The 72089-nt window shown below is 37.4% G+C and overlaps 1 long non-coding RNA gene across 1 annotated transcript; it reads left to right on the top strand.

Annotated features, from left to right (window-relative positions):
• The first annotated feature begins 25137 nt into the window (after positions 1-25137).
• Positions 25138-53053, top strand: LOC129656179 (uncharacterized). The gene is made up of 3 exons (XR_008716250.1): positions 25138-25584; positions 50557-50790; positions 52996-53053. It is a non-coding gene; the product is annotated as an uncharacterized LOC129656179 (long non-coding RNA).
• The last annotated feature ends 19036 nt before the right edge of the window (positions 53054-72089 follow it).

The raw sequence follows: 72089 nt of genomic DNA, 5'->3' as shown, positions 1-72089 counted from the left end.
AACACTTTGATTTATTTTGTTGTTTTGCTGTTGATTTGAATTTTATTTCATTCCTGTGTAATTCTTTATTAAAGAACCCTCTGCATTCCCCAAATTTCTGGATACTGGAATGTCAGAATGCAAGAAAGATTTTGAAAACCACTGCTCTAAACTTGCTTCCTTTTTCTTTTTACTGTTATAGGAAAGAAAGGTTTTGCAGTATTGACTGAAACAAATCATTGCTAAATTACCAGGTGCTCTAGAGAGCTAATCACTAACCGAATCTCCTTAGACTAGATCACCTTTCTCTGAAGAAGGAGGGATTCTGGCCTTGCCTTACTGGCCTTACCTTAGTGAGCTGGTTAGAAATCTGCCCAGAAATGACAAATTAAATTTGATTGGGAAGACATTTAGAGCTGATATTCAGTGACATTAGTTAGGCTCTGGTAGTACTTGCTTGAAAACATGGTCTTCATAATTCCAGAATGCTGAAAAAAGCTGAAGACTGCTATTCATTATCTTAGGTAGTTAGGATAGGAAAAAGGAGTCCAGAATGATGGTGGCTAAAAGATAAAGAAGGGAAAAGCCCATGAAAATAGAACAAAGGAAGGTCTGAGGACCGGAGTGAGAACCCCCGGTGAAACAAACAGCTCTCCTGGCTAGCCCAATTTACACAGGGCAGGCTCAGGGGCAGGAGAAATAAAATATAAAAAGAGGAGCTGTGGGCCTCTCTTCTCTTCCTGTCTTTTGGGTCTCCCCACCCTCACTCCTTGAGGATGTATTTTTCCTTTGTTTGCCAAATAAAACTGAGCTGTAACACTGGTCCATCTGTCGCTTTAAATTTTTTCTGTGGTGAGACAGAACTGAGGAAATTACAAAGTCCCCTAACATATATGGTGCCATTTCTCAGATTGAACCTGGCTGAAACAACCTTGGTTTGGCCCCCACAAGGCGAAGGCCAAGCACAGCAGAACCCCAACTCAGGAAAGCTCATGCGATGGAAACAGAAATGAAGAAAATGCTGCACAGGGAAAGTGATAAGAAGTCCAGTGTGCTGGAAACTGGGACAGCAAAAACAAACTTGGCAGAAAGCTCATGCGGCTCAGTCTCAGATTCCAGAAGACCTTCAGTTAAGGTAGGAGGTTCTTGCTCCTATGGCTGGAAGGACATATGGCTAACAAAATTTTAATTCCTTTGTGATCTCTCGTTTCTTGTTTCCTTGAACTCCACCCCTGTGAACAGGTGAGCAGCAGTGGGTGCAGCTGAGGGACTCTGGCAGGTGCTGCTTAGTAGCTGTTGTCCAAGCCGGTGGGAGTTCTTCTGTCTTTAATCTTGTTTGTGCCAAGGATCAGGCCAATGAAAACTGAGCACAGGTTAGGTATTTAGCAGATTTTCTGGCAGGTTATGAAGGGGATTCCTTGGCACGTTTTTCACACTGCTTTTTTCTTCTGTCCTTCAGCTCCTCTCTCCATCTATGCCACTGCTGAAAAAGTATTGGGCAGGTCATCATCTTTCCATTTCTAAAAGTTGTGTTTAAAACTGCTCAAACCCACATGGCAGGGACTCTGTGCTATGCTTAGTCACCCAGTTGCATCCGACTGGGACTTGAGCTTGGCCAAAACACGTGGTGCTGGTTTCTGGTCCTAATGAAGCTCAGGCTCTTGATGTCTCATTGCAAAAAATTCAATGAGAGACACAGTGATAGGTAAGAGGTGGATTTGTTCAGATTTAGAGAGAAGCACACTCCACAGGGTGTGGGTCATCTTAGAGGGCATGTAAGTGTGTGTGGCGGCCTTGGAATATGGTGTGGTTAGTTTTTGCAAGTTGGGTGATTTCATAGGCTAATGAGTAGGAGGATCATTTCAACAATTGGGGAAGAACCCACTCCTTGGTTTTTGACAGGGACTTGGAACTGTCTTGGCACCTCTGGGTGTGTCATTTAGCTTTCAGATGGAGGATCAAGGTTTAGTTGAATTTGACTTGCCATCTTGGACCCATTTGATTTTAATCAGTTCATGTTATGTGCTTGGGCTATGTCATTCTTTCAAGTTGTGCCCTGCCTCCTTCCTTCCTGTTTCATGCTCTTTTCCTGAGCCCCTTCCAGGCCCACAATGTTGCCTCTACAATCTTCTGGAGGGACAACCAGACAATAGCTGGCCCTTGGAGAGAAATATTGTGTAATATGCAATCTCTCTAGATATTCAGGCCTTCGTCTTCCATGTTTCCTACAACATGTGCAACAGCAGCATTTCTCAGTGAACTCGTTAGGGCAGGTAACAGGCATCCATCTGTTGGTGGCATCCCTTCAAGGGAAACTGGGCTTCCAGGGGCAGTGTTTGCCACCTTGGGAGTTAGCCCTGCAGGCTGTTTGGGTTCAAACCCTTACCACCCTTCTCCTAAAGTTACAAACATACCCCTGCATCAAACCTCCACTCCACTTTATGGAACATCTGGTTTGTTGTCTTATCAATTTTTCTTAAGCCACTTACTAACTCCTGCAACCAGGACCCTGCCCCCTTGTAGGCAACATTGCCCTACCCAGCTTATTATTAAAATACTCTTAATGCCCCTAACAGGACCAGATAACCCACTCCTGTGTCATTACTTCTGTTATTATCTAAAGTGGGTTTATGACAATGAAATGTTTATCATTGGAAGCACCTAAAATGCTCTTATGGAGGACTAGGGGAAGAAATCTGTGACTTACATTCCCTCAGATCAATAAGAGGATAAGTCTTATGACTGTTTCACCAGGTTCTCAGTCTCACACAGGATTGGATTGCTTTACTTCATGATATCTATTCCCATCTGTGGTGGACAAACCAGCAATAAGTTAAAATTAAAACCCCTGAATCCTACCCAGCACTGGTCATGCTAGAGATATTGGGGACACCCAACTCCAGTTGGGAGTCACAGGAGGTTGACCTGCCTTAGCCTGCCTAGGGATCTGGTCCTCAAAAGGTTGTCATGCCTTGACCTGCTTGGGGATCCTCCAGTCCAGGGGTCCCAGGAGATTGACATGCCTCGACCTGCCCAGGGACCCAATTCTCAGAAAGCCAAGATGCCTCAACCTGCACAGGGATTTGATCTCCATGCAGTTGTCATGCATCAACCTGCCTGGGGATCTGCACCCTGACCCAGGGATGCCTGCCTCTCAGGTTGCAACAGTACTGGGTAGGATAAGCTTCAAAAAGACTCAATGCTAAGGAAATCCCCCCGTGGAAATAGAAGGAAGCCTATTACTTGAGGGACTGTGCCTGGTCTCAATAATAACTCAGGAGTTCATCGAGAACACCATTGCCTTTCTGGAAAAGCTAAAAGAGGCCCTCCACAAGTTTACCAATCTGGAGTTAGACTCTTATGAGGGACAGGTTATTTTAAAGGACAAAGTCTTGTCCCAATGTGCATCAGACATCAGGATAAAGTTACAACAGCTACAGCAGCAGGACCCTGCTGCCTCTTTAGATGAGATGGTCCAGACAGCCACCAATATCTTTTATAACAGAGAACAGGAGAGGGAAGCAAAAGCCCAGGAAAGGGAGAAAAGAAGAGAGACAAGGCATGCCCAAATGCTGGCCTCCCTCCAGGGAAGCCCTATTTCAAACCCTGAGTCTTTGAAGGCAAGGAATGAGGCAAATGCCTAATCTGTAGACAAGTGGGACATTAGGCCAAAGAGTGTCCAAACTATGGCAAGTCTCCTAAAAAGACCTGTTTCAAAAGCCATCAATTGGGCAGCACTCTGCTCTTGGAACCCAAGAGCCCTCAAGGTTAAGCACCAAGCCTTCCCTCACGATGGTTCAAGAGCACTAAAGTGGCCTACTCCAGCCAACTCACCTGTCATAGATAACCATCATGGGACTGGAGCCAAGGGTGCAACTGGGTATTGAAGGTCCGAGAATTTCTTGGTTGGTACAGGGGCTAACTACTCTGTCCTGACCCCTACTCCGGAGCCTTCTCTTCTCACACCTGTACCATTTTGGTTGCTACAGGAAAAATAATTACAAAAAGATTCACCTGAACACTTCTTTGTTGCTGAGATGGACAAATATTTTCCCACAAGTTTCTGGTGGCCCCTGAGTGTCCTATTCCCTTATTGGTAAGAGATATTTCCCTGCCTTCAAAATCTTGCAGCTATTGCAGTCCTGATAGACGATTCTTTAAAACTCTCTCTTGGGGGCAAACTATTTTGACTGGCCACCAAGTGAAGCAATTCCTGAATGGGAGAGGCCATTTATGGATGTCTGATTAGAGGATCCTCAGATATCAAGTAGTGCTGATGCAAAATCTAGGCCTGACTATATCCCCTTGTGATTTTCTTACCCCATCTACCCTCCTGCCTACCCCTAAGGGCTCTCTCCCCTTTCGCTCTTACCTAGAAACTTTGGACCACTGGACTAAACCCTGAGAGGGATTGTCAGAAGATCCTCTGACCATTCCTGAGGAAATCTGGTATACTGATGGAAGCAGCTTTATCTTGGATGGAAAAAGAAGAGGCAGATATGCAGTAGTCTCCAATTTTGAGACCATAGAGGCTAGATATTTGCCACCAGGTACTTCAGCACAATTAGCTGAGCTCATAGCCCTGACTTGAGATTTAGGAAAAAGCGTGACCATTTACACTGACTCCAAGTATGACTTTCTGGTGCTACATGTACATGCTGCTATTTGGAAAGAAAGAGGCCACTTGACTACCCGAGGGTCCCCAATCAAGTATGGTGATCAAATCCTTAGGGTCTTGGAGACAGTCCATCTGCCTACTGAGGTTTCAGTCTCCCATTGTAAAGGACACCATAAAGGTAGCACAGAAGTGGCACAAGGTAACCAAGCAGCCAATCAGGCAGCTAAGAGAGCAGCATTATAGAACAATGACCTTATAGGGGTTGCCACCTTAGTCCCACAGACTTATTTGCCAGAAACTCCTTTATACACTGAAGGTGAGACTCTTAAAGGTAAAAGTGAGGGCTTTTAAAAAGATCATATGGAGCAGTTCCAAAAGGAAGGATTGCTTTTTCTGCCTGGGAACCTCCAGTGGAAGTTTATCAACTCCTTACATGCCACCATTCATTTAGGGGAGAAGGCCCTCCAAAGATTACTAGAAAGGTCCTTCAGAGGAACAGGCCTCCAAACGACAGTAAGGCAAGTGGTCTCCTCTCCTCCCACTTGCCAGTTAAGCAACCCCCAAGGAGCTCGAAGACCCCAGCTGGTCCAGTCCATCCAACAACGTGAGATCTACCCAGGAGAGGACTGGCAGATGGACTTCACTCAGATGCCAGTTTCTCAAGGATATAAATATCTATTATTCATGATAGATACATTCACAGGATGGATTGAAGACGTTCCTACTTGGACTGAGAAGTCTGTGAAAGTGACAGTTAGTCATGTCTGAATCTTTGTGACCCCATGGACTGTCTATGGAATTATCCAGGCCAGAATGCTGGAGTGGGTAGCCTTTTCCTTCTCCAGGGGATCTTCCAAACTCAGGGATCGAACCCAGGACTCCCACATTGCAGGCAGATTCTTTACCAGCTGAGCCACAAAGGAAGTCCTTGAAAAGGCTCAGGAGGTGGTAAAAAAAAAAACAAACAAACAAAAAAAAAAAACTGCTCCATTGAATCATTCCGAGATTTGGTCTGCCAAGGTCATTACAAAGTGACAATAGGACATCATTTACTTCTAAGGTCACCCAAGGGGTCTCTAAAACATTGAAAAACAGAAAGAAAGATAGCACTAATTTGTGTCCAACTCTTGCGACCTATGGACTCTAGTCTGCCAGGCTCCTCTGCCCATGGGATTTTCCAAGCAAGAATACTGGGGTGGGTTGCCATTTCCTTCTCCAGGGGATCTTCCCGACCCAAGAATCGAACCCAGGTCTCCAGAATCGCAGGCAGTTTCTTTACTAACTGAGCTACCCAAGAAGCATTGGGCATTGCTTATTATCTCCATTGTGCCTGGAGGCCTCAGTCTTCATGAAAAGTAGAAAAAGCCAACCAGTTCTTAAAATCAGAGATAAGAAAGATAATCCAGGAGACTTCCCTTGGATGGAAGGAGGCTTTACCAGTATCTCTTCTCCATACCTGTATTGCCCCTAAGGAACAGGTTGGTCTTACTCCTTATGAGATTCTCTATGAGAGACCTTTTGTTTATGTCAACGACCTCTTCCTAGATCCAGAGGCTCAGCCCCTCCAGTCTTATACCATGGCCATTGGGCAATTCCAACAGGATATACACTTGTGGGATGTCAACCAGGACCCAAAAGATTCTAAAGAGGCACCACTATATAGTCCAGAGACTTAAGTCCTAATTAAAGTCTGGAAAGATGGGTCCCCAAAGTCTCAGCTCTAGCCCACATGGAAGGGCTCCTACCCTGTAATACTTTCTACCCCCACAGTGGTCAAGGTACCAGGACATGACTCCTGGATTCACTACTCACAAGTCAAGCCATGGAAGAAAACAGATGAGCACACTCAATACACCCGAGAGCCCCTGGGAAATCTCAGATACCTATTCAGGACTACAAATGAGTGCCATTCTAATCAACACCCTCAAAATCAAGTTTCTGGGGATAGGATTTCTCAGGATAGCTCTAAAGAGTCAACACAGCTTGGGAGGTATTGTACTCCAAAATAGATAGGAGATAGATCTCCTGATGCCTGAACAAGGAGGGACTTGAGCCATCTTGAATGAGACGTGTTGTTTCTGGGTAAATACCTCCAGCTAAGAAAGTTTCAGTCCTCAAGAAGTGTTCAGATCCTAGAAGATCTCAAAGAATGAACTGAAGTATTCTTAGGGTGACTACAATCTCTCTTTGGGGGATCCTTCTCCTAGAGATGGGGAATTTGGAGTTGGCTAATGCCCCTACTAATCCTTGTTATCATATTGGTGCTGCTTATGATTGCTTCATGTATTATCAATTGTCTAACCTGTTTTGTCTCTGCCCAGGTCAACAAGCTACAACATACAGTGCCAGTTCAACAAGGATATATAAAACTAGAGCCGACCATCATTCACCCTTAGATGGACACCACTATAAGGACTCTGAGTCTTGAGACTAGCAAGAGGGGGAGGTCCAATGCCCCTTGGCATCTCAGTTCAGCAGAAAGTAGCCAGAGAGTACTTGACATCCCTATTCCTAAAGAATTGGGTCTCCCATCTCTTGAGGGGGGAATTTTAAGTAGTTAGCATAGGAAAAAAGAGTCCAGAATGACCGTGGCTAAAAGACAAAGAAGGTAAAAGCCCGTGAAAATAGAACCAAGGAAGGTCTGAGGACCAGAGTGAGAACCTCAGGTAAAACAAACAGCTCTTGGCTAGCCCAATTTACATAGGTCAGGCTCAGGGGGAGGAGAAATAGAATATAAAAAGAGGCACCAAAATTAAGCTGTGGGCCTCTCTTTTTGGTCCACGCTCATGCCTTGAGGATGTATTTTCCTTTGCTTGCCAAATAAAACTGAGCTGTAACACTGGTCCATCCATCACTTCAAATTTTTGCTGTGGTGAGACAGAACCAGGGAAATTACACACTCCCCATACATAAACAGTTCTAACACTGGTCCATCCATCGCTTCAAATTTTTGCTGTGGTGAGACAGAACAGAAGATATTACAGAGTCCCCTGACAATTTGAACATGGGTTCCTGGCCCTGCTTAACTAATGTTTAAGAAACTGATCCTAAGAGTTTTAGAAGAATCCACATTTTGGTAAGCATTTCCAAGTTATTTCACTGATAAAATGTGCTAATTAACAAGTGGGTTCATTTATACATAAGAGCCCTGACATGTGAAGAGTAAAAATGGTTAATGTCTATCATGGGAGGGAGATACTATCACTAAAGTGACAAACCAGAGTTATACTTTTACTTGCGTTTCTAAAGGTAATGTATTTAAGGAGGATCTTCACTTTTTTCAAAAGTGCCTTTCACAAGTGAAAGTACCCATTTACAAAGAAAACAATGTTTACTTATTGACTGCTTAATAACGATATGCAAAAAACGATATAAAAAAGGCAGGCAAAGCCTTTATAAGTTAAGAAGCCCTCAGAAGTTTACGTGACTGACTTTGCCTTGAATATGCTTAGTATATACATGGATATGAAAGTTAAATTAGCTATTGTCCATGAATTTAATAATTATTCAAATAGTTTGACTTCATCTCTGATATAGCATAAATTTATATTATGTCTGATATAGCACAGATATAGTAGTAGACAGCATATATTATATTTGATATGTAGGGAACAGAATTTGCCATGCTAAAATATATCTCTTTGGTATGTTAATTATTCTTAACTTTTTAAAGAAAATTTCCCTGAGAAACAGAGGGAGGAGCTCCAGAAACCAAGTAGGAGTTGCACTTTTTTAAGAGACATTTACATTTGTGAGAGGAATCTCCCTTTGTAAGAATGTCTGTAGCTGAAAAGGAATGACCAAATTTCTAGAAACTCTTCACAATGGAGAAGGCTTTGATTTAGATTTGTAGTCACTCTTCTTTACTGTGCTTTTCCTGGTAAAATTGTATAAGGGACTCTGCCCACTCTCATCATTCTCTTTTGTCTTTAGCTAAAGAAGGTATTTAAGATAAGGGCTTCTTCTCTTTGGCAAAGTTAATCAGTTTTTCTGGGTCTCTTCCCTGTGTATATGCTATTCAACTTTTATTTGATTTTCTACCATTAATCTGTCTCATATCAATTTAGTACTTGGACCAGCCAAGAGAGTCTATAGAAGGGTAAAGGAAATTTCTTCCTCTCTAACAGATATATTTGCATATGAATATAGATTATACTAAAGATGTGTTTCTAAATCTTTCCCAATTGAAGATAGAATTCAAGATTTTATGTTCTCTTTATTTATAAAATAATATTTGAGAAGTCTCTAGGGTAAAGCAACAGAATGGAAACATGATATCCTCCTATTTTAAGGAATATCAAATTAAATTGTCCTAGGAAAAGCTCTCTGGCACAGCCTGATTCAAACTGATTTAGGCAGATTGACTCAGACAATTCAAGATGTGTAATGATTAAAAAAAGGTGCCCTGACATTTTGTTTTCTTAAGAAGTAATAATGACTGGTACCATTTTCCCCATCTCAAAAACTTTTGAAAAATGATACTTGAAGACTCATAGCCTGGTGGCAGATATATAAAACTCACCAGTGACATTCAAGGAAGTGAATAAAAAAAAAAAATTAAAGAAGAAATAGGGGCAGCAAAAGGAATTATACTGGGAAAACTGCCTTGTTGAGAATCCTGACAGAGAATCTGAAGGTTCTCCTCCAAGTGTGGGGCAGATGATTACCAATCCATTCAATCACACCTTAATCCATCACTGCTGGGTTGGACCTATAGCAGGATAGATTTTTCTGTATCCCCTGCCAAGAGTCTAATAATCCACAACCTTTCTTTTGAAGGGTAGAAATCTCAATAGGATTGGAAACAAGTCACGGAAAAGGTGCCAGCGGGGGGCTTGTTTCATTATAATAACAAACCAGCTCTTGTTCAAAGAGAAATCACACTGAATTCCTTGTTGTCTTGTCCTAGTTGATTCTTTTTTTATCCTAAATATTTACCTTAATCCCTTTAAACCAAGGTCCTCTCAAAGGAATAGCTGTACTTCTTTCTGTATCTGGAGATTACTTTCTTAAGTGGGATTCCTTTAATTGTTGCTATGGGTTTACTCTACTCTCTAGAGATGGTTTGGTTGCTTACTTACTTCCTGGCTCTATCTTTTATTTTCATTCTAAACTGTTGGCTTGAATTTGATTTTCTTTTTTATGTGGGCTTTTTTAAGACCCAAATATGGACTCTTTCAGATGTGGACAACATGAGAGAGCTAAGTAGGATAAATATCTATATTATCTATGTAGATTGTGGTCAGACCCAGAGAGATTAATAACACCTACTGGTGTTATTTGTTTTATCTATAGAATTGTTGTCATCTAAGTGTTTATAAAGTAGCAAATGATTCAAGGAGCTCTGAATATTCCTTTGGAAATAGCATTCCTTTGGAAACTGTGCCTAGACCAAATGGCCCCACTCTGAAATGAGGTGGATTCTGGCCTTGCCATCCTGGCCTCCACTTATTGAGCTTGTTATTCATCTGACCCAGGCTGACCAATCAATCGCATTTGATTGCAAAGACACTTGGAATTGGGACTGAGGGGTACTAGTCAGGCTCTAGTATTAATTGAACTGAGTGTGAAGGCTGCTCTGGACAGCCATGTTCTGAGTGTAGCACAACAGAGAATTGATCTGAAGGGAAAGAAAAATAAGGCTAATATTCAGAGACTAGTAGGCATAAAAGTCGAGTGGCTCCTGAGATACACAGAAGAAATAATTATAACTTTGTTATAGTTCCAGTTTATCATCTTAGTTCCTGGTGAAGCCCCTTTGCTTCTTTATCTTGGGATATGTGTGAAAGCCCTGTGTCCCTACAATAAATCTACCTTTTTGATTATACTTGCTTGATTGGGTTTCTGTTTTGTGAAATGGAAGACCTATGAATGAGACAGCTGGTTTCATGGTGGCCATGGAATCATGCTATGTCTTAGCTAGACTGAACTACAGATATCTAATTCAACTAATTCATTTTACACATGAGAGAACTGGGGCCAATGAGTAGAGTAATATACCAATGGTTGGAAAAAATAATTAATGGCAAAACTAAGACTAAAAGTACAGATGAGTGGTAAGAAATACTGGCAATCTGCAGCATACACTGAAAAGCATGGTTGGGGCAGAGGCCTGCAACTGGTTGGAAGAGGGAAACACTATCCCTTTCTTAGAGCCTTACTAGGTGTGCAACCTGGAGTATGCTTCTGTAGACTTTTGTTTTTATTTGTTAATGAGGAGTTGTCAGGAGAATGTGTAATTTCCTCAGTTCAGTCTTGCTGCAACAAAGATTTGAAACAGAGGATCAGGGCTACAGCTTGGCTACAGCTCAGAGTTTTATTTGGTACACAAAGAATATTAAGGTGTGAGGACGGGCCAACCCCAAAGGAGAAGACTCAATCCATGTTGTCTCCCTCTTCTTATACTTCTTGTCCCCCCTGATCTCCAGGCTGCACTATGCAAATTAGGGCTAACATCAGGAAGTGGGAGTATTTTTTTCGCCTGAGGTTCCTACTCCAGTCTACAGATTTTTCATTTGTTCCCTTTTTGAGGGCTCTTTTCCCTTTGTCTATCTTTTAGCTGGTACCATTTTGGACTCTCTGATGCTGGGAATGATTGAAGGCAGGAGGAGAAGGGGATGACAGAGGATGAGATGGTTTGATGGCATCACCGACTCAATGGACATAAGTTTGAGTAAGCTCCAGGAATTGGTGATGGACAGGGAAGGCTGGCATGCTCCAGTCCATGGAGTCACAAAGAGTCAGACATGACTGAGTGACTGAACTGAACTGAACTGAACTGATTTTGGACTCCATTTTCTATTCTATCTAACAGAGGGATATATGTTCTATCTGGTTTGTTCTAACTCTAAAAATATTATGATTCTAAACTATGTCTCCAAACACAAAGTAAACTGAGTATAAGAAATAATATTCTAGAAAATGTAAATATGAATATAATTGCTTGAGGAGAGAATAAACCAGTTTACAGAGGGTGAATGTCCAAGTCTTAAAGTGGAAGCACTATTTTACAGTCCAAAACTACCTATTGAAGTCAATCAGTAGGTCCCCAAAGTGATAGTTTTACTTTGTGGGTTTCTCATTATCAAATCAAGTAGTAAACTGATTATGTAAGCAGACAGTGGGTTTGTATTGAGAATCTGCCTGGAGAGCTTCCAGAATCAGAATTGTGCCAAAACAACATTTCTTCTTCCAGATAGCAGGAAAATTGAAAGGTTAACTGTAAATTGATTTGGGCTTTTTGCTCCTTGAAGAAATAAAGTGAACTGAAATAAACCAGTCTCTCTGGCTCCATCTCTCCTTGCTTTCTTTTCTTCTTTAATTCTTTTTCCACCCTGGTTCATGATATGCTGGTAGAATGAAGGAATGTGAATATGGGAGCTTTTCTCATTTTTACTTATAAAAGGTAGAGAACAAAGAGATTGTCAATGGAGTGAAAAGTTCCCATCTCCAAAACTAGGCTCCTGAGAACACATAAGATACACGCTCATCATCATATACATGGGGACTGTAACAGCATAAAATTCCTTACCTAATACATACCACATACCATAAAATTCCCTCTGCTTGCGTACAGAGATAATTTCCCAGTGGGGTACATCTCTGTCTTGTTTTCTTTCCCTTCCTCTGCCCCAGGCCCTTCCTATCTGACTTTTGCTTTGACTATTCTACTAAATTATCTTGTTTTTTCAATCAGTGATAAATATGTGAATTACCATATTTAGTAACATTTCTGAAGATCACATTCTACCTGCCACTTTTGCTGTTTGGGTAGATTTGCAAATTTTCCTTGTTAGAACTCTTTTGTCCCAGTTTATACCTCATTGCAATTTCATAATCCAATTAATCCTGACTACTAATCTTTTCTGTTTTTATTGATTCTTCTTCTTCTTATCTCCTCTTAAATATGTCTATTCTTAAAAGTTTTCCCTTGTTCTTTCCCCCTCTCTATTAAAGTCTTTCATTGTTTCATCAACTTCTGTGATTTATCTTAAATTATAATTCAGTGAGACGTGGAGGAGACTGGGGGTGCAAGGGAAAAGTGAAAGAGATTTTAGAGGCAGAATGTTTAACCTGTTTGTTAGTTGTTTGATATGGGATCAGTTCAGTTCAGTTCAGTTGCTCAGTCGTGTCTGACTCTTTGCGGATAACTGAGGTAAATTAATAAAACTAAATATTGTTCAATAGTCCATATTATATGAATCTTTTTTGTGTGTATGTTGGTTTAATTTATTTTGCTTTTTAATAAAATTGAACAAAATTTACCTTTCAACATCTAGATAAATACTGTATAGTTCTAATAGTAAATATGGAAGCCAATGACCACAGAAAGAGTGCCTATTAATATATTAAGTCTCCAGAGAATTTTCACACATATTTTTAGAGGCTTTTGACTTCCCCAGGAAGTACAAAGATATTAGTTGCTTGAGTAAAACCTATCCAGGTATAAATGGCCAAAGAGGCTTAACTGACATCTAAGTTACATGTATAAATCTAAAGTTATTATTTTCTGCTCACCTCTCAAATGTTTCTCCTCTAGGATTATAAATTTCTCTCAGTAGTTTCTTTCATATCCTAGTCCTCTAATTGTGATCCACAGACTAAGTAAAGTTTGTAGGCCTGAAGAAGTTCAAAATCAATAGCAAGTGAAGGTTGGAGCTCATCAAATTTGTGTTATATGGTTTCTTTAAAGAAGTAAAACTAGAAGTAGACATAAGAAAGTCAAAGACGAATAACCAAAGAATGGAATACAAAATAAGTAAATAAAGCAGAATAAAACTAGGAGAGTCAGGAAGTCAAGAAGTGTAGATAAAGCCTAGAATAAAACAAACAAACAAACAAAAAAGCTGTACCCACAAATCCAAAGTTCTGCCAACTTATGTACTGTTCCAGTTGGCTTTAATTTCTGTTTATTCTATATGTTTTCTCTCAGTGGAGTTCCCTATAAATATTGATAGTGGAATTGATCACTGTAAAACTTATATTTCATTTTTTCTTCTCTTTTTATGTTTATATCCAGATGAGTCTTCACCAGTTTTCCCAATTCATGTTTTTCTGCCATGTTCCTTGTTTAGGTACTGACCACCTTATTTTTAAAATCTTGAATACCTCTTCAGTGGATAAATCATCTAAATCATCTGTGTCCTGTATATTGGGTCCCCCACTCCAGATAGTCCATCAAGCATACCTCACAACTCACATTGCCATTTTATAACAGCTTGGTCATGGTGCTCATCCACTTAGAAATATTTGGAAGTCTCTCATTGACTATGGCCAAAAATATCCAGTATCTCACTTTTGAATTTAAAGTCTTTCAAAATCTTCCTTTACCTACCTTTAAATTTTATCTCCTATTGTCTTTCCCTATCTCCTGTTTTATAAATGTTATCTCCTTTATTCATTCCTCTAATATGTCTTATATTTTAATACACATTCTCTTTCCTTGGAGTCCTCTGTCTATCATCTCTGGTTGTAGAAGTCCTACTCTTTCTGAAGATCCAGTTAAAACAGATTTCACATTCATTCCACAAACTTTTTATGTGAAACATGTTTCCAACTTTGTGCAACAATCTCAGAAAACAAAAAATGTCATCTCTCTTACTAAAATAGAAGTATACTGTATATTGTGTAGTATATATAATTATACACTACAATATGTTTTATATTTTGATTAGGAGCTCTTGTAACACACATCTTAATCCAGCCTGGGGCAGGCACTCTGCAAGGGTTAATCGTAAACTGTGTACTAAAGGAGAAGGAAAAGTCTACCAGATTAAAAAAGAAAAATACTAACTGGTAATTGGAGACTTTTCCAATCAAAGAGAGAGCAAGTCTATCAGAACACATGAGTTGTGTAAAGAAGACCAGAATTCTGAGAGTATATTAAGAAGTTTGCTCTAGGTAGAAATAATCTTTTCTCTCTCCAAAGTATTATTCATACTACACATAAAACAGTTTTAATGTGCTCCTTGCATTTTGGTTTTGTCTGTTTCTAACTCTCATAAAATCCAGCGATTATGTCATTATACATGTTTTTCTTCCCAGCACAGTAGAGTACACTTAGTAGATGTTCTATATGTGATAAAGATTAATTGAATGGATAAAAGGACCCTAGACTGAGTGTGTTAGTTCTTATTCACAGGTTTGGTTTTTCCCACTAGTCCCCTAAACTGAGGAAACCTTGAAAAAAACTGACCTTTCCAGAGACACTGTGTCACTCAAACAAAATTGTGAAATTATAAACAAACTTCATACAAAGAAAGGTAGAAGTTTTTGATGGATTTTTTTTTTCCCCTTAAAAGGGCAGATCAGAATCCTGTTCTGGGCATTTTTACATACAGCTTTTGATTTTTCAGTACAGGAAATTTAAAAGTTATGCAGAAATTTAAAAGTTACTGGGACTGGTGTATTGAAAGAGCATGACACATTCAGGATTTTCTTAAATGTGGGAATGTTATATTAATATTTCTATTACTGGAATCCTGTAATTTTAAACGTCTGAAATTCTAAAGGTTAGGAAACTCATAGAGAAGGCTAGCCAAGTACCTTAATTCTGCCCACGTGGTAAATAGACTTGTGGATTACCTATAAACCACAAATGCCTATAAAGCTTGTTTTTGTGTTTTACAAATGTAAACTGAGGTCCATCTGATATATTGTTTGGTTAGGTGTCTGACATGTTCTTTTCAGAGCAGACGAATACAATACGGTGAAGGCAGAACAAAACATGGACATTTTATTGTGTTCATGTTTTCCTCAATTCTGCCACCAACCATCCTATTGAAGCTGTGAAACTGTGATTAACCCAGGCCAGCTACATGAGGTCACAGCCTCTTGGAAGCAGGACAATGTCACTTCACCACCATCATTCCTACTCACTCCTGTATTGCTACATTCTGACCCCTCAGTTCCTTCCATCATCTTTGCTAATATGTTTCACTCAACTAACTCCCAACTTCTTACTAAAGCTGCCTCGACACCTTCTTCTCCAATCTTATTTCTCTTTAAAATATCTTTATATCTGTTAACAATACTGCTGTTTTCCCACTACCTAGGCTAGAAAACATGGACTATGATTTAGATTACTACTATGATTTAGATGAACATGCTACATCTTCAATGCCTGCGAAGTTTAACTCCTTGTTTTCATCTCTATGTTCTTTATTTTGGTTGGATTACAATTTTTACTCATCTGGGTCCTAACTGTTTTTTCTGCCCTTGGTTTTCTACATTTTTCCATTTGGCATATTCTTTGCAGACTATTCCCTGAGATGCAGATTGGATAAAAACATATTCTGCTATTTAACATCTTTCAATAGCTTCTTATTTCTTCACAAGTTCATGTAAGTTCTTTTCTTTGGCATTCAAGGGCATCTATTCTGTGACTTCTGTCCTGCTCCTTGGGTGGTGTAATTATATTTAGAAATGGCCTTTGTAGAGAGAGATATAGATTCAAATTCTAACTGTATGTCTTATTAGTTGAGTGACTTGAACAGGTTACTGAACCTACAAGTGCTTCAATTTCCATACCAATAAAACAGAGCTAATGGTACATACCACAGAGACTTGTGAAGAGTCAATGACTTAGTAAGGTGAAGTGAATTGAACAAGGCTTTGAATGTGATAAACAATGATTGTATGTGAGACATCATTATTAATACCTTTTGTTATTACCTCTCATAATACTTGTTATTAAATAAAAATCTTTGAACTGTATGAAAAGTCTTAACATTTTCATTTCAGTAATGATAAAAGTGAAGTCCAAAGAGGGTATGTTGAGGCAGGATGAGGATCATACCTTGTCTTCTGACCAACGTGTTTAACTTTGGGGGGCACAAGGAGCCTCAGTTATTGGTAACTGGAGACAACTAAACTTGAAATCAGTAATTAATTTCACAGAGGAAACATGAATTGAACATTGATGAAGCCATGAATTGATAGGTTGAAAACCAAAGAGAGAAGAATGATACAAATGGAAATCATATTCTGTGGATGATAATTTTAGGCTATTTTTCTCATATGTACATACAATCTGAACAACTAGTAACATGATTGCCTCAGGTTTCAAATCCAAGAGCTGTGTGTTTAAGAATTTGAGGATGTAAAATGCTTATTTAACTTATATGCAGAGTACATCATGAGAAACGCTGGGCTAGAAGAAGCGCAAGCTAGAATCAAGATTGCCGGGAGGAATATCATTAACCTCAGATATGCAGATGACACCACCCTTATGGCAGAAAGTGAAGACCTAAAAAGCCTTAAGCCTAAAAAGCCTCTTGATGAAAGTGAAAGGGGAGAGTGAAAAAGTTGGCTTAAAGCTCAACATTCAGAAAAGATCATGGCATCTGGCCCCATCACTTCATGGGAAATAGATGGGGAAACAGTGTCAGACTTTATTTTGGGGGGCTTCAAAATCACTGTAGATGGTGACTGCAGCCATGAAATTAAAAGATGCTTACTCCTTGGAAGGGAAGTTATGACTAACCTAGATGGAATATTAAAAAGCAGAGACATTACTTTGCCAACAAAGGTCCATCTAGTCAAGACTATGGTTTTTCCTGTGGTCATGTATGGATGTGAGAGTTGGACTCTGAAGAAAGCTGAGCGCCGAAGAATTGATGCTTTTAAACTGTGGTATCGGAGAAGACTCTTGAGAGTCCCTTGGACTGCAAGGAGATCCAACCAGTCCATTCTAAAGGAGATCAGCCCTGGGTGTTCTTTGGAAGGAATGATGCTAAAGCTGAAACTCCAGTACTTTGGCCACCTGATGAGAAGAGCTGACTCATTGGAAAAGACTCTAATGTTGGGAGGGATTGGAGGCAGGAGGAGAAGGGGACGACAGAGGATGAGATGGCTGGATGGCATCACTGACTCGATGAACGTGAGTTTGAGTGAGCTCTGGGAGTTTGTGATGGACAGGGAGGCCTGGTGTGCTGCAATTCATGGGGTCACAGAGAGTTGGACACGACTGAGCGACTGAACTGAACTGAACTGAACTGAATGCTATTACAGAGGTCTGGTTTTCAAAGGCATATGGTACATTTTAATGTTGTTTATTTTATTTAAAATATCCACATATTACTTGCTCTGCATTTGCAGTTAATCAAGAATTCACTCTATTGGATTTTTGATTGTTCATTAAAAATCTCTCTCCTGTGACAGAGGTTAAGCACAGTGTGTACAAGTATGTCAGTTTTATTGTGTCTTATTTGTATGCCAAGTCTCAGTATTCACTGATCAACTGCCATCACTGTTACCTTCTCTGCTAGGCTAAATTGTCAGGTTACTACCATGTGTTATTCCATGATTCATATTCTCCAAAATGCTCTGATTACCTGAGACTTATGTTTAAGGTACAGTGTATAGCGGGAGGGCCCTATCCTTTCCATTCCATGTTGCTAGATCATACAAGCACTCTAACTGTTCAGCTTATGTTCCCTAAATATTTGGCATACTATATTTCCCTTTATTTGTTATTTAAAATTTAATCCTCAATATTCCCATTGGAATTATTTTTATAGTAATATTATCCATAAATATGGCTGGTTGCAAAATAATATAATTATAACTTCTCTTCTTTCCATTTACAAAGAAATAATAATCCATGAAAGAAAAATAGGAGAAAGTGCCCAAGTAGAAAATAAGAATATGGGGAGAATAATTTCTTTGTTTCTCAAAAGACAATAAAAAAATAATAATACCTGTCAGTGTCTACCATTTGTCACCTAATCCTTGCGACAAGGAGACAAGGAACTCAGAATGAGAGGTTAGTGGTTTGCAAGGGGTTAAGGAATAGAGCTGTCATCTGCCAGAATCTCAATTTATTCTCAGGTATGCCCAACTCCAAATTTTGTTTTCTCTTCATTATGGCATACAGCCTCCACATATCTCATGCTGTAGAAAAGACTTCAGAAGTTAAGACTGACCCCAATAATTTGGGCTCGGGGTTAGGGACATGTTGACTATGCATGAGTCTTCCTACTATTTGTACCATTACCATTAACAAACACAAAAAGTGAAAACTTCTTTCTCATTTATTTGAACTTTCCCTTCTTTCTTTTTAAAGTATTTAACAGTTCCAAATTAACAAATTTTGTAGACAGGGAACTTGGAATTTGAACTGATTTGGTGAACATACGGCAAGGGAAACCTTCCCCAGGCTATGAGAAGTTATTAAAAAAAATAAATTTTTTTGTAAAATTATGAATAAAAAGGCACAGCCCTGAATGTAGCATAAAATCATGTGGCAAAAACTTTTAAATTTCCCGTATGAAGAAAGTGAAAAAATAATAGGTATTGGAGTAATCCACAGGATATTAAAATACTCATATATTAAGTAAGGATACTAGACTTAAAAGTCTATGATCTTGATTTCAGGTATTCAAAACCTAAATCTGTATGATCATTATGCATAGGATTTTGCAACTTCCTTAAATAAATACCTTTAAATTTATTACCTTAATTTTTTAATAATAGTGATGGGGAGAAAGAATTGAAACTGTCCTGTGGCTTACACTGGATTTAGTGAGACAAATTATGAAATTCTGTATAATGGATTAGGCTAGCTTTGATGTATTTGGAGATCAAGGTCAGGATTTTGACAGCATAAAATTATGAAGCAACAGTCCATATGCCTAAATCAGATTTCTTTCTCATAATCAGACATTTTCATCTATGTCTTTGGGGATCAGAAGAATTTCATGGCACACTCAGGAAATGGCATCAACTATGATCAGTATCCACGGGTCTTGAGCTAAGGAAATAAAAAGCTGTTCAAATTATTTTCTCTTTTCTGAGTCTGACACAGTGTCCTCTGATAGAGTAAGTCCTCCATAAATATGGACTAATTTAATTCATGAATAATGAACAACAATCACAGGTCTGTCACTATTGTAAGAACTGAAACAAATGAGAAAGTCATTGACTTCAAAGAGCTAATAGTCCATTCTAGTGAACAAACATAAACAATAAAACATAATGCAATAAGCAATTTGATGAAGTTATTCACAAGATACTATAGAAGAAGAAATTCAAGTAACCCAACTTAAAGGGAGCATTTGAAAGAATTTCTGTGTTTGAGTTGAATCTTAAAAAAATGTATAAGAATTAATGAAAGGAAATAAATTGGGGAAAAGTCTTCCTAATGGAAGCATGAATGACCACAGTATTTTTGTGTAACTGGAACCTAGGTATATGTTGATGATGGCCAAAGATGAACTAGAAAGGTAGTCAGTGGTTGTATCATGAAAGAATTTATGTACATAAAAATAAGGATTTTTATTCTCAGTATTCTTAGGAAGGGTTGAGAAATGTAAATTCAAGAATTGTAATCAGATTTGCATCACATGGAGATGATTCTCATGGCAGTTTGTGGTATATGAATTCAAGACTAGAGAAGGTGAGACTTTGGAAACAATCTAAGGGAAACATCATGTGAGTCTTCTGCACTAAGGCAGTGGCAAATATAAAGAGGAAGGAAATATAAAATATAAAAAGGAAATCTAGCACCACCCCCTAGATTTCCACCCCACCCTCTCCCCTGCCATAAAGAACATAAAGATCTCTATGTTCTCGATTATTGAGATTTTGGTGGTAAATTGTTACTCAGTTTAAACTAGCACAACTTGAAGTCTTCAGAAATCAGTAAGAGATGTACGAGGCTACAGAAACAATTTGAAAAGTTAAAATATGTGGGATTAGCTTGATGGGGGAGACAATTTTCAGGTTTCAAGGAAACATATTGGGTCTAGAAAAAAGCAATCCACTTGGGTGGTGATAGATTTTAAAGTCTGCACTCCACACATACTCTTTCATTACTACTTGCAAACTTTATAAGGCAACTCGTTCTAAACCCCAAACAGTAAAAGCTGAAATTGACATATGTTTTAAGTCTTTGTAGACATATTAAAATTCAGCCTACAAACAAAGATAAAATCAAGAGCATTGTTGTCATACCTATTGCTAAAACTTCTAACTGGATTAAGATACGCCCAATACATTTTTTTTTGTTTGAAGAAAAATGGCTGCATGAAAGGAGAATAAGAATATGATTCTGTCACTGAAACCATATAGACTCCAGATGTGTTCCACTGAGTCAAGAGAGAAAGAGAGAAATGTCTTAAAGAGATTTTTTTTTTTTTTTTTAGTGTAATTGTTGGCACATTGAGCTATTGAACAGAAATGAAAAGATCGGTTAAGAAGAAACCAGAACCTGGGTTTACACATCAGGAAGTGGACTGAAGAAGTTGCTCAGCCTGCAAAGGTGTCCTGTTTATCAATGCTCACTTTAAAACAGCCAGAGAGTAAAATGAACAAAGATCAGATCTAAGGGCCACAGAGAACACTAAACTAGAGAACCTTCCCCTGAAATAAAATTGAAGCCTAACCAAGAAACATGATCCTAATCCAGGGTAGGGGACTATGGATCACTGTCAACTGTGTGTCTTTCTTACTCTCCTTTTCTGAATGGGAGCATTTATTGAAGTTATCTTGTTTCTATTTCACCATTTCATATTTGTTGTGTAAGAAGCAGATAACTTGTGTTCTTTTGACTTTATAATTCTCAGGATAAAGAAAAAAACCCACCAGGATACGTACAAACTATTGCACGAAACAAAGTAGAAACTGCCATGTAGAGTCCAAAGCTTGATAGGACTGTATGGACTTTTGAAATTTTCTCCCTTAGGATAAACATGAGCGTATTTTTCATGCAGAAAGGAGGATAAAGCAAACAAAGGCAGATTGTAGTAGACATTGGTAATATTTGTTAAACATTTTAGATTCTCTTTCCTTCTGAATCCATCCTGGCTCCCTTGTGGTTGCATTGGGCCATGTGACTAATCCTGGCCAATCAGTTGTGAATGACAGAGACATATATCATATATCACTCCAGTAGAGTGGAGATGCTTCTGAAGATATTTTTACCCTCTGACTCAATGAAGAGGAATATTAAAGATGGTCTCTATTTTGTGAGTTTGGATTCCAGGGTAAAGAAATATAGAGCAGAGTTCTCAGTCATGGTGGAATTACAGTATAATGCAAAATAAATCTTTTTCTAATGAACTGACTCAGAGATTGTTTGATACTGTAGCATAACATCCTATAATCCCTGGTAGATATTGGGTCACTATATGTATACAATTGATTACACCTCTTTCACTGAATATACAGAAGGGAACAAATACCTATTTTAAAGAATAGAAGAATGATGATACACAGCTGCTCTAACATTTACTTTAACTAAAGCATTTGATATTTTTATGTGGAACTACACAGGATACCCTGGTTTCATTCCTGGGTCGGGAAGATCCGCTGGATAAGGGATAGGCTACCCACTCCAGTATTCTTGGGCTTCCCTTGTGGCTCAGTTGGTAAAGAATCTGCCTGCAATGTGGGAGACCTGGGTTCGATCCCTGGGTTGGGAAGATCCCCTGAAGAAGGGAACGGCTACCCACTCCAGTATTCTGGCCTGGAGAATTCCATGGACTGTATAGTCCATGGGGTCGCAAAGAGTTGGATACGACTGAGCTACTTTGACTTTCACTTGATACTACGTTATCCATTTGAATAAATTATATCCTCTATGTCTTCTCTTCATTTACTAGTGCATTGGATGGATAGAACCCATGACACATCTAGAATACTGGTTGAAACATGATTTTAGTTGGCTCAGTAAGGAAGACATATCCAAATGAGGATGCAACAGAGCTGAACAGGCCACGCAGCTACACCTGTGACAATGTGAAAAGGCAAAACGTAAAGGAGCGTGGTGTGACTGAGAGCTGGCTAACCCCAGATAAGAGAGGAGACAATGAAATGGTGTGGGATGAGATGGAGAAGTAACAGGGATCACACTGAGGGTTTAGGAGCTTCATATGTATCTAAGGGGTAGCAGGAGTCTCTAAAGGGCTTTAAGTGAAGGATAGGTGTGGCGTGTTTCAGATTTGCAATTTAGAAAGATCATGCTTGCAATATTTTGCATCTTCTGCACCTCCTCTGCCTTCCAAGTCCCATCTCCCCAATTCTATTTAATACTATTAACTAGATGCCAGCCTCCTGGAAAAGATGTAAAAAGGATTTGCCCTGAATCTGCTTCTTTAGTTGTATTATCCATTAAAAGTGCTACTGAAAGTCTCAACCTGGATTTTAATGATAGCTCTACTGTGATTCAAAGTCACAGTTCAACAACTTGAGATTTTTATTATTTCCTCTGATTTGTTAGAAAGTGAGGCATCTGAGCTATCTGCAGTTAGCCCTTGCAAGCAACATTGCTCCTTTATTTTGTATAGTCATGACACTGATTCTGACACTGTAAGGACTAATATGAATAAGAAAATTGCATCTCTTGGGACAAGGTCAGGGGTGTCCCAGTCGTATGCTGCTTCTTTACCTTGTTACAAATGTGGAGACCAAATACTATAAACGCTTTGCAAATCTTACATTTTGAACTGACTTGTTATGAGTCATCCAGAGATTTAAAATTTAAGGTTTTGGTTTGCTTTCTATAAAATATAAAACTTGTCAGAAACCTCTGCCACATGCCAAGTTAATCTGATAATGCATTCAAAAAACAGCTAGAAGAATCTAGACTAATCCATCTGAAATTTGTTCATAGAAACAAAATTTAAATAGAATGCTATCAAATGGACTAGACTGAATGTTTGTGTCCCACCAACTTCATGTCCTGAAGTCTAATCCCTGATGTGGTGGAACCTTTAGAAGGCAAATAGGTCATGAGTTCTCAAGAATGTATTTAATGCCCTTACTGCAATGTGAGAACCTAATAAGAATACAGCTACACAGCCCTCTAGGGGTCAGGAAGTAGGTTCTTACCAGAAATCACATCTATTGGCTCCTTGATCTTGCACTTTCCAGCCTCTAGAACTGGAAATAAATAAACTAGAAATAAATGTCTGTTGTTTATAAGCTATCCAGTCTGGGATAATTTGTTATAGCAGTCTGAACAGACTAAGAAAGTGTTTTTTATAGTTCCTTGTAAACAACAGTAGAAAGAAAGAAAGAGAGAGAGAAGGAAAGATGTATTCATGTTGCTTGACACTGAATAATGTAAAGATATGTTACTGTCAAAATGAATGTGACGGACAGTGAGTTTTGAGCAGGTTTCAAGAACTGAGAATATCTGGGGAGCTAAACTATTTCAGATGAAGAAAGCTGTGCACATGCTGTTGATAAGCCTGTTCACCCAGTTTCTACAAACTATTGTCTGGAGATTTCTTAACTGTGAGTTTAACCTAATACAGATTTTCTGGATGGGTTCAAGAAAGACACACATGGACATGTAAGAATTAAGCTTACATGTCCAATGCAAAGATTAGAGCTTCTGCCATAATCAGAAGGGCCCCCGATGAAGACACAGGACCCATGCTCTGTTATTGGCTCTTCCTGTATCACTAGCTCATACATTTGAGCAAAGCTTACACTATCCAGGACACTAAGCTGTCAATCTAGACTTTTTATTTCCTCTTCTAGTCTTTCCCTCAGTTCTTTTTAGTTCATATTTTGAGTAAGAGCTGGGAAAAAAGGGCTCTTGGCAAGGGTTGGCACAGTGAGTATGAGCAAATCATCTTTTCTTCTCATGATTAAAGCCCTGACCTTCAGCAAGTCTTCTCATATTGACTTTACTCTTAGGCTGACATAACCCTTACCTGGCACCAGAGTAGCTTCAGATATAGAATACATCTCTTTCTACTCCACTTAGTGCTGTCAGCACAGATATTCAGGTCTTGCTGTCCCTTGCACAGTTGCTGACTTGATTAGGGCAGCACACTGTAAAGATTACAAGTCCTTATTCTGCTCCAAGTGTCAGTGATTTAATCAGCCGCTTCAGGTGAAATGCAAAACCACAAATTCAGTGGCAGACGGTATTGGTGGGGGGAATGCACCCATTGATTTCTACTTATAAAAATAGTTTTCTTTGGAGAGTGACTCCTTAAATACCTTTTGCCAGTGTCTAGTAGGCCAGCTTCCTTATGACGGATGAAATTTACCACATTCTGTTTCGATACCAAGTGAAAATTTTTGAGTCATTCTGATTATCTTTCTCCTTCTTTCTGCTGTGACCCTTCATCACCCCCTGTGGCCTTTCCTTCTGCTATGCTCACAGGTACTTCAGCTTTCTCTTCTCACAATTTTCAATTACACTCCCACTTTTTTGTTGTTGCTGTTCCTGATGGAAAGAGACAGATGTTGCCCACTGATTTCTTTGAAAGTTTGAAAGGGCAAAAACAGACAAACTCATTGAAATAATTTATTCAAAAATATATAAAGTTCATAAGTCCAAATTATTCTATCCTAGTACAACTTTTAAAATAATGAAGAAATAGAAGTTAGTACAGAGTCTTTAGGTAGCTTAAGACTTAGTTAATACCTACTTAACTAGAGAAAAGAGAACTTTAGATAACCCAGCTCTTCTCTATTTACTCTCTCCACCTGTTTTCCATCTCTCTTTCCCATTTGGGGCTTCCCTGGTGGCTCAGACAGTAAAGAATCTGCCTGCAATGCAGGAGACTAGGTTCGATCCATGGGTCAGGAAGATCCTCTAGAGAAAGGAATGGCTACTCACTCTGATATTCTTGCCTGGAGAATACAATGAACACAGGAGCCAGGCGGGCTGTAGTCCATAGGGTCACAAAGAATTGGACATGACTAAGTGACTGACACACACAGTTTTCCCATGTGGACCAGACAGAACATAAAGCAACTTCTGGCTCTGACCCAAGTGGAGCTTGGAGAGGTTGTTAGATTTTTCAGGGCCTCATTTTCCTGGTTTACAAACTGAGAAGGTTGGCACAAGCTATTTTTGGCATGTCTCACAGAAGAAGTATTCTGTGATGCTGTGAAGTTGAAAGATTGTCCAGATCACAGATATGGTTTGCTCCAAGAAGCTCCCAGCAAGCCATGGCATGGAAGATTACCCATCTTGATGTAAAAGTAATTCTTTCTTTAACAACAGAGAAATAGTAGTAAAGGTATGTAAGATTTTAAGAATATGTTTTCCTTCTTGAATTCAGTGAACTCTATGCTAAATAACTCTTCAATTGTTTCTTGTTTCATTCCACTTTCATGCAAGAGCAGGCTCATAGTAAATTTCACATTATGTGACTTGCTCTCACAGTAATTTATCACATTGGGAAAAACTGAATCTAGCCACAACAAATTAAAGCCAAATTTGATTTAATCATTTTCATTTTAACAGAAGCCATTAGCATGGCAGGATTAAGGATAAATTCTTTGTTTTGATTATTTGTGTTGAATAAATTTATTCAATTCCTTACCAAATTACTCTTTACATTCTCTTGCTGTTCTGGCTCTGATTTGTTTATTAATGATTGAGGTCACTACCTGATTTATGAACAAAGGCATCTGTCCTATTCATGATACCTCTCATGAAAATTCCTGGTGTGTATTGCCTTGCAATGAAAGCATTGATGGTGATTAGTGCCAGGGAAGCCTCTAAATATTTATAGATTTGATTCATAAAAGTATCCAAAGTGTGGGTTTTGTGAAATTTGAGCTCTTGTATGTGTGCTAGTTATGTTTTTCATAATAGCTATTGTTTGATGCCCAGAGTGCAACTGGGGTACACTGGATGTTGGAATGGATCTGAAGTGGATATCAATACTCAACATTCATTGGGAACTTAATATATGCCATGCATTATTCTAAATTCTATAGGTCTATTAGTATATCTGGGCCATCACAGTAATCCTATAAGGTATATAATTTTCTTATTCCCAATATATAAATCAGGAAACTGAGACCCAGGTAGATAAACTTGCACAGGACTATAGTCAATAAATCAAGAGCCTGGATGCACTGCCAGGAAATCTGGTAGTAGAGCTCTCACTTCTTTTTTAATTAGTTACCTATTTATTTTTATTTTTGGCTATACTGGGTCTTTGTTGCTGCGAGAGGGCTTTCTATGGTTGTGGTGAGAGGAGGCTACTCTCTAGTTATGATGTGCAACCTTCTCATTGTGGTGGTTTTTCTCGTTGCAAAGCACAGACTTTAGGGTGTGTGGGCTTCAGTAGCTGCAGGCAGCAGGCTCAGCTGCCCTGCAGCATGTAGAATCTTCCCTAACCAGGCATCGAACCCATGTCTCCTGCATTGGCAGGGGGTTCCTAACCACTGAACTACCAGGGAAGTCTACTGATCCTTTGAAAATGACAACTGAGGGTCAGGTTTTTCGCTCACACTTGGACTAGACTCCTTACCTACATAGCCTTACATGATTTGAACCCTCTCTCTTTGACCTCACCTATGACTCCCTGCCTTGCTCACTCTGCTCTGGCCACACTGATCTCTTTGTTTTTGCTCAGACATCAAGTTTGTTTATTTTTTATGGATTTTCACCTTTTGTTTTCTTTCACTCAAAATTCCCAGGGCTAGTTTCTTAATTTCATTTCTGTGTATGCTCAAATGTCACTACCTCAGATAAATTCACCCTGAAATTCTCACTTTCTCAGAGGCCCTAAGCTTCCCATCCATTATCTTCAAGTTTTGTTCTTAGTACTAACAACCACTGAACATTATTATACATGTTTATTTTTCTATTGTCTGTCTCCTGCATCAGAAAATAAGCCTTCTGAGGGTGGAAACTTTGTCTTCTTCATTGTTGTATACCAGCTAGAACATAGTCAGGATATATTTGTTAATTTATTAATATATCACTTTCTTGTAAGACTTAGTATGATAGTTTAATGTATTTTGCTGCTGGTGATTGAATAGCTTATAGGTTGTCTAGGAAAAATGCTATTTCATACATCCAAAAGCATTATTTTGCTTACTTTTATATATTCTGTACTAATTTCTGATCAGTGATTCTGAGTTCTACTTATGGATTGACTATCGTTCTAGTCTCTAGCTCTGTTTTCTAGTTTCCATTGCTATCTGTTCATTTGTCTGTGGCATCAATATGGCTGATAAAAACCTCCCTACTGGATGTAGCCCAGACCTCCTACCTGGAGTATTGATTACTCTCACAGGCGCAACTGCTAGAATTTCCTGGCCTTCTGCATATCGTGAATTGCTAATTATTTGACTTCTTATATAGAGATGGTCCACTAAATCTTAGTCTTATTCTTTTTCTTGATTAGGAAAGTTTTTTAGACATCTTTCTAAGAGGTGAATAAAACTAGCAGTCTTTAATTGCTTCCTACCTAAAGTCTCTTTTTGCCTGAATTCTCTCTTTTAACCAACCCTTGCATTGCTGAGAATAAACTATGATATTTTATTAGGTTCTTTAATCCAACAGCATGTGTGTTCTGGAATTAGTCTGCTACCTTCCACTGGTATCAGGATGACTGTCTTTATTGCTGTTTCTAAGTATATGGGCTTTGGGCAGATGACTTAATATTAGTTTTCTTATCTGCAAAATGAAAGATATTTGTAAAGGTCATGGGCTGTGAAGTTAAAAAGATTCAGGTTTTGATGCAGTTTCTGCCTCTTTCTAGCTGTATGACTACTAACACTTAGTTTTATAAGTATGCTAATGGCCATTTCAACTTGAGAGTTGAATAAGAAAATTTATATATAGTACCAACATGATCATCAAAATTTAGCTTTCACCCCATATGTCCATGCTCTGCCCTTTTTCTCATTTTCATTTTGGTGCCCTGGGAAACCTCCCCAGACAACTTATTGGACCCTTACCATTCTTCTTCCCAGAAAGTTAGACTTTGCTCATGTATCTCCAGCCAACTCTTTGGATCTTTTTAAAATTCAATTATCCTGGGCTGCCTCGTTACTTAGCAAGAATTTTCTCTGTCCTTAAATCCCTACTTTTGACTCCTTTCACAGTGCTGAACTCATATGTCATTGTTCACTCAGTTCATTCTGAAGTTAGCTATATCACTTGAACTTTGTGTTTTTAAATATCCCCCACCTTTCTCCCAGACACAGGGAAAAGGTCATATATCAAGTTCTTTCATGACAGCCAGTGAAGGCCAGCATGCCACACAGATGTAACCTAAAGGAGGCATAAGAATAGCCAGATATTGAGAAGATATTCAGGAGAGGGATAAAAGGAAGTATTTCACTTTTAAGTTTGCTTAATTTATTGTCCCTGTTTGCATTAATCCATAAAATTTTAAAATTATGCCCACATATTAATACATTTGAGAATGGAGGTCTTCTCTGACAGTGTAAAGAGAACCTATTGGTAAGTTTACCCCTTTGGGTAAAAGACTTAAGACAATTATCTAGCTAGTCACTTTGTTTTAAAGATCTAAGATTTCATTAATCATACACTTCCATTTACTCCAGCAAGAAACCAAAGAGTTGCCCCAGAAAACCACTCCTCAGATGCTTCCTTTTTATACCTGGTTTTCCCAGATTATTACCTCTTCCTGGTTTTTAGGTTGTAACTGTTTAAAAATTATGTCATTATTAATTACATGCAAAACTTATTGTGATTAATCTGTAAAAAAGGAATTGATGACTATATAGATGTAGTGTTTATACATAAACATTTCAGTTAAAAGTTAGAACTCCTGCAAGATACTTCAGTGTTTGGAGACAAGACAATTGAATCAGCTGCATTGGAGGTTTAGAGCAGGGTAAAACTTAAGCTTTCCCTGAAGACAACGTCTTCCTCTCTTTTCCCATTCCTTCTCTTTCTCTCTCTCGTATCTTTTTTTTCTTTTTTTGTAAAGGTGCACATTATTGACCAATACACAGAATTTAAAAAAATCTTAAATATATTTCTCATAAAAAAAGATAGTGGAAAGAAATTTAATGATTTTATTGTATTTATGTATCTATAATACCACTTTCATAATTTATTCTAGTCAATCCTAAAACCAGTGCCCAATTTCAGGGAACAGCTTGAAAAAAGAAAACCTTTGGAACTTACTTTCAAAGAATGTCTTAAAATAATATCAAAATTGGGTGTACTTTGCTTTTTTTGAAATTATAACTTCACTGGTACTATTTACCAAAAGGAAGACAAGAGTCTAAATCTTGTATAGAGTATCTACTATTCTTTGACTTGATAAGTTCAGAAACTAAATTGTATTATAACCTAAAAGAACTAGATGTGCATTTTTATCTACAGTTAATCTCAAGGCAACAAAATAATGTTCATTTTGTAGAGAGCATTTTAAGCATTTAGAAAAAATATTGAGCAGTGCTTTTAAAATTCTCATGGGAACAATAAATCATAGTGAATTCATTTGTGGGGACATTAGTATCATTAAAGAACTGCAAAGATAGAATCTTCTATCTTGCAGAAGAGATAATGTGTGGAATAAAATAGATACCTGTCTTAATGAATGTTAGTCAAATTAGCTTTGTGTAATTATAAAAATCTTCTTATGTGTCTTTTTCCTTTGACCCTAGTTGTCTAGTACTACACACTTTCCTAAGTAGATAATCTTGCCTTCCTATTGATGAGAAGATTATTATGCACTTACATCATTCCTTTCATCTGAACATCTTAAAGTCAATCTAATTATCCCATTTTACAGATGGAGAATCAAACTTTTAAAGTTTAAATGACTTGCCCAAGATCAGAGAGTCAGTGACAGTCAGCTGAAGAATCAAGAACGTCTGGAAATTTGTTGCAGTCAGGTCCAAACACAAGACATTGCTATCGTTCTGATAAGCTTGAATTTCATGTATATACTTCATAGGGCAAAATGGCCCATTGTGCTAGATAAACTGCTGTGCATATATGATCAGTATTCATTCACAAGAATTGTTTGATTGTCAGTGCAAAGCTATTCTGTTTACATCTGCTGGAACCACAGCTGTAACATATGTGTGAAACAGTTAAAGCTTGAATCAAGCTATATCTCAGAGGACTACAGACCTAGTGTTATTTAGGTGGATGGAAAAGTAGAGACAGGAACATAGTTTTTCAGGGCTGAAATGCACCCACTCTACCTCCTAGAAATTCTTTGTAATTTCAGGTTAAAGTGGGTTGCAATCTAATTGGCAACTGTGTTTTCCTTTCTTCTGCTAGGAGAATTCTCTACATGTTTATACCACTTCAGATCTATGGCCCTTTGGTGGCAGTTTATCCTATTCTTCATTAAATTTATTGTGAAATATTTGAATATTAATTTTCAAGAACTAAAAATACACAATAGGGTGGGTAAAAATATTGATTATGCCAATAAAGGCCGCATATAGGTAGCTGGAACTCCGGGAGCTGGTGATGGACAGGGAGGCCTGGAGTGCTGCGATTCATGAGGTCGCAAAGAGTTGGACACGACTGAGCGACTGAACTGAACTGAACTGAATTTTCAGTAATGTTATTATTAAATCCTAAAAGACTGCCAATTGTTCTTGATTCATATGCCATATTTCAGTTTATTTGTATTTCTGCTTTATTGTTGAAGGTTTCACAATAGGATGTAATGGGGTTAATGTGCCAATTCTTTTTCTACTATCTTTCCACCCCTTACCTATCCTTCAATACTGCTATGTGATGCTAGGGCCAAGAGTTTGCAAATTGCATTTCTTCGATTTTATTATTAAGAGACAGAAAAGTGGAGGATCAAAAGGCAGAAAGAAAGAGAAATCATTGTTCTTCCTCTGTTTTCCTACTTTCCTCCCTCCTCTCTCTCTCTCTTTATTCTCCCAGTGTTTTTGCAAGTGGTTGAATTTCATAATCTTAATTTTTGAGGCAGTGTCTCCTCGTCCCTGACCTCATCTGCAAGATGCTCTTGTACAAAGTGGCCATGATGGCAGGAATTCAGGATGTACATAGCGATGCTAACATAGACTTTCTACTACTGATTTGGTTATGGTCCCTGTTCAAAGATTGACTAGCCCAACACCAAAAGTCAACATAGAGCCCTCTGTGTAGCCTCAATCCCAGAGGGATAAGTTTGCCTGATAGAAGTTGTTTCATTACTTCTCTTTACATCCTAGAAATGGCCACACTTTGAATGTAACTTGAATAAAAACTTGTTCTGGGTGAGGATTTGCTTTTCTTGCCCACAATTTTGCTGATAGTCCCTAATCTATTGAGTGTTGAAATGTCTTATTTACTATCATAATATCTCACCCTAAATTACTTCAGACTGAGGAATTTCTTTTATATTAAACTATAGCAGCAAGCTATAGAGAAAAAAAGAATGGAAAGAGGAGAAACAAAAGAATGCAAAGGAAGAATTTACCATAAAAAAATTCTATCAAAGTAAGGAGGAAATACTCATTACCATTACCATTCTCATTTATGATATTTGTAAACTTCTTTTTTCCACTCCCCATATTTCTTTCAACCTTAGCAAGCAACTCAGCTGGTCATGGTCCCTTTACTATTTGTTGACTCAAAACTTCATCTTTGAAAAATCTGTGCTATAAGTATTCCTACCTGTATCTCTACCTGTTATTGATGTTTTACATTAACTTTTATCATGGGACATTGGAGTGCTTAGAGGTGCCCACAATGATTTGTATTCAGATATAGTTCTCCTTGTCTTCATTACGTAGAAGCAACACAATTTACTGTTAATAGTCAGAACCAATAATCAAATTCAGTACACTAATAACCTTTTTGCCCTTGGTTCACTAATACCAAGAGCCTAAAGTTTCCTGTTTAATGGAACTGCAATTGTATTTCCTGGTGGAAATATACTACTCTTGGGAACTAAGACTTATAAACCAAATAGAGCTGTAAATTGCAAGAATGAAAAGAACAGAATTCATTAGTAGATAATTAAGATTAATAGTGGAAAGAGTTACTCCCAATATTTATTCTTTGATTCCAGACATGTGAATCTTAGGTATGAGGGAAATTCATTCTTTGGCTACCGACACAGAGTGTAGACCACATCCTGGAGAACATTATCCTAGCTCTGCAAGGTGTTGTCATCTGTTTGGTGCTGTAACTAATTATTCACGTGGCCATTTTATCATTCTGTCAGGTTAGCTGCTTCAGGGCAATGGGAAATGTGGCAAGACCAGTAGATTCCTTGAACACAAGCCCATTGCCACACTTCATTTGCTATAAAATGAGTTCCCTGTGGAGAATCAGTGCTGAGTGGAATACCCAGATGGTGAATAAAGCATTCTGTAAGTCCACAGTGGTGATCTTGGCAAAAGCATTGTAGGCAGAGAACGCAAATCTGTATCCACAGAAAGTATCTAGTCCAGTGAGAACAAAGTTCTATCCCTTCTAGGAGGGAAGTGTTCAAATGTAATCAGCCAACAGTAGGTAAGCAGCTTGAGGATCTCTAGCATGTGGAGACTGCTGCCATATGGGGTCTTAGGGCTGGTCTCTGCTGTTGGCCAGGTAGACACCTGGCAGTGGTTATAGCCTTGGTAATTGAAAGGTCATGTATCTGAGCTTATGTGTAGTGTCTCATCCACCCTTGTCAGCGTGGGTTCTTTGTTCATAATCCTTTTGGGCAAAAACAAGGTCAGATGGGAAAGAAGGATGACTGATAGTCAAATAGCCTTTCCTCTGCTAAGGTTGCTTTTTGATGAGCCTTCAGGTGGGACATATATATCTTTCCTCACTGTGACCAATCAGAGAAATCTATGATCATATCTTTCCCTCAGAATTCTTGTCATGTAATTTTCTAGTTGTGTTTCCTCTCAGTTTCTGAACACTCAGCCATTGCTCAAGAATCAATGTAGATCCATACTTCTTGCCATCTCTCCTTTCAAACAAACAACCAGGCATACTATTTGAAGTTCTGCTGATTGGTGAATTTTCTTTCACCATTCTCCTACAAAGTATAGTGCTGTGATCATCCACTTTAAGGCAGTACCAGTGTATCATGCAGAGCCATCTGTAAACTAGGCCTGATATTTCTGTCTTTGGTCACTTGGTTATATACACTTCTCCATAAAGTCATAGTTAAGGGTTGAAATAGAAGAAGGCATGTAGTAGGTAGGGATTGTGAAAATCTGAGCCACTTGCTCATGTAGTTTTTTGTACTTTGGGGCTTTTTCTCAAAGCTTAGTTTTCTATGCTGCTGCTGCTAAGTTGCTTCAGTCGTGTCTGACTCTGTGCGACCCCAGAGACGGCAGCCCACGAGGCTCCCCTGTCCCTGAGATTCTCCAGGCAAGAACACTGGAGTGGGTTGCCGTTTCCTTTTCCATGCATGAAAAGGAAAAATGGAAGTGAAGTTGCTCAGTCGTGTCCGACTCTTAGCGACCCCATGGACTGCAGCCTACCAGGCTCCTCTGTCCATGGGATTTTCCAGGCAAGAGTACTGGAGTGGGGTGCCATTGCCTTCTCTGCAGTCTTCTATAGAACACTTCTATTTGGTGATAGGGTGCTTGCTCAGATAGCTGAGTTTGTAAGGGGAAACTCACAATGTTGAGTTTGTAAGACAACAAACTAGAGACAATGTTGAATCTGAAAGGGGGAACTCAGATTGCACTGTTCATTGGTAGCCCACAGCCAAGTGTTAAGTTTTTACTAAATCTTAGTAGAAATCAGAAGCTGTTTCTCAAAGGAAAATAAGTGTGTGCATAGCATAACTTTGCTCTAAAATCCTAAATTGGAACTGTGATCACCTGTAGGGGCATGCTGATGGCTGAATACCTCATCACTATCTGCCCCAGATATACTGTCAGATCTACTAGATTATAATGGGATTTAGACTGTATATTGTCACCCTGCTTATTTAACTTATATGCAGAGTACATCATGAGAAACGCTGGGTTGGAAGAAACACAAGCTGGAATCAAGATTGCCGGGAGAAATATCAATAACCTCAGATATGCAGATGACACCACCCTTATGGCAGAAAGTGAAAAGGAACTAAAAAGCCTCTTGATGAAAGTGAAAGTGGAGAGTGAAAAACTTGGCTTAAAGCTCAACATTCAGAAAACGAAGATCATGGCATCCGGTCCCACCACTTCATGGCAAATAGATGGGGAAACAGTGGAAACAGTGTCAGACTTTATTTTTCTGGGCTCCAAAATCACTGCAGATGGTGACTGCAGCCATGAAATTAAAAGACGCTTACTCCTTGGAAGGAAAGTTATGACCAACCTAGACAGCATATTCAAAAGCAGAGACATTACTTTGCCAACAAAGGTTCGTCTAGTCAAGGCTACGGTTTTTCCTGTGGTCAAGTATGGATGTGAGAGTTGGACTGTAAGAAAGCTGAAGAATTGATGCTTTTGAACTGTGGTGTTGGAGAAGACTCTTGAGAGTCCCTTGGACTGCAAGGAGATCCAACCAGTCCATTCTGAAGGAGATCGGTCCTGGGTGTTCTTTGGAAGGAATGATGCTAAAGCTGAAAGTCCAGTACTTTGGCCACCTCATGCGAAGAGTTGAGTCATTGGAAAAGACTCTGATGCTGGGAGGGATTGGGGGCAGGAGGAAAAGGGGACGGCAGAGGATGAGATGGCTGGATGGCATCACTGACTCGATGGACGTGAGTCTGAGTGAACTCCGGGAGTTGGTGATGGACAGGAAGGACTGGCGTGCTGTGATTCATGGGGTTGCAAAGAGTCGGACATGACTGAGTGACTGAACTGAACTGAAAAAGATCTAAACTAGCCTTACAGAAAGTCACATAGAAAAAGACAAAGAGAAAGAGAGGAAAAGGGTGAGAGATGTTAGTTTTCCATATATTTCAGAGTTCCAGACATGTAATGAATCCATCTTGGGAGATCTTATCCCCAGCTATCAACTGACTGTAACCTCATAAATGGCCTCAGCTAATACTATGTGGAACAGAAGAATTCCCCAGAGGAACCCTACCTAAATTCCTGATTTACAGAATTATGAGAAAATAAATGTCATTGTTTCAAGCTACTAAGTGATATTAGAAAACTAAAAGCCTTTAGTAAAGCTGTTTTTGGCAGGTTGATGGATCTCATAGCCATATAACAAATCCTTCATAAAACATTTTACTCATATGGTGTCCACCAAACCCTGGCTTCTCTTAATTAGTCTACTTATAAATAATCTCACCCATTGTGCATTATGGGCTTCCTAGGTTGTGCCAGTGGTAAAGGACCCACCTGCTAATGCAGGAGGCATAAGAGACAGAGGTTCAATCCCTGGGTCAGGAAGATTCCCTGGAAAAGGAAATGGCAACCCACCCGGTATTCTTGCCTGGAAAATCCCATGGACAGAGGACCCTGGCACGCTACAGTCCAAAGGGTCACCAAGAGTCAGACATAACTAAATGTCTAAGCATGAGTGTATGCACACGTCTGATTATATATATCTTTTACTTTATTCCTTACAAATGATGTTTAGGATATTTTCTATTATAAAATCTATTTCAGTGAATATTGAAACATGCACACATACATGTGTAAATATGTAGATATGTGTCTGCATTTTCTAATTATCATCTCAGGACATATTTCAACACAAGACATTAGTGGATACATACATTTAAATGTTAACATCTGTTACCAAATTCCTTGTGCCAATATACATCCCATGGAAATTTCTTGAAAATGGTGTTACCTTAGAGTAGGACATGTATTTAAAAGGCTACTAAAATGGAAGACTTTTTAAATCTTTTAAGAACTGAATTTTTTGCTCAGCTTCTTATTTTCTTTTAAATTAAGAATTTCTTTTAAATTTGGAAGACAATAAGTACTTTTATTCTCTGGTCTTGATATGTAGCTCTAACTAGAATAATCAGCATGTTTCAGACATTTGATTTTTTATATTATTCTTTTTTGGCATTCTATAGGGATTAACAAAACTTTTTTAAAAAATATAATTGCTAAGTTTCTTTTCTGGGAGAAGGAATTATACTCTGATTTTCTGGTAAATACCTGAAGCTTATCCATCTATTCCACATCATTAAATAATACTTGGAGGCACTCTTATCCATAGATATGATGGAATTGGATTTCTAAGTCAGCAATAGGCGACTTTTGAGATAAACTTCTTTCCCTAGAGAGGAAACCTGAACAAATGCTTACAACTGTGAAGGTGTATACTTTTTATGGAAGAAAATAAGTGTATCCAGAAAATAAAACCAAAAGGAAGAAGTATCCTAAAACTGTCAAAAATGGGTAACAAAGAAAATTAAGAAAAAAGTCACCTTTCAAACTAGTGCACAGCGTTTGCATAATAAAAACAGTGAATTTACCTGAACTTGTACAGATGGAAGTGAGCATATTTTCTTGGACAAAGGTAAAGAAAAGTTTTTCAAATTCGTGATTATTTATATTTTTGACCAGTTCCTCTTGTTAAAATCTTTACTTTTTTCCTCCTCTTATGATTTCACAGAACTGAAATAATATTCTACAACCACTGGTCACTTATATAAGAGAGTTTTCGTTACTTTTAGCTTAAAAGAATCTTGTTTTAACAGCAATACTTTATATTGGCAAAAATGGATCCATCTTCCAGTGGCTTGGCAAACTGTTAAAGTCTTAATTTCCTCAGCTTCTTCTTGCTGAGGCTCCATCTTCCGAGAACCCAAACATCTCTCTGTACACCAATAAGAGATAACCAAGACTGGTACTCGAGTGGTGAGATCACATGGGGCCTCTATAATTGCCATTTCAGACAATGCTAATTATTTGTTTGGATCAGTTTTCAGCTGTCCCTCAAAGTGGCACATGTTTTGAGGTACTTAAACCCAAGCGCAGATGACTGCAAAATGCTTGGATGAGTACGTAGAGAGAAAGAGGCAGAAAGCAAGACAACTGTGGCAAGGAGAATGTGGCTTCCTGTTTCTTTTCCCCTCTGTCATTATCCTTTTTGATAACTTGGCTTCCTGTCCTTCACATTGTCTCACTTCTCTTTCTCCCAATTTTATTTGAATCTCTAGTTTTCACTCTGTTTAAACTTTCAACTCCAGAGCTTATAAGAAATCAGTATTTACAACTCTACATTAATTTTTCTCAAGAGAGGAATTTGATTGGGCTGATTTCCAAAGTAGAAACTTCCCTGTTGCTGAAAGAATTCAATCAGAGACAGATTGGTCATCAGTCAATGTAGTAGAGAGAGTTCTAGCTTGGGCATAGAAGATGAACCAGATGACCCCTAATTCCTTTCAGCTCTAGGATTCAAGTAATATATCTTTGCTTAAAACCCTCTCCCTAGAAAATATCTTCCAAAGTAAACATCTATATTATTATTTTTTCTTCAATCTCTGTCAAAAAATTTGCTATTGTCATCATTGAAAAATGGATGTAGAACATTCCAGCAAATTCAGTTCCTCAAAATGCCAGATGTTATAGTATTAATCATGTATAAATACACATATATACATAAATATATATGTATTTATGTATATGTAGTATGAGACATGCATGCTCAATGGTACTAGATAAATTCTTTCAAAGAAAGAACTTTTCCGTGTGAAACATTTCATTATACGTTAGTAAAATTCTACACGTAGTCCACATGTAATAATCTAAGCAATTTAGCACTCTGTCTTTGTGCGGCTGCTCTCATAAATTTGAGCTGGGTGCTTAGTCCATGTGGGTATCATCGCTAAGGAAACCATTCCCTTGGTATCCATGTGTGTTTAACAAGCTTTGTCTTGCTTTCATATTTGACTTACAGATACTATATATTTCAGATAGGACTGACATGATATATTAAAAAAAAGAATTCAAACCCCAAATATTTTCAGTGTCAATTAACTCCCCTTTGAAATATAGACCAGTATAATAGTTTAAGCAAAAATTTAATGAGACTGCTTCTGTGTGGCAAGCTTCTATCTCTTCACACACAATGAACACAAATTGATTAGACTTGATCTGTTTTGTTTCAGAGAAAAGCAATTCTACTATTTTTATTCCACTTTCTGTCTCTAGAGGTAAATGAATAATATCAAGCAGCATGCCATTTTCTCTGGGGAAAAAAGGAGCACCCTCTTTAGAGTACTACTTTCTTTCTTTCAAATCCAAGATTTTGGAAACTGCCTCTATAAAGCAGTAGCAGTAAAATGTCTCTTCAAGAAGCTATTGTACCTCATGTTTTATTCTTATTTTTCACTGAGGGTTAATTCTTAAACAATAAATTACAGAGACCTTAAAAACTTCAGGTTGATGCATTTTGACAATTGTATATTTGATAATTGTAACTGGCACCCAAATAAGATACAGTAAGTTTCCTTCATTCTAGCATATTTCTTCATGACTCTCCTAAGCAGTTCATTCCTGTTATTCCTTTGGATTATATCACTGAAAATTAATTTTGCTTATTCTTAGACATCATATAAAGTTAATCATTCAGTATGTATTATTCTACATCTGGTTTCATTCATATTTTTTTAAACTTTTTATTTTATATTATAGTATAGCTGATTCCAATATAAAATAAAAAGTTTGTTTTTTAAAAAAAATTGGAGTATAGCTGATTATCATAGAAAAAGCAAAAAAGCATACAAATTGAAAAAAAAAATCTACTTCTGCTTCATTGCCTACAACAAAGCCTTTGACTGTGTGGATCACATAAAGTTGTGGAATATTCTTAATGAGATGGGAATACCAGACCACATTACCTTCCTCCTGAGAAACCTGTACGTATGTCAAGGAGCAACAGTTAGAATCAGACATGGAAGAACAAACTGTTTCACAACTGGGAAAGGAGGATTGTCATACTGCTTATTTAACTTATAGGCAGAGTACATCATGCAAATTGCCAGGCTGGATGAATCACAAGCTGGAATTAAGATTGTCAGGAGAAATGTCAACAACATCAGATATGCAGATGATACCACTTAAATGGCAGAAAGTGAAGAGGAAGAGCTAAAAACCCTCTTGATGAAGGGTCCCTTCATCAGACTCTCCCCCAGACCTTCCGCCAGACTCTCCTCCTGTCCATGATGGGAGAGTCATCTATGTTGTTGTATATATCAATAGTACAAGCTAAAGACCCTCTTGATGAAGGTGAAAGAGGAGACTGAAAAGGCTGATTTAAAACTCAACATTCAAAAAACAAAAATCATGGCATCCGGTCCTATAACTTCATGGCAAGTAGATGGGAAAATGTGGAAACAGTGTCAGATTTCATTTTCTTTAGCTCCAAAGTCAATGCAGATGGGTGACTGCAGCCACAAAATTAAAAGATACTTGCTCCTTGGAAGAATATCCATGACAAACCTAAGCAGTGTATTAAAAAGCAGAGACATCACTTTGCCAACAAAGGTCTGTCTAGTCAAAGATAGGACTTTTCCGGTAGTCATGTATAAATGTGAGAGTTGGACTATAAAGAAAACTGAGTGCTGAAGAATTGATGCTTCTGAACTGTGGTGCTGGATAAGACATTCAAGAGTCCCTTGGACAGCATGGAAATCAGCCCTGAATATTTATTGGAAGGACTGGTGATTAAGCTGGAGTTCCAATCCTTTGACCACCTGATGCAAAGAGCCAACTCATTGGAAAAGGCTCTGATGCTGGAAAAGATTAAAGGTAAGAGGAGTAGGGGGCAACAGAGGATGAGATGTTTGGATGGCATCACTGACTCAATGGACATGAGTTTGAGCAAACTCTGGGAGATAGAGAAGGGCAGGGAAGCCTGGCATGCTGCAATTCATGAAGCTGTAAATGGTTGGATATGACCTAGTGACTGAACAACAATAGCTGATTGGCAATGTTGTGATAGTTTCAGGTCAATAGCAAAGGGACTCAACTGTACTTTTGCATGTGTCCATTCTCCCCCAGACTCTCCTCTTGTCCATGATGGGAGAGTCATCTATGTTGTTGTATATATCAATAGTACATTGTTTTATATTGCTTAGTAATCTTCCACATGACAGAGTATTATCCACTTTTCCTATAGATGGACACTTGGGTCTTTCTAGCTACTGATTATTCTGAACGAGGCTGCCATGGACAACTTGCATAAATTTTTGGACTTATTATTTCATTTTTGGGGGACATTAACATAGAAGTTATTTTGCTAGTTTATATATAAGTGTATACTTAATTTTATAAGAAATTGCCTAACAGATCTCCAAGTGATTTTACCAAGCTTGACTTCCATGAGCAGTGTAGGGGAGTTTTAGTTGTTTCACATTCTCACCAGCCTTTGGTATTGCCAGCTTTTTTGACCTTTGCTTTTCTAATGAGTATGCAATGGTTTCTCACTGTAATTTCAGTATATATTTTCCTTATAACAAATAATGTTGAGTAGCATTTTATTTGTTTTTTAATTATACATAAATCTATTGTAAAGCCTGTGGTTTTTTGCCTGTCTTTATTGCATTGTTTCTCTTTTGTTTTTGATTTAAAGTAATTGTTTTTATAGTTTTAAAATGAGTTTTTTTTTTTAGAAAAAAGTTCTATGTCATTTTCCTCCAAGCTAGGGCTTGATTACTAATTTTCATTATGGTGTCTCTACTGGTTAATTTTGTATGTCAACTTGAATAGATGATAGTCAATCACTAATCTAAGTGTTTATGTTTTGAATAAAAATATGTTCCTGTGTATCAGTTCAGTTCAGTTCAGTCGCTCAGTCGTGTCCAACTCTGCAACCCCATGAATTGTAGCACGCCAGGCTTCCCAGTCCATCACCAACTCCCGGAATTCACTCAAACTCATGTCCATCAAGTCGGTGATGCCATCCAGCCATCTCGTCCTCCATTGTCCCCTTTTCCTCCTGCCCCCAATCCCTCCCAGCATCAGAGTCTTTTCCAATGAGTCAACTCTTTTCATGAGGTGGCCAAAGTACTAGAGTTTCAGCTTTAGCATATACCTGTGTGGTAATAAATATATATGGTAAACATCTACAATTAGTTGACTTTAAGTAAAGAAGATTATCCTGGATAATGTGGGTAGGTCTAGTCCAATTGGTTGAAGACTTTAAAAGAGAAAACTGAGATTTCCTGGAGAAGAAATTCTGCCTCAAGATTGCAACATAGAAACCTCACTTGAGTTTCCAGTTTGCCCTACAAATTTTTAAGGTTTTCTAAATTAAGAAATTTTTACAGTCAGTGCTTTTGTGACTTCTTTAACATATCTTTGCCTAACTCAGGTTTGTAAAAATGTTCTTCTATATTTCTTCTAAATGATTATCATTCAAGCCCAGCAATGCTATTTAGGTTTTAGTCATGTATACATTCTATTAGATTTGTTTTTAAGTATTTGAATTTTTTATATGCCTGTTTTAATAGTCTTTGAAAAAAAGTTATTCCCTAATTGTCCATTAATATATGTAAATATAGTTCATTTATTATATATTAATCTTGTATTATAAGACCTTGCCAAATTTTGTATTAGTTTTCTCTTATTGCTGAAACAAAATACACTTAGTGTCTGAAAACAATATAAATTTATTTTTTTAGCTTTGGGATTAGAGGTCTTAATATGGGCTGTCTGATTAGCTTCTAGAAGCTCTAGGGGATGATCTTTTACTTTGCTTTTCTAGTTTGTAAAGGCCACCATTCTTTGATCTGTATTCCTTGGAAGCCCTATCTCCCATCTTAACACATTATTGACTGGGAGTCATATTGATACATCTTTTGTTACCTGAACATTATTGACCAGAGATGTATCAATATGTTTTTAGAAAGTGATACAATTAACATCACTGTGAGAAGTTGTGAGAGCTTAAAATTGATCAAGGGTTCATTATACCATTATGACTGTTGTTAACATCCACATTTTGTTCCATTAGTTTTTTGTTCCAATCTTGTGTATATGTTAAAAATGTAAAAATTTTTAAAATTGATGCATCACAAACTTTTGAGTGAAGAATATTTTGGTGAATTTTATGCAGATACTTTTCCTGATTGTCTGTGTGACATATATACTAGTGTCTCAGAAGATGATAGTTCTTCAAAATATAGCTCTGATTCAGATGATATTAGACTAACAAAGACAAAAGACTTTAGTGATTGATTCTAATAAGAAAAATGAAAAAAAAAATGCTGGAGAATGATCTTTTGCATCTACAAAAGAGTGGATTGAAGACAACACTTTGTAAAAGTTTAGAGACTTTATAGGTGTATCAAGTGTAACTACTGAATGTAACAACCGACAAAGTATTAGTGAAATAACAGAGTTAAATTGTGACGAGACAAAATAAAAATCAGAGATCACAGGCATTAGTTTCTGCAAAAATTCCCAAAGAAATAATGAGTTAAAATCCAGAAACATAGCATCTTTCAATCTCTTTTTTCCCTCTGCTTTCTTCGAGTAATTTTGTATGACTTTGACCCTCTTCCTTTACTTACAGTCCCTTGTGATTATATTGCGGCCATAAAATAATCCAGGAAAATTTCCCCATCTCAAGATTTTTACTTAATCACACATGTAAAGTTCCCCACCTCCCCCACAAGGAAGCATTCATGGGTTTTGTGTTTGTTGAGAATCATTAGTCTCTACCATATTAGCTTTCTTCTTATTTCTTGGTATGAAATGTATTGTTTCCTCCTTTGGTTGACCTATTTATTTTTTCTTTTTCTTTCAGAATTTTGATGGAGTCCATAAGTGTGATTTTCTTTACATTTATCTGGCTTAGTGTTTACTTTGCTTTTTTGGACCCTAGAGTTGATGTCCTTAATTACTAAAAATTCTCAGTAATTTCTTTCTCAATCTAATATTCTTCTACTCCATTTTCTCTTTTCTTTTTAGCTAGGATTTCAATCATTCATATGTTAAATCATTTAATATTTTAATATTGTTCCATAGATCTTTTACACTTAGTTCTGCTTTTACATTTATATTTTCCTTTTGCATTGCAACTTGAATAATTTCTCCTGATGTTCAAGTTCAGTGATTATTTTCACTGTTGTTTCTAGTCTTGTGTTCAGCCCACGAATGTTTCGTTTATTTCTGATATGTGGCTGAGTCACTAAGTCGTGTCCAACTCTTGCAACCCGTGGACTGTAGCCTGCCTGGCTCCTCTCTCCATGGGATTTTCTAGGCAAGAATACAGAAGTGGTGTGGCATTTCCTTCTCCAAGGGATCTTCCTAACCCAGAGATTGGACCCATGTCTCTGGCACTGCAGGCAGATTCTTTACTGACTGAGTGACCAGAGAAGCCTTATTTCTGATAATGTCCTTTATATTTCTATTTGATTCTTCTGTGTTGTTTTTTTTTTTTTCTCTCTGCTCAAAGCCCCAAATGTTTATGCTTATTGTCCACCTTTCCCCCATTGTTCTTTAACATACTGAAATATAGAAACATAAGATTTAAAATCACCATTTCATAATTCCAACATCTGTTCTATTTCTAAATTTGCTTCTACTGTGTCCTCTGTTAATTGTAGGTGATGTTTTCTTGATTCGTGTCTCATGACTTTTAATTATGTGCTTCACGTTGCGTATAAAGGAATACTAGAGGCTGAAGTAAATAATGTCTATTTCCCAGAAAAAGACATGTTCCCTTCTGTCAGGCTGCTGTGTGTCCAGTATTTTCAATCTTAATCAAGTAATTGAGTTGGATTTAGGCTTTGCTACAACTTTAGTTAATAGCAAATCACCACTAGCTTCAACTGACTGAGAAACTCCAGAGATTTCTTTATGCTTTAGAGGCCTCCTGCTAGCTTTTCAAATTGTGGGTGATCTCTGTCTCCTTTATATCCAGCTGCTTGCTTTGTTAGTCACTGGTGAGTTCTTTCTTCTCTCCAGTTTTGCTCTTGGCTTTCTGTACCTTGGGAGTACTCTCTCTGCTCAGCTTTCCTGTACTAACCTCTGGACAACCTCTGTATTGCACTGGGTCAAAGTTCAAAGTGTCTTGGAAGAATTTTTTTTTTTTTTTTTTTGGTTCTTTGACCTTTTCATGTATCTTTTGCAGTCAGTGACTTCTCTTGATAAAGCTTCTGAGTGTGTCCCAGAGGGATTTCCCTCTGCTCTCCTCTGCAACCTTCACTGACTTACACTAGTGGAAGGCCCTACAAATTCCAAAGGGAAGTGTCTTTCAGAATGCTTGCCCTGCCCTAGCTTTTGGCATATTAGATCTTTGTGTTAGGAGAAGTGTCTTGGGAAAGATTTGGCAAGTAGATGCAGACTCACTCCTTGACTTTTAACAATTCTAATCCATCGCACCAGTCCACGTGTGGTCACTGCAAGTTTGTAAAAAGTTTGGCTGAAAGCAGCTGTGCTTTCCTTTCAGAAAATTCTCCACTCAGTAGACTTTTTTTCTTTCTTCAGCTTTCATATTGGTTTAAAATCTATGACTTTGTCATTTAACTGGCCTTTTGTTAGGTTGGAAAGATTGCACTCTATAACTTTCTATATCCTAACCTAAGTTGAAAGTTCTCTCTTGGTCCCTTTCTAATGTTATTTTAAAAGCAGACTAGTTATTTGAGACTGTAAGTGACCATGATACTTACAGTATAATTTCATTCCTTCTTTCCATTTTTTAGCTGTAGATATGAAGAGTTTTCAAGTTCAAATAACAGATAATTAGGTGATTAGATGCTATCTGTAATTCATGTACATTTATTCATGAATGTTCAGCACATAAAAGTATATTTCTGTATGGTACTACAAATAAAAAAAATATTCAAAATATAATAAATGCACCTAATTAGCATGGAATAATTCCTAAGAAAACAAGATAAGCTGTCATGATGTGTTTGTCCCCAGTGATTCTTATACATTATCAGATGTTGTCAACTCTGCTATAGTGCACAGCATATGAATAAGTTATTCTTGCTTGAATAACTGCAACTACTTTTCTATAAACAATCTCACTAGTGAAATAAGATGTCATAACAACTCCAGAATTTTCCTCTCTGAGGAACATCTTCTCAGATTAAGGAATTAAGGAAAACAGAGAACATAGGTTGAAGGTATATGAGTAATAAGAGCACTTAAAATCTGTGAATTTTTAATGTGAACAAAAAAGGCAACCAAGCAATAGTGTTACAGATTGAAAAGTTAGAGAAATGGAAAGAAAGTTTGGGTCACAAACAGGCACTGTGCTAGCACATGGGAATCGAAAGAAGTGATACATATCAGGCTAAGTAAAAAGCTGCAGAGCTTTGCATACGTAGAACATGGGTCATTTCTCATGGGAAGAGTTTCTGGATGATTGGATATGATCTACTTCTAAGGAAAAGGGCTAAAATTTCCAACAGCAAATGGCATAAACCAGAGAGCAAAAACTATGTGTTTTCAATCAGAGAATATGCTCAAATCGAAAAATATGCTGAAGACCTTTAACTATAGCAATCTTAGCAAGGCCTCTTCATTACTTAACACATAAAACAAATTATAATGATATCAATAAGATTACCCCACAAGTAATGGTGCTATATAAAAACACATAAAAACAAAATGTATGACTATGATAACCTTATTAAAACAACTATAGTTTTCTCTTAAATAAACATATAACCCAGACTTGGAGGATATACTGTTTGGTGACTAAGCTCAAGACACATGTCTTCTAGCCATTTGAGACTGAAGAGGAAAAAAATAGATGCATTTCTTCCTTTACCCTGGGTACAGGGTTGTAATGACCTCAACTAAGGAGTGGAAGGAGTTAAGGAGAGCAGGGTTATGATGGAAAAACAAATCTCTTTTTGATAGCTTTTTTTTTTTCTAAAAATAAGAAAGAATGATTCTTTTATTGAAAACTGTAAACACACATACCCAGAAACCAATAGAACTATTTAAATGTGTGAACAGGAAGACTTTTATTTTCAGGGAATTATACAGTAAAAGACTGCATAATTACACAGCACTACAAGTCTATATAATTTACTGAGTATTTAATCTCATTTATTTCCTTCTCTGCCCTTTTCTGATTTGCTATTGGTGTAGAAAATTTGATGGTTTAAGATAAAGATATTTCAGGGCTTGTGGCAGAGAAAGCAAGCAAAAATAAATACACATGATAGTCACTTGCAAGCACAGCTCAAAGATATTGCATAATAATTGTATTAATTTACATTTGTAGAGGATGTTAGAGTTTTGAGGAAAGCCATTCATAATGTACCTCTTCCCTACCCAAGTTTGGAACCATATGAAAATAAATACAGAAATCAGTGAGGTGGAAGGAAAATTAAGTTTTGTTATTGATAAAGGCTAAATTGAGGACAAAGGATATATGTGTGGTCACAGTAGATTTGCTAATACTTTACCTTCTAATTAGAAAAACTTATTTCCCAGTCATGGAATGGGTGGATGGTTGCAGGCCTCTACCCAATGGGGCTTGCTCCTTAAGCTTATAACATAGAGTAGCAGAAAACAAACAAACAAACAAACAAAATATATATATATATGTATATATATATCCCTTAAATGGCCACGTTCAAAAACAAACAAACAAACAAAAGTATTGAGCAGTACATGGTCACTTCTTTCACTCAAAACCCAACTAGGTAAGTAGACGAAGGAGTCGAAGAGAAACTAGCAGTGTTATTATAGCAGAAATTCCTTCTCATGGAAGTATGGAGGTTCACATGAACACAGGTCATTTAGCACTGAATACATGAGCAAAAATTTATCCTAAGTTAAACATGAAGAAATTGAGGTCAAAAGACACAAAATAATTGGTCAGATTAAAAAGCTAGTAAGATATAAAACTTAGATTTAGGCAAAGGTACTCTCCTTCTATCTTTTGAAAAATAGTAGCTTTGACTTATCTACAAGAAGACTAATGTGTCCTGATAGCTCTAAGTACTGTTTACAAAACATTCTTAATTCTCAATTTTAAAAGTGATGCTTTGCTTCTATCTTCCAAACACTTTTTTTTTTTTTGTCTTTTTGAGTGCCTTTTCATTTTATACTCTGCATCAAATGAGATGTAATATGAAAATCACAAATTGGAGAAAATTCGCCTTGAGTTATCTGATGCCAGTGAACAAAGGATCTTTGCCTATTTTGGTAACTCTGTCTAGTGAGGTCATGGGGTAATAGAGTAGAAAACATGAATTCTTTGCAGGTTCCTTAGCTATTCCTATGTCAGTTAGATTAGCTATACTTTCACAAGCTTTTCCAGGCAGGGACCTGGGCCTCTTAAGAATTAATGGTGTTGGAGAGCAGATCACATGCATCCTGTGAGTAGTCTCTCAAAAGAGGAATGCATATTCTGAACTACTCTAGTTTATCCCTTTATCAATTTCACCATGAACTAAGTTCCACCTTTTCCTTGATGGAAATGAGTGAAAGATCCATGAAAGGCCAGAAATTTTATAGGATGACTTTCTCAACGAGGAAGGAATCATCAATTATGCCTGAGGAAGCATAGCTCTGATTACACAATGTACCTACACAAAATAAATTTCTGTAGGTTTTTATGTTTCAATGTATTGTCTTCTTTAATCTAGATTTCTCCCAGTCTGATTTCCCGGGTCTATATTACAAGGATCCATTGGTAAACTCAAGACTGTGTATCTCATTGTTCCTTAAACATTTTCTGTGTCTTCTCATTTAGTGACTGTGCTTTATGCTTTCTTTCTTTCTTAATTTTTGGCTGTGCTGGGTCTTCATTGCTGCACAGGCTTTTCTCCAGTTGCAGCATGCAGGCTAGCAGGGTCCATTCTCTAGTTACCTTGCACAGGCTTCTCATTGTGGTGACTTCTCTTGCTGTGGAGCATGGGCTCTAGGATGCACAGGCTTCAGTAATTGTAGCGATGGTCTCGGTAGTTGTGGCTGCCAGGCTCTAGAGCACAGGTTCAAAAGTTGTGGTGCATGGGTTAGTTGCTCTGTTGCATGTAGATTCTGTGTAGATTCTTTACTGTTGAGCCACCAGGGAAGCCCTGTGACTGCTCTTTCATTAGCAAGTATCTATAAGTATCCAACATGTGCCAGATAATGTTTTAGGCAATTGGGATACATCAGTGAACAAAGCATACAAAAATCTTTGCCACTGTGGGTTGTTTTTCTTAGTAAGATATGGATGATAAGCAATACATATTTGAAAAAGTAAACTTACAAGATTTTAGAAGGTGATATGTGCCATAAACATAGAGCATGGTAAGCAAAACTGGAAGTATCAGGGCACGGCAGACAGGGGAAGATATTTTTAAAAGGGTGGTCAAGGTAAGATTCATTGAAAACTTGGTATCTATTATTAGATTCCTGGGGCTTCTGCAACAAGTTACTGCAAACAAGGTGGCTTGCAACAACATAAATTTGTTTTTCTCAGTTATGGAGGCCAGAACCCAGTTCAAGGTGTTGTTGGGACTGCACTGCACTCCCTTTGAAATGCCTAGGAGAAAATCCTGCCTTGCCTCGTTCAGCTTCTGGTGGCTCCTGACATTCATTGGCTTGGGAGTACATAACTTCAGTCTCTGTCACAGTCTCATATCATCGTATGACATCCTCCTCTGTGTGTTCTCCTTCCTTCTCTGTGTTTCTCCTCTGCGTATCTCTTACAAGGACACATCACTGGATTTAAGGAATAACCAAATGATCCAGGATTTTCTCATCTTAAGGACTTTAACATAATTGCATCTACTAAGATTCTTTTTTTTCCCCGGTAAGTGTGTATTAATACTTCGGCCACCTGATGTGAAGAGCCAACTCACTGGAAATGACTCTGATGCTGGGAAAGACTGAAGGCAAAAGGAGAAGGGATGGCACAGGCTAAGATGACTAGATAGCATCACCGACTCAGTGGACATGAATTTGAGCAAACTCTGGGAGATAGTGGAGGACAGAGGAGCCTGGCATGCTGCAGTCCATGGGGTTGCAAAGAGTTGGACAAGATTTAGCAACTGAGCAACAACAACAATGCATTCATAGGTCCTAGGGGTTAGGATGTGGACATGTATTTTGAGGGGTCACTATTCAGCCCACTAGAATATCTGAGGTAAGATTTGGAGCAAGTGAGAGAGTTAGCCATATGGTTATCTGGAAAAAGAATGATCCAGATAGAAGAAGACTCAGAGTAAAGGCTTTATGGTGTGAGTGTACCTGGAATGCCTGAAGAACAGAACATGGGCCAGTATAAGTAGAGTATAGTAAGAATAAGCCAGAGTGACTAAGATGAGGCAATCAGGGAGATAGGAGAAAACGCTTCAGTATCTTGGAAGTCAAGTGAAGAAAAAGTCCAAACGAATAGCCAACTTTGTCTACTAACACTGACATGTGAACTAAGATAAAGTCTGATCAACTTGAAGGTCATGGGTGACCTTGATACAAGCAGTTTAATGTAGGAACTAGAAACCCAATTGGAGAGAATTCAAGTTATACTCGTTCGACAAAGCAAAACACAATGACTAGCTTCCCTGGTTTCACTACTTACACAGTAGTGTATCTAAATATTTTATCACTTATATTTCACACTGCTTTGGAGTTATTTATGAGCTTATTTTATTTTCCTAAGCAGATTGTAAATTTATTATGAATATAGCTTACTTTAGATTCATTTCTGTATCCCTCATAGGGCTTAATATAATGACATGTACATATTAAATGCTTCTTCATTACTATTCGCAGAGTAAATGAATGAACCCTAACTATAGTCATATTATCTGAATTTCTACCTTAAAAAAGAGTTATGTCTTCTTTATGTACAAACCATAGGAAATTTTTTAAAAAGAAAACTTTTGGACATATAAGCAAAAAAAAAAAAAAATACGGAGATCATTTTTGTTCTCTCTTGGATTTTGTCTTAACTGAAGTCATGACACCAAGTCCATTCTTACTATTTTTAGTTCAGAGAGAAATAATGGCACATTCCCTGCACAGAATTACAATAATTAACTGATACTGCGCCTGACTGTAGCAGTCAAGAACCATTTGTTTATAGTACTATTGCTTGCGGTTTGTTGTGTGAAGGTAGAGTGTGATATGAAGGAAGTGATTGGAAGGGTGTTCACACAGGATAGTTCTAAACCCACAACAATCTAATCACTATCTTCCAAGCTAGGACAGGCAAGACTATTTCTGGCAGATTCAATGAGCCATGTCTATGATGCCCCAAAGACAGAGAACTGGCACTATTCTCTGGGGATACTTAGCTGTTAAATCATAAAATATAAATTATTCTTGACCCTGACTCCTCAATCATCCTCAATAAAATAACTAATTCCTGTTTACTGTGTTAATTTTCCTAGTCTATCAGAACAAAAACATTTATTGACAAAGACAGTGCTTTTTATTCCTTTGCCCATGTTTGTTTTATTATCTCACAGGCTAATCTTAAAGAGGGCTTCCCTGGTGGCTCAGACGGTGAAGAATCTGCCTGCAATGCAGGAGACCTGGGTTCAATCCTTGGATTGGGAAGATCCCCTGGAGAAGGGAATGGTAACCCACTCCAGTATTCCTGCCTGGAGAGTTCATGGACAGATCATGGGATCGCAAAGAGTCGGACATGATTCAGCGACTAACATGAACACGAACCTTAGATGATGCAGAGAAGATGGCAGGTATTTTCTTCTGTTGGTTTAATTTATATTTAAATAATGTCCTAAAACAAAGTCTTCCTCTACCTAGGGTAATAGCTGTGAACAAGTGTTCCTTTGTGTTAGGATGTTTGCACTTTATTTGCATACCTGTTAACTTTGCATCACTCCTCCCTGTGTGCCTAAAATCTACTCTCTCTTCCTTGTGCAGGAAAAGCCCAGCCTACACTTCCATAATCCCTTTCCTTGCAGGGTCCCAAGTTGAAGTTTGACAATGAGAGCCCAAGAAAAGGAGGGGCCATGACTTTTGGAAGATTGTGTTCATCAGATATGGTGGCTTCTCAGTATACTCCAGGGGCTCACTCCTTATGGTCAGGATGACCAGACCTACAGCCACAGCAGCAGACTTCTCAAACTCCTTTACAAGCTCCTGTTTGTCCCACAGTAGTAGCAGCTTCTCAAATATCTCTGTGAGCTCCAGAGTCTCCACCCACTACAGTGCTTCAGATAAAAGTCCTGATGGACTCTTTCTTCACTCCTCCAGGCACTGGCTTCTAGAACTTTATGTCCCACATTTATATTATTCACATTTTTTATATTAAGATTTTTCCTCTTCATAATACCTGTAGACTCTCTATAATTTTCTCCCTCTCATTCTTGCTCTCTTTTCCTGACCAAAACACAGACTGATATACTCATTCCATAAACATTTTCTTAGCATCTAAGATGTAACCTGTGGTGGGCTGGACTATGAGACTCAGAGCTAAAGACATGGTCCTGCCCTCAAAAAGTTGAAAATCTAGTGGGAAGATTGAAAAGTAAACACAAGGAAATGAAAATATGTAGGAAGTTTCGTGCAGACTGGGAAGGTCAGACAGTACACTTAGGAGGAGGGAATATCTATGCTAAAGCCAGCTAGTTTTCTTATTACCCATTATTCCATTAGCAGAAATTTGCCTATATTTTCCTCTACATTTTCATGGTAAGCATTTTGAGTTATCTTTCTAAATACAATGTACTTGATATGACTTAAATGCAAGCATAATAGTCCATAATAGCCCAAAATAGCACTTACTCTAAGATCATTCCGACCACATTAGTACCTGAGCATTTAACTTACCTTTGAACAGAGATTTAAAGAATTCCTGCACAAAATGCCTAAGTGTTTCTTTGCTTTGTTGAATTTCCATCTAAAGAACCCCTGAACCAGGGCTGCTATAGAGTTCACTCAACAACTGAGCTCTCCCACCCAGGATTGTATCATCAGCATAAGGATGCACACAACACTCAGAACACTGCCTTGTCAGCTTATTTATAAAGATCATAAGTAACAATGGTCCAAGAATTGATCCCTGAGGAACCCCCATAATGACATCCATTGAATCTGACATGACACTGTTAATAACACAAGTGGTGTGTACCCTTTTAAGTAGCTAGCACACCAATTAATTAAGGATCATGCCATACCTAGTCCATTCCACTTATCCAGCAAAGAAGTATGCACTACCAATTAGGAAATAAAATGATGTTTGAAGCAACACTAAGCTATTTGTCTGAAAGAAGATCTCTCGACTTGCACTGTAACCCTGCGATGGACATATCCTCTCCTTCAGTGAGCTGGGACTGTATTTCATTTTACTATGGAAAGTGAGGCATGATTGTAACTTGGAAATGACCCTTTGACATCACATCTAGGATCTTCCCAGTGCAGGCATACTTAGACGTAATTGCAGTAGATGAAGCTTTGAAGTAATAATCTTGCATGCTTGCTTAAATAGTTAATAGAAAAATCCAGTTCATTGGTACTTCACAGGAACTCATTTCCACTTTACACCATTGAGTGAAATCTACAATGCTGTCCAATGCCAACTTTTCTTGCCAATTTCTTCTCAGTTAAAGAGCTCTAAATAATTACTGGTAAAACAAATAAAGGGAAGAAACTATAGAAATTACATTGGCAGTATATAGTATTGGGGAAAGGGAGAAGGAAAGAGAAAATAATATTTTTGCTTGTGTTCAGAAATAGGGAGTTTGATGGTGAGAATAAAGATCCTCTTATCTTGGAAGCTGTGGGAAAGAAAGAGAGGAGGGGAAGAACATGCTTTGGCATCTCCAGCCGCCCGAGATAATGATGATGATAATGCCACATGATTGTACTTAATGATGTTGAATCAATTTATGATGATGATGATGAGTTTTAACTTGAATCATGTAATGTTCCTTTATTAGGAGGAAGATAGACAGAAGGGCAGAGGAAAGAGAAGAGAAAGGAAAATGAAAAAGGAAGGCAAAGAAAGGAGAAACAAGGCAAGTAAAGAGCGGGGGAGAGGTGAATTCACTTAGTGTTTGCATTGTCAATACTGGTTAATTTAGTATTATGATCATCAGATTAGCATGATATTTTTTTCAAATCTCTGTGATGCATTTAGTGAAGAAGATATTTTTCTAGAGAATGATTTTCATTATACTTTTAAGTCAAAAAAGTAGGAAAAATACAATTAATGTCTTTATCAACTTGCTTTTCTTTTGCTGAGTGTCCAGAAACAGGGTCAGACAAGAGAATAAAAAAGTTTGGCAGAAATATGGTCAAAATGTTCTCTTTCTTTCAGAGAAGGACACTGAACAAATGACTCTTTGCCCCCTAGGTCAATTCAAGCTTGGTCAGAGTAAATCCCTTTTCTAATATCAGAAACTTTCCCATCCTTAGACACAGCTGCAGCTGCCTCTTTAGTGGAGGAGAAGGCTCTGTTGAGTGCTTGACATTTGGAATCTACTTATTTCCTCAAAAGCTTCAGCCTTTACAAATGGAAAAGTCATAAGTTTTCTATAATTACTATCCAGGGCAAGTGTGAATTGGCTCTAGATTGCAAAATTTCTTCTTCTGGATTTGGTTGATATTACAGGGATTTTTAAAAATAATAGCAAGGCCATTTATGTGAAAGTATTCTCCACATTAGGATTTCAAGAGGTTTTCGAACCTTAATTGTATAATTAGGGGCCTCACCCACCATTAAGAATACACCTAATTATCAAACTGCACTAGAAAATTAAGGATCGCTATCTTATAATTTTACATAAAGGAAAGCTGAGGTGCTTAGAGGTTGAAAGATTGATATCAGATGTCTCAGCAAACTGCTCTGAAATTAAGGCCCCTGCTAACTGATCACTCGTGATAAATCTGAATTTACAGGAGACCTAAATGACTATGATATAGTTGCATATTTTAGATCAGTGCTACTCAAAGTATGGTCCATAGACCAGCAGCAACTGTATCACCTGGAAGGCCCTACCCAGACCTGCTGAAATTATAACTTTGGGGAATGGAACATAGAAATCTGTGTTAATAAAGCATCTCTGCAGGTGCTTCTGATGCTTACTAAATATTGAAAGGCTCCAGATCTACTTTAACATACACACACACACACACACACACACACACACACACACAAACATATGTCTCCCTTTCTTACTATGTTTTTCTTTATGTGAATTGCAAATTTTAACACTGTTCTTTACTTACTTATACTTAGGATTCAACTAGAGTCTGAATTATGTTAGTATTTGGGAATTTCATGAAAACAACTTCAATAGAGCCCATTTTTAAGGAAATTATATCTGTTTCTGATGTTTTACAGCTGTGTGTGTGTGTATGTGTGTGTGTGTATTTGCCCATTTCTACCCACAATCTTTCCTTTTATTCATTCGAGATAGGTACTCACTCTCAAAGGTGAGTTCAGTCTTGGTTTTTTCCCCTCATTGGAGATTTCTGATGATAAGCCTCCACATATGTACCCAACTTCAGTCTGCCAAAATCTTCATTATTAACTGCAAGGCCACTTTTCTCTCTTTGATTTAGAAGAATAGGATGAGACCTTCCCAGTGACAGTGTACTTTCTTTCTAACACACTCAAGTGCAGTGCTCACATATAACTGTCTTGCTTCCCTGTCCTCACCAGAAGAAGAAGACAATAATGTGCCATCTTGCTGGTGCTAATCTTGGGATTAGCTAAATTTGGGATCATGCTTTATTAATGGTCACCAACCTCAATTGGTCTTGCTAGTGCTCCATAGCATTAGATACAACTCTTGCAAAGCCTCAGGAACATTTCCTTCTTTTTTTCTTTGTCGCACTGATTTTCTAGTGTCTTTCTATTTTTTTAAACCATTCTTTCCACTAGTATTACTGAATGGATCTGATGCCCTCAGTGGCCAGCAAAAGAAATGAAAAAAAAAAAAAAAATCACAAATCACGCCAAGGCTTTTGTGGTGGGTTACCGTCCTGTGAGGCCTGTGACCTTTCTTTGCCATTGTCAGGGTCGCTGTGGCACAGTAAGTCCTTCTTTAGAGATTTTCTTTAGTAGGTTTTCAAAGATTCACTCAGTAGACTGAAATTGTCCCTGCTCAATAGAAATTGATTGTGAACACTGATTCTGCGAGGCTAATACAGGAGATAGACCCCCTGCTGGGAAAGCGATGTCCAACTGGGGGAGGCGTGTTTTCTGCTATGATATCTGATCGTTTTCCTTTCCCTTTTTGATTTCACAGAGGCAAATCTCTAGACTTGTAAGACCGCTTTTAAATTTCTCTGGGCATGGGACCTTTATCCGTTGTTTCACCTTTGCCAGTTTTACATATATTAGAGTTAACAGTTCTCTCTCCTATTTTCAATTAGCTTTTCAAATGTCCTCTATTCTTTATTTGTTCCTTTAATTTGTGACAGGGAAACTATAAAGTAGTAAATATTTACATTCTCTTTCTCTCCTAAAAGGCATAGGATCTAGAGAAAGATCCAATGTTTTGCTGAGTAGAGTATGAATTTGCTGAGCATGGGTAAGAATTCATGTGAGAAAAGTCAAGAAAGTTTGAAGTATGAGGTAGAAAAAAAAGGTGTGAAGAGTGGATGGATAAACCTGGTGATAGTCCAAGGGTCCAAGGAGAAGAGTGGGAGTGAAGTGGCTCTGGAAGGTGAAATGGGGGCAGGGAGGAGAAGGGTTGCTAAAAAAGTTTTGGTGGGAGAGTAAGAAGAGATATTTGCTAACAAGGAGAGATAAACATCAAAGAAAATGAGAAATGGTTCAAGGAGATGCTTAGGAAATCTTGCAATTGAACTTAACTATTCCCTACTCTGTTCTATGAACATGTTACTAAAATTTTAATTTGTACTTAAATGCTTTGGACTCAGGTAAGCCTGTTTCTTAAAAAAGAATAGTGAGACTTTTCTTATTTATATTTGATTTTAAAATTCCCCTTTTAATGGAAACATGTAATTTAAAATAAAAAAATAAGCTATACAAACTGAATGAAATATATAGAAGAATGAAGTATATACAAGATAGGTTTTAGATGCTTGATTTACAAATGTGCGGTGAATTCCTTCTTATTTTACCTTTCTGATGTTTTTCCCAGGAGAATATTTGTTTCTAGGACATACATACATTAGATTGAGAAACATATTCTTAACAAAAAACATTTAATATCCCAAGTCTTACCTACGCTAGCCAAATAATTGCAGGCTCCATGACTCAAAGGCAAGTATAACATCCTTTCTGTCTACATGAATATGCAGACATAGGCGTTGTGTAACATTTTTCCCATGAAACCAATATGCGAGCGGACAGCCTATGAATATCTTCTAATGTTGATGCGAGCTCGGTTGCTTCAGTCATGTCTGACTCTTTGTGACCCTGTGGATTGTAGTCTTCCAGACTCCTCTGACCATCAAACTGCCCAGGCAAGAATACTGGAATGGGTTGCCATGCCCTTCTCCAGGGGATCTCCCAACCCGAGGACTGAACCCATGTCCCTTATGTCTCCTGCATGGGCAAGCAGGTTCTTTACCACTAGTGACACCTGGGAAGTCCCTATTAATGTTGATGAGAAATTATAATTTTACAGTGCATATGAAAGTTGCCATAAGTAAAAATATGCTGCTGAAAGAATTCCAATAGTGTAGTGAACACATTAAAATTTGGAAAGAGCAGGATGGATGAGAAGAACACTTGATTTCAAAATGATTTTTTATAGATTCACTCTTTTGTGTATAGATAGTTGATGTGAAAAAAACACAATTTTGGTAAAATTGTTTATGTGAAATATCTAAACTATAGATGTTAAATTAATATCTAGCCTTGAACTTAGTCCCTAACCTATCATGTTGAAATATAGGGAATCCAGCAATTTTTTTGTCATTTTTGGTAAATATTGATGTAAATATTTTTAGATTATATTAAGTTCTTTTCATTATTGACTATCCATACTGTTAAAATCAAATGGTTTGAAATAAATACTGATTTGCTCCTAATATTTTGATATGTTTTACTTGAACTAATTCTTGAGAGTTATATATCTTTATATAGGGCTATTTAAATTAATGGAGAAGGCAATGGCACCCCACCCCAGTACTCTTGCCTGGAAAATCCCATGGACGGAGGAACCTGGTAGGCTGCAGTCCATGAGGTCGTGAAGAGTCGGACACGACTGAGCGACTTCACTTTCACTTTTCACTTTCATGCATTGGAGAAGGAAATGGCAACCCACTCCAGTGTTCTTGCCTGGAGAATCCCAGGGACGGGGGAGCCTGGCAGGCTGCCGTCTATGGGGTCGCACAGAGTCGGACACGACTGAAGCGACTTAGCAAATTAATAATTTTCTTTTACTTGAACTCAGTGTCAAAGTGACTCTATGATACTTCTTTTTCAATCTTCTTACATTATCTTCCAGTACTTGCAGCCGGTCTAGCACTGGCGGCAGCCAAAAGCAACATATATTGCTCTATTAGTCACTGCCCATCACTAACTGGAGATTCAGTGGACTAGGTTTAAGGCCCCAGGTCATCTAGATCAAAAGGAAAACAATGATATCATACGGATTGCTTCAAAATGCTAGAATTACTTTTGCTATGTGCTGATGAAAACAGCATTTTATTTCTTCAGGTCTGAAAGTTGTTTGCATTTTAGCTCTGCCTCTCCAGCTTCCTAAATAACCTTGTCAAAGTCATTTAACCTCTTAGTGTTTGTTTTCTCATCTGTAAAATGAGGATAATTATCCTTACCTATCTCATAGGGATGGTGTTCAGATTAACTAATTAATGATTAGAAACTGCTACAAAAGTGCTCAGTATTATCAAGGAAAACCTAAGTATTTTCTGTGCCTTTGGGTAAGAGTGCTACTTAGCAGAAATGACTCCCAAAAAGTGATCGGCTGATGAGCTGCCAGCTCCTTCCCTGAGGAAAGATGACTGGCCCTGGGACCTTGCCCTTCATTGCTATTTTGCTAGCTGAAGAGCACAGAGGCTGCCTACATAACAAAGAACACAGGGATCAATGATACATTCCCTGACGCTGACACATTTGAAGAGCTGCCAAGTGGTAGCAAGATGTGCCACTTAAATCTGAAGAAGCCATCTTTACCTACCTATTCAGAATGCAAAAATCCCTGTGGGATGTAGTTATAATTATGGTTTGTAATATACCCTTATGCAAAATGAATCCAGCTGCACGTTTTCTTTACAGGTTAAGGAATATTTGTTCTCATCTTCACATTTTACCTTTTGCCTGACCGACTCATAGTGTCCAGCAGACTCATCAAGCAATGGACATTGGGCTGCTGTCATTAAACTTTCTGTATAGGCATTGCAGGACAATGGACCTTGTTGCCTCTTTCACATCTTTCTGAATCTCTTGGCAGTTGAAAATAAGAAACACTCCTCAGGGCTTTACCTGATACTCTTCTTGATCCATGGGTGTTTCTGGACTCCATGTGTACCTTTTCTCCCCATTTTGATTGCCCTATTTGGAATCTCCCCTCTCTTCTGTTGGTTCACCACCATGCTGTTGTGAATGTTCTCTCTGTCCGCAATCTACTCTCTATATCACAACCAAATTGTCTTCTTAAAACACAAAACCTGTTTTTCTCTTTTAAAGAGTAAAGTGCCTCTGAAGGGGCTCCCTTTACCTTTTGGGACAGAGGCCAACTTACTCAGGATGACAATTGAAGTCTTTCACAAATAGGTTACAATCTACCTTCCAGCTTCTTTTTTTACAACTCTAAAATTATCGGTCCTAGAACATTCAACTTGTGGGCGCAGCTCCACACAGCTAGTGGCATTTACTTAGTGCAAAATGTCCTTTTCTCTTGAGTTATACACTCTTTGTCCATGAAGGATTTGTTCTAATGTCAGCTTTTCTATGACAGCCTATTATCACTGTCACTTAAAAATTCATTTTTTCTTGCAAGATCCATTATACTTTTTAAGAGAAATTTCACTGGACTCCAACCCATGTCTTCTGTTCCCCTAAAAAGGACATGGTGCTGAGCCCTATCCCTATGTCTCAACTTCCATTTTATATTAATTTATGGGTCAGGCATAATAAATCACCTGCTAAATGGGTTTAAGAGCAAACAAAATAAAACATGAAAATTATATACAATATACTAAATGCAATACAGATGTAAGTTATTGCAATACTTATCACATTGTATTGGAGTTAGTTGTATAAATGTTTGCTTCCCTTGATGGATTATCTAATCACATGGAGAGAGGAAATTGTATTATAATTAAGCTTTGTATTCTCCAGTATCTATAAGCATGCCTGGGATAAAGTAGTTGCTTAATAAATATTGGTTGAATGTATGAGAGTAAGCAAGTAAGAAAGATTGCAAGGCACTCTATGTTAAAAAAGGAATATTGCCACATTTCTTTAAATGATGTTCATTTTACCTTGCTGCATATCCAGAATAAAGAATGGATTTAAATTTTTTCTACACTGAGTCACTCTTGCGATTGTAATGTCAACCATTTTTGTGATTTCCTAATTTTCAGGATATAATTAACCTATAAAATTACTTGATTAACAAAACTATTCACATTGATGGAAAAATAAATATTCACTCATCATCAAATACAATCAACTGAGCGTCTTAACAATGCAGTGAATAAGACTGTTTAGGTCTTATGAGAATTGTTGATCATGTTCCAATTTCTAGTGGGTATATATAAAAAATCTTTTTGGCAACTATACTTTTCAAATTACCAGAAAGGATAAGGGAGAAAGTGACATCAAAATAGAAGCTTCCTTTTTTTTCTAGGTTCTGTTTACAAGCTTAGCCTTAATCATAGCATATAATGTATCAAATTTTAGGTGGTAGCAAATGGAAAAATAATTAGAGAATTCCATGTGTGATACAGGTTGCTTCCCCATCTCCCCTGATTATCTTTTGAGTTTCTTTACTTGCAGTGTTAAACATTTGCTTATTGTTGACAAATATGATTAATATTTTTAACATCACTTTATATGAAAACTTGTTGCCTTTTAGACAATGGTGATTTATTTAATATAGCATGGAATTGATACAATTCCAGAAAACAGGTTTGGCACAAGAGAAAAAAGTTACTTGAAAATATGTTTCTTAAAACTTAAAGAATTATATTTTACATAATCCAAAATGCTACTGAGTTCATCATTTGTAGGGCTACTGACAAAGCATTTTTTAAAAGATGGAAGAGTAATTTAAACTTTTCATTAAAAGCCTTTTCAATCTCAACTGAATAAAGCCAGCTGTTCTTTTCACTTCCTCTTCTATAGCAGCACATCATAAACATTTAGACCAAAGCTCTGGACGACACCAAAACTGCTTATCCACAACTGCTCCTTCCCAGAAGCTTGATAGAGGATGGGAGCTGGCAAAAGATAAAGACAAAATATCTTAATCAGAGCTCTGTCAGTTGCTTGATCTGAAGTTTACCACCTGTGAATAGCAAAGCAGTACTGTTTTAAAAGCAATGTTTACTGGGTGGAGAAAAAAAAAATCAACTTATGTAGCCATTGATCTAGGATGCTTCCCTGTTCTTCTAGAGCCTTCAGGAGTATCAAAAATTAAATCTAGAATTCACAATGACAACCCCAAAGAGGACAGCAAAAGTCCACTTGATATCATCTCTTATTACTACTCCTACTTTTGGCGGTTGTTTCCTTCTCTTTTCTCTGGCTTCTCTTTACCCATTAATTTTTCTAAATGAAAATTTTCTTTAAGGATCTACGACTGTTTCTTTTAGTGGATTCATCCTTTGCAAGCCTTCGACTTTATAATCCCTGAGGATGTGACTCAAAAGTGTTTTATTCTCTCATCCTGATTTTTCTTCTGCGTTGATGCCTTGTGTGATTCACTGTCTTTTGGATCTCTCTTCAGTGTCTCCTCTGGTCTAATCCATCTAACACCCTGCTGTTCGATGTAATCATCCTGAAACATATCTCAGATAATGTCACTTCCCTGCTCAAAACCTCAAGGTCTCTTTACTGCTTAGAGAAGATCTAAACACTTAAGAGGGGATTCAGGATGCCAGCATGATTTGTCTTCTGGTTTTTTGTCAAATCTTATTTTTCTCTTTTTTATATATCCTCCAGGACAGAGTTGTACAGAAGCAATATAATATGAGTCAGAAATACAACTTTGAATTATTCAGTAGCTACATTAAAAATAAAAATAAACAGATTAAAATATGTCATGAGCAATTAGATGTCTATAATTTACATTTATTTATATGCTTTAACTTACATTCATATGTTTATGTTTGTTTATATTTAAAGGAAATTTATATTTAAAAGTTATATTAAATACATAAATGATACAAGTACTACAAATTATGCAGTCAATCTAAAAAATAAGTTAAATAATGTGGTAGCTAGCTTTCAAATGGCCCCCACTGATCTCTGCCAAGATCAATGACTTTTGATTATGCTTGTATAAGCCTCCCCACAGTGTATCAGTGTTGGTCGGTGCCAATAAAATATGGCACATGGTATGTCACTTTCCAGGCTAGGTTATAAAAGGCCTGTGGCTTCTGCTTTGTTCTTTCTTACCATCATTCATTCTGGGAAAAGCCAGGTGCCTTGTGATGAGGACACTCAGGCAGGCTTGTGAAGCACATAGAGAGAAGCTGAGCTTTTTACCAACAGCATGAGAGAAAGTAAGGCCTGCCAACAACCACAGAAGTGATTGCTCATGAGGCAGATTATCCAGTCATAATCAAACCTCAGATGACAGCAACCTCAGCTGAGGCCTTTACTCCAAATTCAAGAGAGACCTCAAGTTAGAACAGCCTAGCTAAACCACATCCATATTCTTGGCCCTCAGAGGCTATGTGAGATAATAAATGTTTGTTGTTTTAGGATCTAAAAAGTTTGAAGTAATTTGTTATGTAGCAGTTTAAAGTTAATGCAGATGTACATACTTGCCAATCGGGTGCTGTTGTAACAAACCTCCACACATAGTGGTGGCTTTGGAACCAGGCAGTAGGTAGAAACTGGAAGATCTTTATGGAGACTGTTGGTAAATGCTTTTGCTGTTGTTCAGTTGCAAAGTCCCGTCTGACTCTTTGTGACCTCAGGGACTGTAGCACTCCAGGCTCCTCTGTCCTCCACTATCTCCTGGAGTTTGCTTACATTCTTGTCCTTTAAATCGGTGATACTATCTAACCATCTCATCTTCTGCTGCCCCTGTCTCCTTTTGCCTTCAGTCTTTTTCAGCAAAAGTTTTTTCCCAATGAGCTAGCTCTTCTCATCAACTTGCCAAAGTATTGGAGCTTCAGCCTTAGCATCAGTTCTTCCAATGAATGTTCAGGGTTGATTTCCTTTAGGATTGACTGGTTTGATCTCCTTGAAGTCCAAGGGACTCTCAAGAGTCTTCTTCAGCACCACAATTTGAAAGTATAAATTCTTTGATGCTCAGCCTCTTTATGGTACAACTCTTAAATCCATGCATAACTGCTGGAAAAATAGCCCCATACAATCTGTTGTTAGAGACATGATATCTTTTGAGAAGCTGTGAATGAGGGCTTAAAAGAAATGGAGCAGAGTCTTTATTCAGAAAGGTCAGAAAGTTTAGTGATGTTTTTGCCCACAAGAACTTGAAAATTTAAACTAATACAATTATGTAAAGTTTAGAAATAAAATAAAATTAAATAATAAAAAATTAAAAAAATTAAAAAAAATAAAAACTGTAAAAAAAAAAAAAAAAAGAAAATTAAAAAAAATCCACTCAGTGAACTTGGTGATCTAGCTAAGGAGATTTTCATGCAAAGTGGTAAAGATGCCAACTGAACTCTTCTTGATGCTTATGTTGAAGTGAAAAAGGAGAGAAATAAACTAAACTAAAATAAAATAAAATAAAAAAACAAATAGAAAGCTAAGCAGGAAGGAATAACTTGATGCTTTTAAAATTCCTAGCCTTTTCAAATGGTGAATGATGCTAAAATTAAGAAATGCCTTGTGAGCAAAGATCAAATCTACGATACTATCAAGAAAACCTGGTTCAAGAATGAAGTTGTGGGTGGAACCGTAAAATCTTTAAGACCTCAGAAAGATCATAGGTATTATCTCACAGTTCAAAATAGCTCAGTCATATAAAAATCCTTCTAAAAGTGTACAGTTCACAAAATCCCTTAAACAATAGGGCTTCTAGACATTTGAGGATCTTCTCCCTCAACCATCTCTTGGAGAAATTCAGGACTGAAAAGAACTTATTTTGAAGAGGATTATGGTTGTGACTTTTGAATCATCAAAAATCCACATAGTTTTAATGACAATTATATTCACAGAAACAGCTAGCTTGCCCCGATTCATTTTGATATTTGGCAAAACTAATACTATTATGTAAAGTTTAAAAATAAAATTAAAGTAAAATAAAATAAAATAGCCAACTATAAAAAAAAATAAATAAAACACAAATTAAAAAATAAAAAAAAAAGTGACCTTTAACCCCTAAAATTCTATAAATAGGAATGAGGCTGAAAAAACTATACAGTTGCAAACACAGACTACTTTCTGGGAAAAAAGAAGGATGAGTCAGAAGGAAGAATCAAGAATCCAGGAAGTAGCACTAAAAGCCGTGGTGGATTATTCCTGGGAAGAAATGAGACTGATGCAAGTGACAACCGACATTTGCCCGGTTCAATATCAGAAATGTAATGACCTTGTGCTTTTATCTTCTCCCATTTTAAACAGGAATGTCTGTGGTGGTTACATTATGCTTGTCCCACATTTATGTTCTGTGATTTGCATCAGTAGAAATGTATTTCAAATTTGGAATTTTGATCCTTTCCCCAGCTGGTACAAAAGTCTCATGATGCTGTGCATGGCAGCAGCCATAGTTTCCAGTCAGCCACTCCATCACAAGAGTAAACATCTGATAAACTTACAACCACCTGTACCCAGGCAACTGTTCCCTTTTTCACATTCAGTATGCTTTTAAATAAATTAACTGTGATATTCAATATTTATTATAAAACAGGCTTTGGGTTAGATTTTGCTCAGCTCTAGGCTAATGTAAGTGTTCTGAGCACATTTAAGATATGCAAGGCTAAGCTGTGATATTCAGTAGGTTATGAGTATGAATGCATTTTTGACTAATGTTATTTTCAATTTAAAATTGGTTTATTGGGATGTAATCCTGTCAGAAGTCAAAGAATATCTGTACTGGCTACCATATTAGACAGTGAAGCCCTAAAAGAAATATATGTCTCCACATGAATTTAATACTCCCAGGATTTCACATTGCCAGATGTATTTTTTTGTTTGTTTCCTCAAAATATTCTTTTATCCTTTCTCCATCTGGTGAATGTCTCCTCATTTTTGAGATCTCATCTTATTAACATTTCTATGATTTGTTTTATTATCCAACCATTAATAATTAATTATTACCTTTCACCCATTTCTTGGCATGGTTCTTAGAGTTGGTCACATGTGTCTATTTTTTAGACTGTAAGAATCTTGAAAGCAAGAACAATATATATTTAAAAACTCTTTGCATGTGTGCTTAGCTTACTGCTTAAAGCTTAGCATTCCATAAATATGTGGTATTGCAGAATATTAATCAGAGTTTCCTGTGCTATACCATAGGTCCTTGTTGATTATCCATTTTAAATATAGCAGTGTGTACATGTGAATCCCAAACCCCCAATCTATCCCTTATCTCCCATCCCAATATTCCATAATAACCTAAATGGGGAAAGAATTTGAAAAAGAATAGATGCATGTATATGTTTAATCGCATTACTGTATGCCTGAAACTAACACAATATTCTAAATCAACTTTACTCCAATATAAAATGAGAATAATAAATAGTAGCATTAAAACATAACAGTAGATGCTATATACCTACTTGGCAAAGATATTGTGGAAGGGGATTTTGCATTGCATGAAAAATTGACCTGCAATATCCTTAAAAATTGTCAGTATCCTATAAAATGCATCATAGAGAGATGTAATTCCTACCCGAGGGCATCTAGTAACATGACATATTTCTCCCCCCAAATAACCATGTGCAGATTTGTTATGCAGAGCATAAATAATTGAGTAAAGAGGTTTTCCCATTACTCATGGCATATAGCCTCAGCAAAGAAAGTCCTGTTTCCTTCTGTCCCTAGGAAATGGCCTTTGTGCCAGAATGAAAATTGTGCTTCAGGTCTTCTTGAGCTGAAAACTCTACTAAGTATTTTTAATATTTTATTGTATTGTAGATGCTTGAGGCAGAAATCAAAGAGCACAAATCCTAGGTCCACAGAGAGTTACTTCTTTTCTTTGGCTTATGAGAAAAAGATCTAATTTTTATTTTCTGTGTGTGAATATTCTTCAATAAAGGGATGACTTATAAAAACAAGTTAAAGAGTTAAACAAGTTAAACACAATGTCAGATATTGCATGATTAAGCAGGATGTAGAACTTATAAGAATGTTACCAGGGAACCATCTATCAGTAAATAGATATCCTTTCCTATTTTAATTTTGCAGAGACAGGAAAGCAGATGGAGGCAGAGATATGAGTCTCATCCTGGTGAGTTATTGTTCCAAATAGTGGCATGAGAACGTTATCTGACCAATTTGAGTCATGAGCTTCCTCTCGACATAATGTGATGACCCACATACTGAACTTTTGTCTCTTGCCCCTCTTCTGAAACACACAGTGCACTTGAAACTCCAAGATGATAGTGCGCCCTCAGGAGTAGGGGGAGGAGGGCACCATCAAATGGACTGAGTTTCTTAGCAATTTTTACTAATAAATTACAGCTTTTAGATTTTCTTTCGTTTCGTTTTCCCTCCCTCCAAAGGAAGGATGCCAGAAGCACCGCATCTTGCTCTTGTCTTGTTAGTGAATCACAGAAATATTAGCATCCTGGATGAGAAAGTCATGGAAGCCAGGGGCTGAAAACTCAGTGATCCATATGCTTTACAACATATACCCTTAGGCAGGGCTCCTGGGTTGTGGTTGTTTAAAAGAGAAAAGGAAACAAAGCCAAACCTGAAACTAAACAAAGAGAGAGACTTTTCTTATGCAGGAAATCATTCTTTAGAACTGATATCCTTAGTCTGCTGTTCCTTTAAGCTTGTCACCCAATTACTTATGGAGAGAGTTTGCACAGACTCACATGGGCACCTCACAGGAAGGCAAACCAAGAGTTATTTCCATGTCCACCTCATATTAATTTGTACAAGGGAAATTACAGTGGACTAATGGAGTACCTTCTTTCCATTTGTGGCTTCTTTGTCAGTTTTCAGCAGGGAAAGTGTACGACAGGAAATTTGCTTTGTTAAAACCACCTAAAACTCTTCAAAGTGCTCTTAACTCCTAGTGCTTAGAAAATTAAGGTTTCTTTCCCTTATGAATTCATGTTAACTTATTTTTGAAGAAACTCAGGGTTTTATTCTTCTCTCACCAAAAGCTTACCATCAAGATAATATTGAATATAGTGGCCCACTTCAAAGTCTAACTGAGATATGATGATGACAGTATTGAATATTTGATAATTTCCTAAATGAAAACAATGAAGTTTTATGTCATTAGGATATGAATTTATATTTGAATACTGTTTAAATTTATGTGAGATGGAAAGATAATATTCTCAGATGTTGTATAAGGTAACAGACCTAGAACACCTAGATTCAATTGTTTAGTCTCATGAATGTGATCAATTTATCTAAATCTATTTATAAAACTCATTGATGTATTTAGAGATACTCATATTTACTCTACTTATTTCTAAGACTCGACTTTATGTGATAACTTTGCTAAAACTATAAAGCTTGATAAGAAAGAAGATTAATTACACTATTGTTTTTACCCAGATCTCTGAAATTACATAAAATAAATTTGTCCTTCAGTTTCATAAGTATCTTAAAAATGCCCTTTCATTTTTCTTTTCAAAGTATATTTTTCTTCCATATATGATCTTTTTTTAATCTAATGGAGAGTTAGTTTGAAAGACAAATTAAACCTTTGGAAGACAATCAATTAACATGTTAAGGAATAGTCATGTATTTTCCAGTTAGTTCTCTCCTGAGATTGAGGTGGCTTTTGTTAATCTTGAACCTAAAATAGATTAAATCAGGCTGACAGTTTATCAGGATCCTTCATATTCTCTATTAGATTTGTTTTAACATAATTTTAATCTACCAGATTGTTTGACCTTACACATCTTTTAGAATCAAATAGGTACTTTTCATCAAATATGATATTGGTAAACATTGGATTATTGAGAATGATAGAGAAACTCAACATGCCAAAGGGGAATCCAAGTCTGACACACAGCATATCTGATCGTAAAGTTCTTAAAGTGGTTGCTGTAAGGATCTGAAGAAGCTTGTGATATCACATTGAGTCCCAGAAAGAATGGCAAAAAAATCCTGGCTAGTTCCTTTATATTCAGAAAGAATGATTGAATGTATTATTATGGTTTTTAAAAATGCAAGAAATTGTGCTTATAGAACCATAAATATGGGCTTCCCTGGTGGCTCAGTGGTAGAGAATCCACCAGCCAAAGCAGGAGGCCTGGGTTTGACCCCTGAGTTGGGAAGATACCCTGGAGAAGGAAATGGCAATCTACTCCAGTATTCTTGCCTGGAAAATCCCATGGGCAGAGGAGGCTAGCGGGCTACAGTCCATGGGGTCGCAAAAGAGGCAGACATCACTGAGTGACTAAAACAACAAACAAACATGCATAAATATAAGCTAGATATGTGTCAATTCTCACATATGAGAACTAGAGGGAAAATGCGCTGTCATGTAACTATAAAACTAAATCTGAGTCTTGGAAATTATTTTTCAATATGTGTTTAAACTTATTAAGATGAAAGAAAACAGTTTTTTTATCTCTGTGTTTTGATTTTCTAGCCTAATGTGGCAAGTCTGATTTTTTTTTTTTCAGGAGCAAATTAATTTCTTAAACATGAAAAGGGAAATGAATGTCCTTTGTTGTTAATATCTTGATTATTGTTAGTATCTATTGTTAATACTTGTGTTAATAAGTATTAATACTTGTTAATACTTGATTCCTCAATATGGCACAAATCTCAGTTCTTCCCAATTCTCTTTCAATAAAACAACAGGATGGTCACCATCCTCTCTCCAAAACATTCCCACACATACCTAAAAAATTGAGAAAAGTCACATTGAACCATTTAGCTAGGGGCTGATTCCAGGCTCTGTAGTAAGCTTTGCCTCGTGATGTGTGAGTAGAAAGATCCTAGAAACACTACAGATGGATTAAAAATATAAGTGGGCAGCTGGATTGCTTGATCCTGGTGGTTTCAGCATCTGGCACACATCCAGGCACTGAAAACTAAGAATGGATACCCTCAATCTTATTCCCCATTTCAACACAAAGCAGGAAACACTGCTTACCATATTATATTATAAGGATTTTAGGATTTTGGTATATAATACACAAAAGAATCATTCTAAAGCACAGGAGAGAGCTAAGAGTTTGCCACAAAGTCTGCAAATCATTACAAATCTAATATATATATATATATGTATATTTTAAATTAATTAATTTAACATTGTATGTTTTTAAGGGATGGTGAAAATGCCCTTCCCCTCCATGCTGGTTTCTTCTTTCTGAATATTCTATTTTTCAAATTCTTTCCTGTAGTATTTACTGCATATATCTGAACTATGATTTGAGCTCTTACAGTAAGATTGGCTTCCAGGTTTTATAAAAGTTTCTCACTCATTTTTTCCTCCTATCTATACAACCATTTTAAAGTTCTTGTTGGTGGGTAAGCAGTAATGAAAGAGAGCAAGCAAGTGACCTCTTGTATATTTCTGGAGAAGTAATTAGTGCGTTAGATCCCCCAGAGACACAGGTGATATATTACAGCTTGTAGGTAGTTTGGCACTGTAGATATTACTCCACCCACACAACTCTAATCAACTTATATATTTTAAAGCAGAGGTAATGCAACAACAGCAGATGGAAGAAAATGTGTTTATAAACAATTTATGTGTACTTTCAGGTTTGACACAGAGAATCTATAGGAATTCATTACACAGTTAATATCACATTGACAACTGTTGGTGGAAGTAGATAGATTTCAGTAAACCCTTTAATGTATATTTCAACAAATACTAATAAGGAACTCTAAGTTGGAGTTCACAAGAAGAAAATAAATAAATAATGCAAACTAGGCATACTCACCCTTTACCTCTCACTCAGGGTAGTCAGGCTTGACATTTGCTCCAGAGACATTAACTGTGGCATAAATGTGACTGGAAAACTAAACTGCAGAGCAGTGTTTTACTTAGAATAGTAAAGGTAGCAGTGTTGAGTTCCATGCAAATGTTCCATTTCCTGTTGACAGTGTCCAGCTAAATATTTAATTGATCTCTAAATATATTCAGGTATTTTTGCACCACAGATTTAGAATTTAAAATGAGATTATATTGATTAAGATAAAGCACTGAAATAAAAATTCTTCTATCCCTGTCATTACGCTAAAGGGTTTGACTGTGTGGATCTAAACAAACTGTGCAAAACTCTTACCTGCCTTCTGAGAAACCCTTGAACAGGTCAAGAAGCAACAGTTAGAACTGGACATGGAACAATGAACTGGTCTCAGATTGGGAAAGGAGTACATCAAGGCTGTATATTGTCACTCTGCTTATTTAATTTATATGCAGAGGACATTATGTGAAAGGCAGGGCTGGATGAATCACAAGCTGGAATCAAGATTACTGGGAGAAATATCAACAACCTCAGATATGTAGAAGATACCACTCTTATGGCAGAAAGTGAAGAGGACATAAAGAGCCTCTTGAGGAAGGTGAAAGAGGAGAATGAAAAACCTGACTTAAAACTCAACATTCAAAAAATGAAGATAATGGCATCCAGTTCCATCACTTCATGGCAGCAAATAGATGGGGAAACAATGGAAACAGTAACAGACTTTATTTTCTTGGCTCCAAAATCACTGTAGATGGTGAGTACAGCCATGAAATTAAAAAATGTTTGCTTCTTGGAAGAAAAGCTCTGACAGACAGTGCATTAAAAAAGAAGAGACATCACTTTGCCAATAAAGGCGCATATAGTCAAAACTATGGTTTTTCCAGTAGTCATGTACAGACCTGAACGCTGAAGAATTTATGCTTTCAAACTATGTCGGTGGAGGAGACTGTCGAGAGTCCCTTGGACAACAAGGAGATCAAACCAGTCAGTTCTAATGAAAAGCAGCCCTGAATATTCATTGGAAGGACTGATGCTGAAATTGAAACTCCAGTAATTTGGCCACCTGATGCAAAGAGCCAACACACTGGAAAAGGCACTGATATTGGGAAAGATTCAGGGCAGGAGAAAAAGGGGACAACAGAGGATAAGATGGTTGGATGGCACCATTGACTCAATGGACATGAGTCTGAGCAAACTCATGGTGAAGATGGTGAAGGACAGGGAAGCCTGGCATGCTGCAGTCCATGAACTAGCAAAGTCCATGCTAGTCCATGAACTAGCACATGTGACTTAGTGATTGAACAGAAAGCCCTGTATGAGCTCTCATAAATATCTTGGTTGAAATCACTTAACATTTCTGTATCTATAGTTCCAGAACAATCTCCAAACTGTTAATTGGAAATGATGGACAGCATGTCTGACCTGGGTAGGGAACAGATATTGAGGTCCTATTCCAAAGAAATGTATTTTTTAACCTATAATGGGAATGGGTGGAGTGCTAATCCACTCCCTCACACTGTCTTATCAACTTTCTGGTCTCTAAAGAGTAAATGCAAGTACCTAGTTTGCACCAGTACCCATCCAAAGCCTGACTGATATCACTAACTAGTCATAGCACTCTTGACTTTTCGGCTGAGATTTGGTGTCAGAATCCTTGTCAACATATTTCTTTAAGAAATCAGTCTTTTCTAACTTTTAATTTTCTATTGGGGCATAGCTGACTAACTGTGGTGATAGTTTTAGGTGAACAGTGAAGGGACTCAGCCATATATATACTTCTTTTTTTTTTTTTTTGAAAAAAAGCAAAAACAATTCATTTACCTGTGGGACAGACACTATTCTAGGCACTTGGAAGGAAACAAAATAAAGTCTGCCTTTGTGGAGCTTGCTTTCTATGGGGGAAGGCAGATAATAAACCAATAAGTCAATGTTTTTGTGTGTGTGTGTGTGTGTGTGTTAAAGGGGTTTTATTTATTTATTTTTAATTTTATTTTATTTTTAAACTTTACATAATTGTATTAGTTTTGCCAAATATCAAAATGAATCTGCCACAGGTATACATGTGTTCCCCATCCTGAACCCTCCTCCCTCCTCCCTCCCCATTCCATCCCTCTGGGTCATCCCAGTGCACCAGCCCCAAGCATCCAGTATCATGCATCGAACCTGGACTGGCAACTCGTTTCATACATGATATTTTACATGTGTCAATGCCATTCTCCCAAATCTTCCCACCCTCTCCCTCTCCCACAGAGTCCATAAGACTGTTCTATACATCAGTGTCTCTTTTGCTGTCTCGTACACAGGGTTATTGTTACCATCTTTCTAAATTCCATATATATGCGTTAGTATACTGTATTGGTGTTTTTCTTTCTGGCTTACTTCACTCTGTATAATAGGCTCCAGTTTCATCCACCTCATTAGAACTGATTCAAATGTATTCTTTTTAATGGCTGAGTAATACTCCATTGTGTATATGTAGCATAGCTTTCTTATCCATTCATCTGCTGATGGACATCTAGGTTGCTTCCATGTCCTGGCTATTATAAACAGTGCTGTGATGAACATTGGGGTACACGTGTCTCTTTCCCTTCTGGTTTCCTCAGTGTGTATGCCCAGCAGTGGGATTGCTGGATCATAAGGCAGTTCTATTTCCAGTTTTTTAAGGAATCTCCACACTGTTCTCCATAGTGGCTGTACCAGTTTGCATTCCCACCAACAGTGTAAGAGGGTTCCCTTTTCTCCACACCCTCTCCAGCATTTATTACTTGTAGACTTTTGGATCGCAGCTGTTCTGACTGGTGTGAAATGGTACCTTATAGTGGTTTTG

Source organism: Bubalus kerabau, chromosome 6 (assembly GCF_029407905.1).
Source record: "Bubalus kerabau isolate K-KA32 ecotype Philippines breed swamp buffalo chromosome 6, PCC_UOA_SB_1v2, whole genome shotgun sequence".
Classification (NCBI taxonomy): domain Eukaryota; kingdom Metazoa; phylum Chordata; class Mammalia; order Artiodactyla; family Bovidae; genus Bubalus; species Bubalus kerabau.
The sequence above is the reverse complement of the archived record's forward strand: the minus strand, read 5'-3'. Positions and strand labels throughout refer to the sequence as shown.